This window comes from Nipponia nippon, unplaced genomic scaffold, assembly GCF_047370975.1.
Source record: "Nipponia nippon isolate SJK-2023a ecotype South Korea unplaced genomic scaffold, ASM4737097v1 scaffold_5, whole genome shotgun sequence".
Classification (NCBI taxonomy): Eukaryota; Metazoa; Chordata; class Aves; order Pelecaniformes; family Threskiornithidae; genus Nipponia; species Nipponia nippon.
In genome coordinates, this window is record NW_028262369.1 from 96794185 (window position 1) to 96866273 (window position 72089).

At 40.3% G+C, this 72089-nt stretch overlaps 1 long non-coding RNA gene across 1 annotated transcript; it reads left to right on the forward strand.

Moving 5' to 3' along the window:
- Positions 1-39630: 39630 nt before the first annotated feature.
- LOC148052397 (uncharacterized) lies at positions 39631-60133 on the forward strand. The gene is made up of 5 exons (XR_015699206.1): positions 39631-39740; positions 43694-43838; positions 56053-56174; positions 56497-56556; positions 60005-60133. It is a non-coding gene; the product is annotated as an uncharacterized LOC148052397 (long non-coding RNA).
- Positions 60134-72089: the final 11956 nt, after the last annotated feature.

Here is a 72089-nt window from a genome sequence, read left to right on the forward strand (position 1 = left end):
GTTACATGAGACCTTGCTTGATTACCATGTGGATATATAATAATGTCTTTTCTTCCCTTAACCTCTTAGAATAGCAGCAATCAGAGCCAACCCCTTTATTCTTGCAGGGAAAAAATCCTCTATAAAGTGCCTACAGATTTTTCAAGAGAGCCTGGGGACCAAATAAGAAATAAGTTGTAGGAAAAGTTTTCCTATTTTCTACCTGTGAAACCCAGCATCCCTACCTCTTCACCACTGCTTGTGGCATTGTTAAAGCAATTGGTAGAAAATGAATCTGGAAAATTTCCCAGCGTGTACAGCTGCCCTTTTAACTTACACCTCACCAACCCACCCTAAGTCAAGTAACCGACATGTGGTGTGCTTTCCTCTGGGAGCTGCAGAAGCACAAATACAGCTGTGCATATCTGGCACACTGGGTTTTTGATTTCATATTTGCTTGCTGGCCCGATAGCAGCTAGGTTTCAGGGAAGAATCACCCATTACTGTCTTAAAGAAAAAGAATGAGAGAGAGAGAAAAAAATATTCAATGTTTTATCACACTAGCCTCCTTGCCATTATCCAAACCTTCCAATAGGAATATGCTACAAGTTGCTTGTGTTTTACTGAGCTGTGTACAGAGGGCCCTTTTGGAGGTTCATTATTATTGCTGGACTTTATAGAATTTTATAAAAATAGCTGGTAGTTCGGGGTGTATTGAAAAACTTTCATCTTTTGGTTTGACAGATAGGTTGCCTATCCATAGAATTACCAAGATTTCTCAATTTAAGGAGTTCCAGGGGAACCCTGATGTATGTTTTCTTTCTTTCTTTCTTTCTGAGTGGCTGCTATATTTTAATAACATTGAGGTGTGGCCATTCTGGTTCAGAGCATCAGTCTGGAGCTATACACATCTCTTGCTATATCAGCACAAAAACTCCTGATTGATGTAAACCAGAATTAGATATTTATAAATGACTGCATCTTCAATTTCATTGTGAAAAATACCAAAGTCAAAGAGACTTTATTAAAAAACTTTTAGCAGCAAATTTTCTCACTTTCTCAGTGATATCAGCAGATGCTCTGCTTTAGAAAATGCATACAGCAATTTTCAGAGTTATCTCTGTATTGCTCATTGGCACTGATGCTTTTGGCAGAGATTACTTGCAAGAGAGAGTCTGCTAGATCCTATAGGTCCTACCAATAAGAGTGCTTTGAAAACAGGCAATCACAGGTACTGAAAAGATACATCATCTTCGTTTTACTCTGGCAGTTAGCAGGCAGACTGATCACTAAACTGGTATAATTCAGCTCTTCTCAGTCACTAGCAGAGATGAGAAAGTTGTTGGAGAGATATCACTGGAGGCTCTGGGATTTTCTTCTGAAGTCATTCTGAATTAGCTGCTAATGGGGAGCTTTCTTTGATAGCTCTTTTATAATTAAATGCAGCTGGATGGAAACCAACCACAAAGGGAACTCAAGTTTGTTTATCATTACTTCTGACTTTGTTAGCAGATGTTTTCTGAGTACCATGGTAGCTTGTTTAATTTGTCTCCATGTAATGTGAAGCAGGTAAACTTTGATTAATAAACTGACAAGTACATTCTTTAATTTATTTTAGAAGTTTCCATCTATGTCTGTTATAGCACATGTGCCAAATCCCAAAAGAAAGAAAATAACTGTTTGTGTTTGATTTTTACTGTTATTTTTAAGTCTAAGGCCAGATGAAAACGTGCTTGTTGGTAACATAGCCTTCACCTCGTAATGGACACAACCACTGGCAAACTTTTGCCATGTGTGAAAACTGCACAGGTTGCATTCCCACCAGGCTTTTCTTTGTTAATTTATGAACAAGTAACGACCTTAGTTTACAGGTTATTTGTTTTTATATTAATTACATTGGAAATAGCCTTTATTTTGTGGCCTAGTATGTGCTTATCCTTGCTAACTGTGGTGGATGACTGTATGTCCACAGCAATGCCTGTGTAGCCGGGATGGAATTTTATATTTGATATTGCCAGTAAACAGTTATCTTAGAAGAATGAGCAAGGAGGCAAATATAAATGATTGAACTTGAATGTGTAGATGCCCTTTTTCCTAAGTGAGACATCTACATCTACCTGTGAAAATCCTGGCCGTAGCTCTTAGGCTGTGCCGATTGAGTGTCCAGTGCGTTAGCTGAATTATCTGAAAATCCTGTAGTGTTCCAAACAACATTTTAAATTAAATAGATGGTCCACTTCCTGCAAAGTGTTTCAGATTAACAACTGGGGGATAGTTACTAAAATTACATAGGAAATACATACGCAGCAGTTGGTTCCCATACATAAGATGAACAGCTTCTTTCTTATCTTCCTTTCTGTATTGCATGTTTTCCTTCCTTCTCTTTCTCCCTTATTTATCTGCTTCTAATCTGTGAGAAAATTATTTCTGCCTCTGTCTAGTCTGATCGCCAATATTGCAGAGCTGACCCTACCTCAATTTGTAGCATTTATTCACTGCTTTTTTATCGACCTTTTCTAACAGCCAGGAGTTGGACATCTGCTGCACATCATGATGTAAAGTGTGGAGCATCAGGCATTTGTAGCTGTCCCACCATTAAGTAAAGGCTGTCCTCCTCACCCTGCCCATGTCAAGGCCACCACCCTGGGCTCTGCACACCTGACTTGGGCACTAGCCATTGCTGGCTGGGTTTATGGAAATGAAGGGTTTAGAAATGCATGATTAAGGGGAAAAAAACAGCTTTGGCTTCATAGATACAGGGATGCCATGGTGTCAGGCAGAGCTGGGACCACCTCGTGTTCAGGTGAGATAAAATCGCAGTACCTCAGCCTGACTATCAGTTTGCACTGTCATCCCTGCTGGATATTTCTAGCCTTCAGAGGAGAACAGCATCTTTTCTGTGTACTTGGTGTCTCTCTCATTCTTGGTACTTGAACTACAGGTTCACAGTTCTTGATATATGTTATAAACAGCCTATTTGTTGTTCCTTATTCTGTAGCTTATGAAGTTGCTTTTTAATAATTACTTGGTACATTTTTTTTTAAATGGACTTAATGAGTCAGAAATAGAGTTGACAACGAGTCTTGCCTTTTAGTGCAAACATATTGAAATGAACCTTTCACAACTGAAAATCCCTGTTACCTCACCTGCTAACAAAAATACATTTTCTTATAAGATTCTTTGTGCTTCTGAAGACTATTGAGGTTCTTTGATAACAAAGTGAAATACAAGGTTGCAGCAAATTAACAACCTCTTTGAAAGCAAAATCAAATCTAATTCAGTGGACCTTGGCCAGCTTGGTGGTTGTTTGGTGCAGTCAGCTGTGAACCAGCACTAGCCACAAACCTCTTGCCAATCGTGAGCGCCTGAAAGTCAGCAACTAATTGCAGTGTGACTCCAGTTTCAGTGACTTGGATACCTGAGAGCATGGCTCTGGGAGGTGAGGGAAACCTGATCACTGGGACGTTGACACGTGCTGCTGTCTTACTGCAGTAATGGGATCTATGGGGCTGAGGTAATATTTTCACTACAGGGAAGTGTAGGATATAGTGGAAGATGATATGAGGAAAAAATAAAAACACTCCTGAGTCATCCTTTTTCAGAGTAGAATGAGGCACAAGATGGTAAATACTAGATTTTTTTTATTCTGCCTTTACATTTCTGTGACGGGGTGGCATTGTGAGCGCTCATTGCAAAACCCAGAGTTAAGGGATTATCAGAACCATAAGGTTTTCTGTATGTTCACGATACAAGAGGCAGATTAAAAAAGGATATACTATTTGACCAACAGCTTCCTGCATATGGAAATCCTAGGTCACCTTGCTGTTCCTTGATGTCTAAAGCCTGCTATTCGGTTTCTGCAAGGAAAACATGTGTTTTGCTACAGTTTTAAGGACAAAGATGGTGGAAGTGAACAGTGTGGTGATATGCCAAGAAGTCGAGCGCCGAGCCCACGCAGGTCACCAGGATGGGTCACCACGAGCCGGTCAGGTGGTGACTGCTGAGACGGTTTTGTTTGCAGCGTTTTCACACATATTTATTTAATAAGGCTTTTGTTTTACTGAAACTGAGAACCACTATACAGCGTTATCCTGATTTTGAAGTGACAGTGCCAAGGGGACTTCAGTAAAGGATTTGAAGGCAATTGAATCTGAAAAGTAAAGCTTTGTGATTGCTTGGTTATTTTTGAAGCAATGCTTACATTTAAGATTTATGTACAAAACCAGACTATATCAATAGTAGTGAAGTGGTTTCAGGCCAAGCCTTTTTCAAAGAAACTTATGAACAGAAGGTCATTTCTGAGTTCTTTCTTCTCTTGCAAAGAGACAAACACAAATCCCACCTCGCTGTATTTGTATAATATATAATACATTATTATGCTCTTGCATTTAGTAAGTGTTTGTACTTCCACAAAAATATCGAGAGCTTTATTCTTGATTATAGTGCACTGCCAACTGCAAGTAAAAGCAATGGTTATCCTTAGAGTTTCAGTGACCTATTAGGAAGATATAAATTGTGACAAGATTTTTTTTTTCTCTCTGTAAACTTCTGAAGCCTCATCTTACAGTCTCTAAACCCCATCTTAAAAATACATAATACAGAGACTTTGTTGAATCCTCTGATGATACTACAATATTGAATCATCTTTATATAATTATGCTGGTGAATATAAAGTATCATTGTTTTCAGTATCTTTCATGAAAGCTGTTTTGACCTTCAGATTAAAGGATCCATATGGATTTCCAAATGAAAAAGTTAGAGCTCCTGTTTGAAACTAGAGCTCTAGTTCGGCATGCAGACATCAGATGCGCTTCCACTTGAAAAAATGCAATTGTACCAGCGTATATCCCGTCTGAATTTTTCTCCTGGGTAAACTCTTATAAATGTGTGCATCGTGCATAATGAGGATTGGAGGTTAGCTGCTTCCAGTGAATTCCTTTTCAAAGTGCAAGAAAGACGCAGAGCAGCAAGGAGGAGAAATCCATTGGTATTTGAGCTCTGTAGGATGAAGAGGTTTGCTGCTGGGGGAAGATCAAGAGGAGGCAGTAGGAATATTTTGGGCACTTCTGAAGGAGAGATGGAGACCATCTGGTAGAGAAGATGCTTAAAGGAAGAATGCCAGGACAGAGATAAAAGTAAAGGGAAAGGAAATAGTGACTGAGTAACATCAAAGAACGAGGCTGACTATAGAGCAGAAATGAAGAAGTAGCAGTGACCCAACATAGGCAAATCATAATACAAATGGTGGCACTGGGCGATGGATCCATATGACTCTGTGAAGGCTCAGGGGAAAAGCTCAGTATTTTAATTTCAGGAAAGTCTCCAGGAAAGTGGTGTTGACATCTTTGGAAGGCTTATAATTTAAAACTGATGCAGTAAGCAGGGTTCCTGCTGTTTCAGAAATACTGTCCTGGAGTCTAATCCAGATACTGTCACTATAGCAGAATTTAAAATGGAGAGATGCCAAGAAGAATGTTTCTTCCCTCATCAGCATCAGCATCTTTTCATATGAATGATTTTAAGGGTATTAGAAGTTTCCGTTGAATTGCCTCCTAAGGCTCATGTCCTGAAGCAATGATTGGTGTGTGGTCCTTCTCTGTGTTGAGCTGGAGCTGATCTCATGTGAAAAAGGGAGATGCTGGTTTTGCTTTGCTTCTGCTGAAGGAGAATAGCTATTGGCCAGTCCCCTTCTCCTGCCAAAGCCTGGAAAACATTTCTGTCACTGGAATTCCACCAAGAGTGAAACTGGCAATCCCCATGGTTTCTGTGGATAAAGCAACACAGGGTAAAAAAGTCTGATAATCCCTTGTGCCCTGGTTCTCCTTAGCATTGCTTCTCACCAGCCCTAAAGGCAGAGTTGGGGCAGGTGACAAGTGTAATTATAAAGAGTGGCTGTGCTCCTGAATCTCTCCACCTTCTTTCTTCCTATCTGCCTTTAGGAGGAGACTTTCTGCATCCTAGAGGAACTGTACTTTTGGGGGTAAATCCTTTGTGGATTCAAGATCAAGTCCCAAAATAATCTCTTGGGGTTTTTTCTTTTCTTTTTTTTTGACAAAACAGGTGTGTTGCTTTTTACTGAAGTCAGTCCGAGGAAAGAAAAAGAAGAAAGTACTTCCAGAGGGTGATTAATCCCATCTTAAAACAAGTGTGTAAGACAGGTAGGGTAAGTCTCTCTCTGAAAATGCCAATCTGTCACCACTATCTATAGAAGGAGCCTTCACGAGTAGCTTAGAGTAGGTGTTTGACTTTTACACAGTTAAATTTAGATGAGATGATTGCCACATTTTAAGTCAGTCAAAGTGTTTGTTTATCAATGATTAACCATAATAGATTGAAAAGTTGCGAGAGAGAACAAAAGTTAAAATATAATGCCATTGATAGAGATATCACATAATAAGAAATTGATAGAGATATCACATAATAAGAAATAGCAGTAATGACAATTGCAGATGGTTAACATTTACGTTCCCTATTGTTTTTATTTTACTGTTAAATCTTCCCAGATTTTAGGTCTCGTTTGATCTGAAGAAGGAAAAATTTGCCTCTGCTTTGGTGTAGGCAAAAACTGCTGAAATTTTTGTAGGATAAAGAACTGATTTGTCCTGGAAATGTCAATTCTTATATGTAGGGTCATTAATCCATAAAATGAATTTGCAAACATTTATAAGTTTCCTTTAGCGTTGTTGGTGTTTTACTTGATATGCTTCTGAGTGTTCTCTAAATGAAGATTGCACTCAGAAGATCCTGCAAGGCGTGCACTGGCAGTTTACAGGACTTGGTTTTGCATGCGTCTTGAACCAATGTATACAGTCAGATACAATGAAATAAACAGGCTTGTCATTTAAGAGAATTAATCATATTTCAGGCTGTTACTTAAGGGTTTCATTGTGTATGATGCTTTCACCAGTCATAACCATATTGCAAAAGTAAATAGATAAAATCACTTTTCCTATACAAAAATTAATTCTTGACTATAGCTTAGTTTGCAGAGTAGATAAAGCTTGCAGAATAACAGCAGATGCTCAGAAGTTTCAGAATATTGGGACACTAAGAATTTTAAACAAAGTTGGAAAAAGCATATGGCATATACGGACGGGAAATCCTGTGGTAGTTTTGATTTTACACAGGAAAAAAATAGTTGCTCGGGTTCATAAATCTGTTGTATGTGGTATTCAAATAGAGATTTCCATGATCTTAGCTTTCCTCTTTCTTTAAAACGTTGCTTTCAAGTACAGATGGGCCCATACCGCAAGTTTGGGATCCAGATTTGGATTTGGACCTGACATTCATCAGAGTGTAGGCATATTTGAACCTAGCATCGGAGGTCAGGCTCTGGCGGAATTAACAGTTTACTGCAAAGGTCTGGATTGAGTCAATCTCCCCCATATTTCAAGGCTTAGGTGTGGAAAATATAAGGATTTCATTTGACCTGGTCTCTAACTTTAAGGTATTTAAATTTTAAAATGAAAGACTTCTAATGAAGTGGGAGGCTATGATTATTGTTGTGCCTGAAGGATGAAATTGCGTATGGGGATCCAATGCCTTAAGTGCTGTTGGAGATTATAACAAGAGGCAGAAACTGTCTAAAATAGTTTCCAACCTAAATACTTGTCCAAGGTCAATAAGCGTACCTATGACAAAGTACTTGGATCCCTGATTTATAATCCAGTACTTTTACTACAATATAGTTGTCTAAGTACAAGTCTTGACCTGTTCCTAGAATAGGATATAATACATTAATAAAACTGTACACCTAGATGCAGAAAGAGACTTAGACTGCAAATGCTCCGAGTTCCTCTTTAGGCTGCGAATCCCTCATATTTCCGAGATTAATGGCTTCTAATCCGTTTTTAAATGTTCCATGTGGATAGTGAAGGCGTAACTATCAAAACACTGTAAAATCATAATGTCTGTGTAGCTATAAATTACTGTTTTCAAAATGAGCTGGAGGTCTCCAACTTATTCCTAAGTGCAAAATCTTAGACAACATAAAACTGCCCAAAAATGACTAGAAGCAAGTTTTCTGGCTTTTGCCAAATGGAAGACAATTGTGGGCCTGCCCACTAACTCCATAGCAGTGTCCGTATTGGTGACACTGAAACTAGTCCTAAACAGTATGGATTGAATAGATTGAAAGCGTTTCAGATTGCAGATCAATTGAAAGAACTGAGGCTTTTTGCATATTTCTCTGGTATGTCTTTCTTATTTTTCATTTGTCAAATTCTGAACTACTTTGTATGAGAGAAACATTGACAGTGAATTCAACTGATGGTAAAGTACTGGTTCCATGACAGACGGTTTAAGAAAACGTTGAAGAAGGTATTGGCTTAGAGTATTTTCTTAGGTCAAATATGTACCAAGCATGTCAGAAAGCAGGTAGAAGAGAACTTCTGGCTCACTAATATTTGAGTTAAATACAAACATAGCAATTATTTTTAAGGAAGAAAAAGATGCATGATTTAAAAGATCATTAGGATAGTCTTTGGCGGGGCACAGAAAAAACCTTTACAGATGTTATTGGCTCTTTGGGGTTATATTAAAATAAAAATTTGGAGAAGTGCCTCATTTGAATTTATACTCCCTTTGTGGTCCATCAAAAAGGATTAATCTCCTATTCAAATGACTAGTCAATATGTTAGTCAGATCAAATACCACTAATAAGATGCTAAAAATGCTTCTGAGGAACTGGGGGATTTCTTTAACAAGCCATAAAGTGCTTTTTAATCCATTTCTGACTTGTTAAGTTCTTTGTGATTCTCACAACTGCTCCATCATGACGCAGTTTCAATCCTTTCTGCAGAAGGAAAAAATCAAGGTGTAAATCAAGGGCAGAGCATAGATATTGCCTTTCCTCTCCAACTGTTCCCAAAGCCACTGTGGTCCTCTTTGTACTTTCCTATCTCACATCTATTTAAGACACTGGTGCTGGTGGGTGTTTTGGCTTGATAAAGCTATATTTAATGAGATTGTAAAACCATAGCGCCTAAGTTTTGTTAAGGATTCAAAAAAACATAAAAGAATGAAACCTTGTTGCCCCACTACAACAGAAGTAGAAGACTTTGAAGAGAAGAGGTGCTCCTGGTAGCCCGAGACAAGGAAAACCTGGCTTCTCAGCTGCTTTGCAAACAGTGCTCTCTCCTTTGCTTTAAAGAGCTATCTGCTGAGTTATCTGTCTGAGAAAAGTGGCCTAATATTGCACTTTTGCTGCAGACACAGCCTCAGCTGCATGGGGCCCAGGGATGTAGGAGTTCTCCTGATATATCTTTCTAACAGTGGAAAGAAATGCTGAATAGATGAAGATATTATGAAGAGGCTGATGAGAGGGTGCTTTTTTGCATATCTTCCTGGTCACATCAGCAGAGCAAAATTCTTCTGAAGTTTAGTTCTGATCCTTAACATCTGCCTGATACCCGGGATGCATTTCCCATCCTGGTGATGTCAGTGGCAAAACCCCTCAGCCCGTTTTGCTTCAATTGAAGTTTCAAACCCCTCACTTTAATTTTCTTTTTTTTTTCCTTGGTTGTTTTTTTTTTTTTTTTGAAACGAAACATATCTAAGTTTTGGGATTTGAGCTACAATTAGAAACTAAATGCCTACTTAAGAAAAAAAAAAAGAAAAAGGCAAAGTGTTTCTGATTGGGATTGTTTTCCTTCCTGACTTTGCTCACCTCTGAAGAGATCAGAATAAGTCAAACTTCATAATCCACTATGAAGTCTTTGGAGATCACCCTGAAAATGGCGTATGAAATTCCCCTTACGACTTCTTTTATTTGCTGAAAGCACAGTGCATCTGACCATCCCTATAATTTCTGATTGATTGAATTTGTAGCTGATCTTGTAGTGTATTGCATACAAGTTTATCTCTAAATTTTGTGTGGAATATGGGGCACCATCCTATAACATACTTTATTCAATAAAAGTAAATGAGTTCGTTCATGAAAATAAGTTTTGCAGGATTAGGCCCGTGAATACCAACCATTTGGGACTGAGAAAATAAATAGTAACATTTAATAAATATACAGTGCACAGAGACTATATTTATTAGTCTTTTGACATTTTTATCTGGCTCCTATAAAGAAGTCTTTGGAGCTGGGACAACAACTGGTGCAGGTAAATTTCCTACATTGTGAAGGGATCTGGTATTTAGTTTATGGGAAGCAGGCCTGAGCAGATGTGAAAAGTTCAAATAAAGGAAGGCCAGATTAAACGCACTTTTGTGGCTGGAAAATCAAAACAGATGTTATTATTCAACCACAAAAAAATCTATGTGCACTTAAGTAGCATTAGGTGTCTGATCAGTTACGTTTTTTTTAGTGGAAATAACAAAATGATTATAAAATTATATAAGCTGATAAAATGCTTTAAAATGTTACCAATGGACTGAATAGTTTGATCTTCTATTTAATGGGAAGGGGTAGAACCAAAGCAGATCTTACAAGACCAATAGAAATATGAGTAAACCTATTTTTGAAGGGAGAATCAAGAAAGGAAGATAGAGATACTGGAGGAGGGACGAAAGTGAATGGACCCTCCTCTCTGAACCCTGGATGCATATCAGAGAAGTAATGATTTAAGATGCTTGCATTTTACAACTGTCCATGATCTTTTCTGGAGACCTGCCCATATGAAAAGTTTGATCTTGGCAGAGGATGACAGGTGCTGGAGGTCCACAGGAGCTCTTGACAACAAGCAAATGTTTGCAGGGTGTGAATGCTGGCAAAGTAGTTTTACAAATTATTTCTAATTAAAAGAAAATGCAGTCTGAGCTCAGAAATGTGTGTATTAAAGAAAACACCTAAAATAAATGGAATAGCACAGGAGGACTGAAGTGGGTATCTTTGTAAAAGCCAGCTCGTGTAGGTAATGGAAAGAATGTTTTTCTGGAAAAAGATGACATGGTTTGCAGGGGCTTGTTTGTTGGCCTGGCATGTTTTTGCTCTTGATACAGAGCTTTTCTGCCCTTGCTTGCTGGAAGTCAGAGGTAAATGAAGAGCAGTTCATGATGACTTGGTGGGGTTGGCAGGCCTTCTTAAATATGTCAGATAAAATGAGGGGCTGCTGGCCATTGCTTCTCTGTTCAGGGGGAAACGGAGTCTAAGACATTAATATTTCAAGAATGGCAAAAGAGAGGACAAAGCTGCAGTCCTTTTTTGTTGCAATTGTTTGAGTCGCTGCACGACTACCCAGGGTTTGCATGTTTGGGAGGATGTTGTGTAACAACAGAAATTTCTCCTGTCCACACTGTCATTCAGTAATTGATCATTGCTTGCCTGCTTCCTTGTCTTCAGCATCACCAGATCTGATCTCTGTTGACCCCCAAACTTAACTCTAGGCTACCCTTTCAAATCTGCTACTTTTCCAAAGATTAAATTGCCCTGCATTGCTGAAGTGTCTGCACCCCTAGGTATGGGCAGTACATGGGAGATGGAGCATTGCGATGTTTGGGAGACATGAGGTTTCTACCCAGCCCTTCTGCTTTCCTGCAGCATTTCTGGGGAAGTCACATAAATTTGCTCTGAAGAACTGGACTCATCTGCAATGCAGAAATAAGAGTGGTATAGCCAAAGGACGGCTATCCTACCACGTAATTAGGACTAGCAGCTTTGCTCGGTGAACCTATAGCTCATTCATTTATTCTGTGTGCACATCCCTGGGACTCATTTTTGCTGTGCAATGTTCTCTCTCACATATTAAGATTACAGGGCCTTACCTCTTAGTTTAATCTAAAGATTGTTGCAGCTAGTTTGGGCTCTGCTCTGGTCCTAAAGCTCCGTGATTAGTAGCATTTAATGATAACTGCTCTCAGTTTCTAGGTCATTTTAGAAAAAAAGAGTTGTAGCTCCTCAGTCACAAAAGTCTTCTCTACTTTTCCCTTACTTATTTAAAAATGCAGTGATGCCAGAGGCCACACCTTTTGGAAAGGTAGCTACTTAGCCATGATTCATACATTTGTTAACCAGTTGTTCTTGGGAAGAGTGCAAAACCGAAAAAACCCACTGAAAACATGATTAAATGTTAACTCTAGAGGTGAAGTCCTGGTTGGTTTTCAGGCAATGTCAGGCTCCTGAAAGCCAAACCCAAAAGGTTTTTAAAGGTCTGAAATTCCTATTAAAGTCTGTGTTTTAATGACCTAAATCCATTTGAAATACAGTGTAATTAAGACTTTCAAGACACTTGGGGTTTATTTCTAAGAATTGGTTAGATGACCTGTAGGCAACTTTCAGTGTTTTCAAGGGACCATGTAATTTTAAAACTATGGATGCTGGCCATTTCTATCAGGGACCTTAGCAAGCCTCTGTAAAAATATATATTCCTTAAGAAAAAAAAATATCTTTCGTGGCTTCAAGACACAGGTAATATTATTGCCTCTTCTCACTTGAAAAGGTCCTTCCCATTCTCAAGGAGACTATTTGGATATTGCTGTGAAGGTGGGAAAAACACGACGCAGGAAAAGGAGAAGGGACCTTTTGTCTTTGCTTTCTTTCCTAATGTGGATGCTAAGTATCTTACTGATGCAAAAGGTTTGGAGAGAGCAAAATGTGTAAATAATTTAATAGGGAAAAGAATTGTAAGATAGCAATTCACCAGAGTAAGGACAATAGAGTACAAAATGCCATAAAAGATAATAGGCTTATATGAATTGGCATGTGTTAGTGATTATGCAATCATTCATTTCCCACAGATTTCTTTTTATAGGAAACTTCGGAAAATCCCTAAAGAACTGACCGAGTCATTTAACCACAACAGGTTTCTTTTCAACATGGCTAGGAGTGGGCGATAAATATTTTTGCATATTTATGCACTGATGGTTTGTTTTCATCTGCTGGAAGCGGTGGCGCAGAAGAAGGCAGAGAACGGTGGCTCAGCCCCACGCCGAGTGGGTCCTCCTTCTGCCACCCGCCGTGTGGGACCAAGCAGTAGAGATCCAGATGGGAACGGACTCGTGTGATAGGGAGCTTTGAGGTTTGGTCGATGCCTGATGCGACAGGAGCTGGGGAGGCTGAGGAGAGGGATTTCTGCTCCAGAGAGTGTTTCCAGCTCTGAGCTGGATGCAAATCCCTCTGGCTTGCAGCAAGCAGCTGAGCTCTCCTTGGTCACTGGCAAAAGTAGTTATTTGCTTCCTTGCTGTCATAGACTGTTTAAATACTTGTGTTTCTGACAACAGTTTTCCTTCACCACTGGGCTAAGGAAAATAAGACCTTGATCCACACTTCTGAGTCTCTTAAAGACTTTTTTTTTTCTTTTTAAACAGGTTATTTTCTTTGCAGTCTTCAGAGCAGTTGCTTTCAGCCTCAAAATGTCCCTGCTGCTTCAATATGTGCTGCCGGAGCATTCGCCCCTCACCAGGCTGCTTCACTCCAGGGAGGCCCTGACTGACCCCAGTATCCTCATGTGTGTATCATGTATCTCAGACTCTCCTTCTCCTAAAGCAGCTCTGACCTGAGTGGCTGTCAGGGAGGTGTGGAGGCTGCTCCCCACTTCCAGCTCTTTTCCCTGCTCCACTCCCCTTCCTGGGGCTGTTCTGCTGATGTTGGCTGTGCTTGCCCTGGGAACGGGGAATCTGCTCATTGCACTTTCTCATTGCATATGCTCATCTACAGCTTCGCCTCGTGTCAGCATTGTCCAATTAATACTTTTAACAGGGTACATTGCACAAGAGCTGGCAGCATGCTTTGCTTTGCTCTGCTCAGCCCTGTGGAGCAAACATGCCCAAGTCGCGGTGGTGATTACTGCCATCCTGCAAGGAGACGATGGGCAGGTTTACGGTGTTTCTTGGAGCTTGGCACACCTGTGGCACAAAAATATGGCATCCTGGCTCAGAGTAGGTAAAATGGAATTAATCATACCTGTCTCATAAGAACCTTCAAATGTAAATTTGCTGGTATCATTAAAACGATCTTAGGTGCAAAGGGTTATTCTTGCTCCTACGTAACTAGCAGTATGACAGGAGAATGGGCAAAAGACTTTGAACTCCAAATCACTTTAAAAGACCAAAAAATAAAACTATTTGGAAGATCTGGATCTCCCTTGTGCTTTGGCTTTCAAATCCAGAATTCTGATGTCTGAGAGATGTCATGAATCAAAGCTATCCATCAGGTTACAGACATCTCTGAATATCAAATAGTTTATTATTAAAAAAAAAAAAGAACAAAAACCCCAAAAGAAATCTGCCCATTAAATCCTGCAAGTGGTTAAAAATGGTCATTAAGAGCATTTGCAAATGTTTATCTTAGCTTAAGTTAGATGGATGCAATTTTGATTAGGCCATGATTTTTTTTCTTTTAACTACATTACTAAGTCAGCTATGAATAGTAATGTTTTCATTTTTAAAATACGTTGACTCCCTTCTCAGTTTCAGCCCTCTCCTGTCATATTTTGAACTGCAGTGTACATATAAGGATAGAAAAAAACCAGAAGGGTGAAGGGATATAATACAAAGAGTCTGATCAGCCCTTTCTCAAAACAGCAATACTCTCACCAAATCCGTCCCTAACCCCAAAACAGCAGCAAACAGCAGCAAAACCAGCTCGCCACCCTCTGCAGCAGGGAGGACAGGCTCACCTGATGGCTTCTGGTCATCAGCAATCGTTTAGAGTCGGGAGCTTTGCATGAGTTTGCATCACCCTCAGTATCTGAGCCGATCGTGGTTGCATAAAGTATGTCTAGGAAAAGCAGTCAGCTCCAGTTGGCTCAGGGCAGAGCTTCTAAAAGGGGAAATTTCTTGATAGTCACATAATAAATTTTAAAAAGTTGTCATCAGTGAAAGTCATGCATGATGGTTCTCTCCTTTGATTAAAAACGGCTCATGATTTCAGGTTCTTTGGAACTGGTCACTGAGAAATGATGCTACCTTTTTCCCTATTTTATTTTTGCCGCTGACCCTTGCTTTCCCTTGCATCTTTCCATGTTATGTAGCTATGTTTCCAGTCTCCCACTGGGGGGGTATTGGCTCAGTAAGAGCCCCACTGCTCCGGGGTCTTCAGTAATCTTGCAGAGCCAAGCACTCTGACTGTAGTCCCCAGTTTTTACTCTCACTGTTTTCTACCTTCAACCTTTCATAACATGTCAATCAGTTTTACTTGGCACATGGCAACACATCTGAAAAATATAGTTCATTCTATCAGGAAGGCTGATATTGCAAACTCTTATTTTAAGGTTTAGGATGCCTTTGGCAGGTAGCATCAGTCAGCACAGGATACATATTTGTTAGACTGGAGGCAAATGCTAGGCAAAACTGGCCATTCAGCTGGATCCGGTGTCTTTGTTGCTGAGAGCATATTTAGGCCCAACCAAACTTAATGCGTGTTCAATACATCTGAATACAGCTGTCGCTTGTAGCTGTGCTGTGTCTGGTTATAGTAAGCTGCCCCATACGGGAGGAGATGCTTCTCAGTAATCAGCTGGTGGAAGTGCGGCTCTCCCTCCTCCCATACACCATTGCACAGCAATTTCTCTGCATGCCCTCACTTCCAGGATGCAAAGTTTTAAAGTCTTTTGCAAATAATTCTGAAATATTTTTGCAGTTAGAAAATATAAATACAAGGTAAACTCTGAGTTGCCCATCATATACTTTATTAAACAGGGCATGAACACCAGCCGGAGTTACTCTTCCAGCAGTGCACTGACTGAACCAATGAATGTCTGTGATTTTAAAGTAGTGTTAATCTAAGGCAATGAGTTCTGAATAATGTTTATTAACTATATTTTAATGACTTGTCAGTTGTCTAAAACACATGCTGAAGTATTTTAGAAATCACTTAGTGAATGCAGTTTTAATTCTTTTCCCATATTCATGGGCTGCTACTTACTTTAAAAAAAAAGAGATTAGAAGGTTCAGATTTAGAGCAGCAAATTGCTGTGCTAATCTGCAGGTATTTCTCTTCTTGATATGGCCACTAATGTCTAATCTTAGCGACGCAGGCCCAATAGTTGTGCTTTTTCATTAGAGCTGCAATGAACTGTGTGCCAGGGACTTGAACTCTGGTGAGCAAGCTGCTCTGAGCTTGCAAGCTTTCATATGAAAATGTACTGTGTCATTAAAGAATAAGACTAAAAAGAACACATTACGTTCATGCAAAAGCTGGAGAGTTCACAATATCAGCTCTGGTACGAACAGCGTGCCTTTGAACCTCTGGGCAGTGCTAGGCCTGGCCACAAACAAGAAATCTGTCATGAAAAATTTTCAAGCCTTTTAATTTTGTTTCCATTTCTCAGGAGAGAGAAAATAAAACCTTGGGAATTTTTTTTTTTGCCTACCAAATGTTATGGAGAGAGCTACGGAGAGCATCTTTCCTGCTGGATGTTGTCTTCAATGTGGGCAGTTCAGAGTTGGGATTTGAACCTGGACCTCCCTCCTGCCACCCGCAGGCGTGTGGCCATCAGGCTACGGGTGAGTCTGGATTGACGTCTTCTCTCTTCCCTCCTGCTATTCAAAAGCCTTATCCCAGACTTAAAAAAATAAATGCTGCCAACAATACTTTTGGAGAAACAGATACCTCTTTGTGAAAAATCCAATGCTATTATAATTATTTTGATAAATAGACTTTTGCTGAACTTTTTTTTTTTGCTGGGGGTTGTAGTGGTCATGACTGGTCTGAGACCTCAGTGTTATGATGTGCCTTTATGTGACTTACTGTCCCTCTTCTTGAAGCATGTAACTGAGCGGTTTTGGTAGAGAGCTCAGTAATGAGAGATGGTCATTGATGTTTCTCTCCTTACGAGATGGGGCGTTGCTCTTGAGCAAAAGAGCATTATTTGGAAATCCTCACCTAGAGGTGAGGAGTACCTTCAGGGAGCTATTCCCTCAGTGTTTCAAGGAACTCTTGATAACAGCTTTTGTTCAGGTTTTCTTGTTACTTAAGCTTTGTTTTCATATATTCCTGTATTGCTTCCAGTATTTCGGTGTTTCTGCAGCCAAGTGACCATGCAGTCTGCTCCCATCTTGCTGAGAGCTGATCTGTCTCCCCTTGGAACAACCTTCTCTACCTTTGTCTCTATAGTCTCCTAATTTTTTTGTACTCTTTCATCGTATTCATTTCAAGTATCTGCTAGTTTTGATCCTTACCGAGAAACTTATTTCTCAATTCTTGTGGTCCCCAGATAAGGGGATTGAACTTACACTTTGAAATCAGTGGTCATTTGACCATGGACTTTAGAGACAGTTAAGCTCATGAAGACTAAAACAGTGAATACAGAACAGAAGCAGCCTTGGTTTAATATTGTGAACTTAATAAACCTACTCCTTCGCTTTCTGTTTTTCTGCTTGGACCTCTGGCCCACTGTGTAAAGCATTGAGGGTGTGGGGAGCATTGAAAGAAATCACCATCACTTTTCCAAAGCAGACTTCAAAGGAAAGCTCACTTTTCCCGTTGCTTTTTATCTTCCTTCTATTCCTAGTACTTACTTTTTTTTTTTCCTTCCATGCTGCCGTTCCAATTTTTGCCCACTTTTAATTTCTCTATTAACTTTAATTAGGCTCATGAGCTTGATCACCAGGTGGGTTTTCCCCAAGCTTCCACAGCAATGCTTTCCATCAGCAGCAGACTTGCAAGGGAATTTTGTTAAGCTGCAGATAGGAGATAGGAGCCTAATGTTATCGGATACAGAATGCTTCATTGCTAAGTGTTTTTTATATCTGGTGAATTTTCCAGGAAGCATTATATATTTAATTATTTTTAAGCAGGCAGGCTCAAAAGTCCCTGATCGATGGGGTACCAGAGGACAAATGAGAGAAGAGGGACGTGGCATTAGCCAGGGGAATGATTCATACCTCTGAAGTGAACCAAATGCTTGTGTATCTCGGGGAAGTAGCTCTGCGTCTTCCAACTGCCTTTTCTGAGGAAAACGCAGTGTAAGAAAAAAAAAAACCTAAAAAAAAAATCCCTGGATTCACTTCTGGAGAATCTCAGCACATGAGAAGTTCACCACTAGGAAGGAAGATTGGCACACACCTTTTGGGCATTTTGTGCATGGTTTTCCTGGGCAGGTTCTCACAGTGCAAGCTTTTCCTATATCAAATGCGAAGTAGCATAAAATATGAGCTATTGGGGTGAATTACAATTTTTGTAGCCTTCGTTTTGTGATCATTTGCATATTCAGAATCTGCCTTGGCTTTTCTTGTTTTCATTCTTCTTCTTTTAAAACAACATTTACCTGAAGAAGTGCTTAGTTCTGAGTGCACAAAATAAGCATTTTCTCTGCAGCTGACTTTAATCCTACCAAAAGAATTAACACTTAGAGCAGAAAACCTTCTTTGGGTCCTACAGGGCATTAGAACATCTCAGGTACTGGCTGCTGGTTTAATAAAAGGATAGGATTTCCATTTACTTCAGGCAGGCTTAATGTATTGTTCTTGTAGTGAGACAGTCAGAATGAGTCAGGAGCCAAAGAATACACTTTATAGACACAAATAATCGTAAATTCAGAATGTCACCTTTAGGCAGAGGCATTTTTATTATTGTTAGTGGAGCTGCTGAGTAGGTTTGATGTTTTATTCTCTTGAGTACTAAATGTTCCAGAGTACCACAGGCCTATCTTTATCAGGCTCACAAGGAGGGAGCACAGCCAAACTTGCTTCCTATACTTCTCTATGATTGATAGCAGATGGCATGCTTTAAAATAAACCTATCCATTAGCAGTCCTCAGTGTTTTTACTCAAGGCATTTACAACTGTCTCAACCAGAAAACACATTCGCTCCACAAGCTAGTTTCAGTCTGCAACAGCTGTACAGGTGCAAATCTTTCATTAACTCTTAAACCGTGGTGAAATAAAGGCTGCGCTGTATTTTATTTTTAGTGGAGAGGTTGCTCTTCAGAGGAGGAGTGGTTCTATTCTCTCTTTGCATGTGGCAGCGGTTTGTGTTAATAAACTGATGTTAAAATAGGGGTTTGGGGGTGTGGGGGGGTTGTGTTCTTTTATTTTATTTTCTAGTCCCCTGTAAATTTTTAGGATGTTATATTGCTTTGAGATAAACGTGGCTGTTGGTAGGTGTATATTCTAAATGGTCAAATGGCAATAGTGGAGGAATTGTAACTCGGGGCTGGGATTCCTGGGGGATGGCAGCCACCTCCTGTCCCTGTTGCATCCCCCAGAGTGGCAGCACTCGCTGTAAGCCGATGGAGGAGAGGCTGCATGTGTCCCCCACCTCTGCCTCACACTGTGGCTATTTTTCTCTCTGGTTTATTGGAGAGATGCAGAGAGACTTACACTCACATGCCCACACACATATATATATTCAACCTGATTCTGAGCTCATTGATGGCAGGATATTCCATAAATAAATTGCTAAAATCTGTCCCTATATTCCATTTATCTTGCCTAGATTTCTATGCAATAGTCATAAAGGACGTTAAAATTTACTCGGCAGTCCTTCCGATACAATGAACTCCCAAGCACCTCCCCAAATATTAGTACACTAGCAGCTAGAGCTTAAAATATTAGTAGCAAATCTTTAATATTAGCATTTAGCATTAATATTAGACAAGATCTTAAAATATTAGAGCCAGATAAAACAGTATTAACAGGGGTATAGGAGTCATTAAGCAGAATAACCGTCACTGACTAAATGGATGCTGAAACTGTAACATGCAAACCAGTGTAGATGATAGGAACTTCACAGAGACAAGAGGATCCTTTCATTTAAAAGGAGGTTGGAGAGACGAAGGTTAGGGATTTGAAAGCTGGTAAATAAAACAACACAGTGGGAAAAGTTATACAGAATGTGCCATCTCGTTAGTGGCGATCATGTCCTATGTTATTTTTCTTAAGCTGAAAAGATAAAACAAGAAGACAGGCAATATTCTGTTGCAAATAAATGGAAATTGGGGCATTTTTTGTATAAATCCAAAGTAGCAGGAGAAAAACACAAATGCGCTCTCAGCACTGTAAGTCCATGTAGGGAAACGGAGGTGCTAAAATGATTTAACATGATGGACTGAAGCTCACGTGCCCTTTTTATGACACAACAAGCAAAGTTGAGGGAACTTGAGCTTGATACCATGGAGGTGGGCGTTACTGCCAACCTGGGGAGCAGTCCTGCAGAGGGGCAGCATCCGAGCACGACCTGGCTCTGCGGTGGCAGTGGGGATGAGCCCCCATTACGGCTCACGTCAGCTCCGCCCTGTAAGCACCTGGAGGATTTGGTGCTAAATGAAATGGGGGGAAAAAAAACAAGGCCAGCTGTAGACATAAGAAGTTTAAGAGCATCAGTACTTGCTTCTAGCTAATCTCTCTTGATGAATCCTGTAAGCAGGCGAGGGTAGTCGTTCCTGTTAATTATTCAAAGCCCCGCACCAGTTTCATAGCTGAGTGGTGTAAGAGGATGTGCAGTGTCCCCATTTCTCAGCCTGCCTGCGGGAAAGGCAGGAGATGGGGTTTCCCCTGCCATCGCTGAGTGACACCCCGGTTTTCACGTGAGAAAGGTGAGCCTGGGAGAGGCTGCAGCCGACCCCAGTCCTGGGCCACCCTGGCACCGTGAAACCTCCCCTGTTTCTGAGGGGTCTGATGAGCTGAATGCAGGGAAGGCTTCAGTAGGGTCATATTGAACCTTAAAACAATGAGTGCGCTGGCTTGTTTTGGGGGGGCCAGGACCGCAAGACTGCATTCTTGTATGTAGATTAATCATCCAAAAGATATGGGGTTACATTCGTTAGTTCTTCATCACAGGAGGAAACTGAGGGAAAGGCACGCACCCCAAGATCCACATCGTGTCCACCATGTCCTCAAGCTGCCCAGACACTACAGTTTCAAGATTGTGTGTATTTTCCCTATTTAATGTTGACATTAAGGCACAGAGTGCAAAAGGGGTAGCAGTGGAGTCATGTGGGGTTTAAATACGTATTCTTTCTGTTGTTTGCTGTCTCAAAGAGGCTGCTAAAACATTTTAGTACATCACACAGCAGGCTGTAAATACAATCAGAAAAAAGTGTATTCCAATAGGCTCTCTAGATCTGTTATAAAAACAAACCTTGATACAGCACTGGTATTTGGAATAGGTGTCTATCTATGCCCAGACGAGGTATCTAATGTTATGTCATCTTTTAGTTTCTTTATAGCAAATAACATACATTTCATTAAGCTTTTGGAATTGCTGATGGATTTTTTTGTGAGATTGGCTTTTTTGTTTGGTGTCCAGGACTGCTCACACCCACGCAGGCAGGTCCTTTAGCTTGAAGGTGGGAATCTAAAACACTTGACATCTAAAAGATTGGCTACTCTTTCTGCTGCTTTTGGTCTGCTGGCATTATGGGGGAAGATGTACCTAGTTTATTCCTGACGTGATTAGCAGCTTTCTGAAGAAGAAAAATAACTTTGCATAAAACAACTGTGCATAAAATAACTTCTACAGTATGCAGAATCTGATGTGTTTCATTGCCACTGACCTCACTGGTTATTTCCAGGAGTCAAGGTGCACAGGTGTCTAAATATCCATGGACATTGGCACATATGTTCCTCTCGAAAGGCAGGGAAACATTTTCTTATTTAAATGAGAGTCACATTCACTCTCAAAGTTAAGCATATTCTTAAGCACTACATGAGCTGGGGGCCAAAGAACACAGTTTATTGTGATACCACAGGTTACTGCAAATTATGTAGGGCCTTTATAGTAATACTTTAATTTAGTAGAGAAAAAAGAAAAAGCCTTTTATCGCCCCTCCAAACCCTTTATTTATTAATGACCTAGAAAGATGTGACGTTATTATTATGAAATGAACAAATTTTGCCTGGATACAATCCAGCACACTCGGAACTGGTGTTACTCCGTAATAGTCCCTTTTTCTGAACTATGTAATAAGTCCCAGTCCCATCCCTGAGCTGGTAAGTGTTGGAGGGTAGCCAAGAGGGATGGGGAAGGGGAGGGTGGAGAAGGGCTACATTTAATCCCCAGTAGATTTGGCCTTTCTGTGAATAAGATGGATTTCTGATACGGGTCTCCATGCCATTCATAGCAGTGTTGCCAGTAGTAAATTTGTGCTTGCACTGAAGAACCCCCCATGCCCCCTGCTTCCTTGCCAAAACTAAACTCAACTAAAATAAATCATATTTTAGGAAGCTAATTATACAGCCAAATAAAAGAAAGGTATTGAAAAACTGTTGTATGCCTAACATTAAATGAATTTACATTGGCAGTAAGGAACACATATACTAAAAATAAATATAGTAACATGGCAAAAAAGTAAGCAATGGAATTTAAACAAAAATGTAATGCCAAACATTAGGAATGGTATTCAGACTTATTACAGAATTAACACGCTGTGCTCCCATTGCACTCAAACTTTCATGGTTTAAATGTGTTCTGAATGAAATTTGCTGTTTTATTATCTTATTGTATTTCTTGGAAAACTAAAATGTCAAGATATATTCCCCCTCCCAATTGCATTACAAAAGGTGTATATAAGTCCCTTCACCGCTCCCCCTGCTTTAAGGGGAGAACAGCTCAAGGCTGGGGGTGGGGGTGGGGGGATGATGTCAGCTGAAAAAGCAGGTACAACCTAAACAGAAGCAATCCATTAAGAGAAGGGGAGGCGAGGAAAAAATCCCAACAACTTTTGGAGAAAATTTTAAAAGTTTCCTGATGGATCAGCATCCTTGAGAATAAACATTCCCATATGTAAGCTGACATTTTAAAATGTAAGTCTTATGAAAGATAAGAAGGAAATGGTGAGAAATGCAACCTTAAATATTTTGAAGCATGACTTCCTGTATTATGTGGCAGTTGGCAAAACTTTCAGGAGAAAGATGCACGCCTCAAAATCCATGCGGCGCGATGCACGCATTTGCCTAAAAGTTTCCTCCTGTTGCTTACTAGTTTCATGTTCGAAATCTTCCACACCTTTGGAGAAGAGTCACAGTATCCCTTCGACGTTACTTTTAATCTCACAGGCAGATGTTTTAGATCAATCACTCAAAACGGATCTGTTTAGCAGTCAGAAAACACTGTCAGAAAAGATTTGTTGTAAGGAAGACAAAACCGTGAAATAAAATTGAACTTTTATCCCCATTTGGATGGGAACTGCGCTTGGCTGGGAATCCCAAGGGGACGAACACAGTGGCCTATCATGTGTTGAAAAAACAAACAGATGACAGTACTCTGCAGTAATCAAGCAAACACTGCTTCCGAGAAGTAGTGTGATCACTATTGTTCAGTGCTGCAGGACGTAAAAAAAAAAAAAAAAAAAGATAATTATTGAAGAAAGGAAGGTGGCCTTGTGACTGGGGCAAGGGAAGATGGGACAAGCTGCTGCCAATGGCCCTGAGTCCATGCTGGCTCCAGAGAGCCCACGGTTTTCTTGTGGTAAAGGTGTGACACACGCAAGGCTTAGCAGAGCAGCTGGACTTTATTTTCCAATGTTGTTCAGAATCAGGAATGATTAACACGCAAGTGGTGGTGGGTGTCAGTATTTCCTGGCTGCAAGAGCTCTTCTCATGGTACATCTTCTTTTTATTTCTGAAAACCCAATGCAAATCAGGTGGTGTTGCTCATGGTAATAGTCATGGGCTCCAAGCATCCAGCTGGTAAAACAGAGGTGGCTCTTTAAGGTGCCCAGGGGAGACACCCCAAACCTTCTGGCCCATCTCAGTATCTTTCTGCCTCTCCCTAGATATTTTACAGCAGAAATATTGAAATGTACTTTTTTCCAGAAGGCTTTGTTTTGTTTTGTGTCCCATGGTGGCCTGTTCGTATGCTGAGCTGGAGCTCTGCTTGGCAGCCTCTTTTGGTCTAACCATATTGCAATGTGGTACCTGTTTTGAAACGGCAAATGTTCCTACCAAGGACCATGTCTCTGCGCCACTTCCACTCCTTTGTCCTGTTCTTCTGTGCTCAGGCACGCCGTGTGCTTTTTGCTTGCCTTGTACTTTGTTTTGGGAGGTTTTGCAGAGCGGTGCCTTTGCCTGCTCACCTCCCTCTGTATCCTCCGTGCTGGATGAGTTTGCATTGTGTGGTGTTTTCCTCTTCATTTATTGCAAACAAATCTGGTCTCTGCCATTTGTTTACTCTTATACTCAGTCTTTATGCCTTGGTATGCATTTTTAATTAGATGCGCTTCAGTTCTTTCACTGCTTGTTAACACTTTCGTATGGGAAGTACGGTCTCCACCAGCCCTGCGAGCATTCTCTGTGCTTAGGAAATTCAGATTTGTTTCTCCTACCCATGATTATCATTTGATACAGAGACTTGTTCCCTAGCTGGCCTGTCTGCTGGGTCCCTACCCTCTCATTGTGGACTTTGAAAGTTGTTCCCCTACACAGCCGGGATAATCCAAGTGCACTTATTCTGCTTGAGAATATTCTGCATACAGAGAAATAGTGTTTTAGCTATTTGTCTGGGCTGTTTCCGGACTTCAGTAGCTCCAGTTTGGATGCCTGACATCGAGAAGTCCTGGACAAAGCCCACAGTGTGTGCAGATCAACTGCCTGCATTGTGAAAAGTCCTTCTGCACACGCAGAGCGGGTCCCAGGGATCAGGAATGCGCCGGGTTAGCCGTGAATGCGTTGGCCATCAGTCCTGTGAATGGAGGATGGATGTGTCTGGAGGGGAATATTGGAGTCCTAAACACACGACAGCTTTCAAAAAAGGCATCTTTCCTGAGTGCCAGTATTGTTAAAGAATGAAATTACTTTTCTTTTTTTCTTTTTTTTTAAAGAGTGTGAGCCCATTTGCACTTCCACTGTTTTCTTCTGCCTCTACATTTGACTCATGCCACAGGGAAAGGACTTCACCCTTTCTAGCTCCCTTCTATACCATCAGCTTTCTGGAGATGATCTGGGAACTGGGATGGGAAAACTTGACCCCACTCCACCCTTTCCTTCCAGTTTGCCCACCCTGCTGCAGCACTTGCTCTCCTTTCTTGGCTCTCCTGTTTTGCCAGAACGTGTGTGTTCCCCAGGATTTCATACCCTGCGAGGGACTGCAAGGCTAAAAAGTGACTAAAATAGCTTTTTCCATCTCAGACAGTCTTCCCTGACCCTGCTTTCTGGCTGGGGGCGAGGTTGCCAAAGGTCACTATCCTCTTCAGCGTGCACAGAGATCGATATCTGCTGAAGCCAGTGCTTAGATTTGCTCCCTCTCCCTTGCCAGTGCTATGTTTTATGGTTAGGAGCCAAGAAACCTTTCTCTTCCCTTCCAAGAAGAAGGGGTAGGAAAGGAAAGAAAAAAAAAAAAAAAAAAAAAAAAAAGAGTCTTGTCTCCACACTTACTCCCACCAGGAGGGCATTGTGTTTGGCCTCTGCTATGCTTTTTGTTATAAATTTGCATGTTGTGATGTTTGCTTTGACCGGTGTGGCGGCAGGGCAGCAGCTGGCATGCTGGTACCATGGCCGGCTCCTTCACCGGAGGACGGGTTGGGGCAGGGTCCTCCTGGCACCCAGCAGCCTGTGGACCGGAGATGCTCAGTCCCTGGTCCCCGTGTGGCTTCAGGAGGTGAAGCGCTCTCCTCGAGGATTTGCAGTGTTGGGATGTTGAGGGCTGTGTTTTGCACTCAAATGGTGTGATTTTGGGGTGGGAGTGTGCTGGTGGCTGGAGCAGAACTCAGCGCTGAGCCTGCGAAAAACCATCCCTCCATGGAGCAACCTCACGTTGGCAGGGAGATGAAGTGTATGGACTAATAGGTCTTTTCCACTTTAATTTCTACTCTAAAATGACTCTTTGTTACTGTTCTCAGACTCGGCGCCAACCGTCACTTACGCCAGACACCAGATCTTTCTTTCTTTTCTGCCCTTAGCTTCGCGGAGAAGCCTTTAAAGCAAACAAACATAAAACTGTGAGAAACCGAGGGAAGATATGGACTGGCCCACTCGTTAGTGCTGGAATGTGGAAACTATGAAGACATCTTTTTTTATTACCAATGCTGGAAAGCACAGTCACTGAGTGGGCTGGAATACAATTTATACTACATGCAGTAGTTAAAAAAAACTGCAAAAATGGGTGTAACCCTGGGCTGTGGTACAACTTTCAGCCCCCACTTGAGATTCGTCCATCCCAGGGGGAAACTGTGGTTTGGAATAAGAGCGTGCATTTAATTTCACTCGGAGAACTTATTGGAGTTGGCACTTCAAGAAAGAATCCGAAGTATATTTTTTGTCATGATTAGTGGCCCCCTCACCACTACGTTTGATTATGTTGGAAGCGGAAAAGTTAAATTCTTATAAAATGATGATTTACAATCCGTGATTATCCAGGTAGGGTGCATGGATTGCTCCAGCTTGGTCATGGGACTCCAGTCTCATCCTAGTTCATTGCTGTGAGAAAATAAAACTAAAATGTAAAAAAGCTGAAAACACAACCTCTGATTGCTCAGGGAATTTTCTTAGTCATACGTTATCTTTCCTAGTAGTTTCAGTTATTTTGTCTCCACTAAAACCCAAAGTAAAACACTGCCCTGACACTTTCCCCTTGATTTTGGATCTGTAGCGGCCAAATTTATTTTTATCTCATGTCGTCTTTTCCCCTATGGTTATGCAAATCCTCGGAATAGGGGGCAAGGGGAAGAGCTAATTTTAAAGTAAGTAAATTCCAGTGGAAGGTTTCTTCAGTCACTCCGAGCAGGACTATCCTGGGTGCTGCTGTAGAGATGTGGCTACCTCCAAATAGCACAGGGGTAGGTGCCAAGTAGGGAGGTTGAATATTTTCCTTGTAGACACATAACTTTGCCCGCAGGATTGAAGCCTCTTGCCTTAACGCTCTGCTAAGCTTCTCTGGAAGTACAAAGCTGTGTCTTAGGAAACACACGTTAGGGAAATGTATCTCCATACAATCAGCTGCCGAATAAAACCTGTGTGTGGAAAGGGTTTGGTGGTGGGTGACGGGTGGGGCTCATGAGAAATGTCTTGGAGAAAATATGGGGCATCAGCACTTCATCGTTTCTCCCAGCAATCTTTTACTGGTTTGGTTACCACTTGCTATATTTTGATATACGTTTTTTCTTTCTCACTCTCTCTTTTTTCCTTGGCCAGGAAATTACCTTGAAACTGTAAATTCCATTTTCTTTCAAACTTGCGTAGTTTCTTTTCCCCCCTCCACCTCTTCCTTATTAGGTTCCTTAAAACTATGCTTAGCTCTAGTGTACAGTAGTAGATACTCAATGGATTCCTAGGCTAAAAATCCAGCAGGAATAACACTGGGATCTGCTTTGCGAGCAAACATGAATGTGCCGGTGCATGTTTATGGGTGTAAGACTCATAGCTACAGACTGCTTTCTATGTTTTACAAAAAACCATTGAAGATAAGCAGAGTATATGGCATGTGTAACAGCTTCACACTGGTGCTGTGCTTTTATTCAGTGTGCTGGTGCTGGCTTAGTCAATGCAATTTGTGGTCAATGTCTGGAATCACATTCAGCTCCTGTTTGCTCTTCCTCTGGGTGCCATTGCAATGCTCATTACTGCAACGAATTAACCGTAGTCAGTAATCTTCTGTGGGGCCTAAAGTTTCTGTATCCAACAAAACATATAAGCCTCTCCTAGTATGATGTGTCAAGGGGCTGTAAGTGCATCTTTAAATGCTGCTTAAACTAGGATGAGTTTAAATATCCATTTAGGCTTTTCTCTGTTTTGGGGATGGAGAGATGAGGACGTGAATATTTATGAAAACAAAGTCAAGGTCCCAAGTTTGGGGTCTTGGTCTCTAAATGTTGCAAGGTCCCAGGTTTGGAAAACTCAGCCCATAAAATACCTGCAGTAAGGGTGCTTGTGATTGTATAAGATAACACAATTCACAAGTCATTTGGATTAATCTCTCAAGTTACTACAGTATTGTCTTCACATTCATGTAGCCTGATTAAGTTGTGTATGAATTTATGTCCCAGTCTTGCAACCTAATAAACCTACACAGTTTAAAATGCCTGACAAGTGCTGTAGGGTTTGGAGCATAAATTCTGTCCCCTTCTTTCATGAAGCACCATACGTATGCCTGACCCTCCTTAGAAAGAGCCGAGCACGTCCCATGTCAGTCTGCGGATAAACTACACATCTTAATGCCAAAATAAGTAGAATAAATTATTTGCTTCAAATATGTGTTCGAATGCTCTCTAACCTAGACACTCTCTTTCAAATGTTCAGTTCATTTGTAAATTCTCTGGAAGTAAAGTTTTTGTTCAAACTTTTGGACTCCTTGTGATCTGGCTAGAAATTAGAGCACATCAAGCCTCGTACGTAATCACAAAATGCCGTGTGAAAATGAGGACTGCTGGGAGCTGCATCTTTGTTAAATTCCAGCTAAACCAAACTCGTTCTTTGCTGCTCGAGCACTGAGCTCACTGGTCTCATGACTATGTGTGCAGTCTGAATTGATTTCTGAGCCCAGCTAAGGGAAAGAGTTAAGCCTGTTCTCCCCTTCTAGTTGGCAGAAAGTTTGCAGTTTAAAATTACATACTGACTCTGGTGTAGAGACACAAGAAATTATAGAGCAGACACTGTCCAGGACAACGTATAATTTAAAATGTACTAAAGAATGTATACCACATGGCAAAGTAAGTGAAGTGCTTCTTCAAATATAAGTGTTTTGCATAGAAAGGCTGTAATTATCCACTCCTAGGGAAATGTTTGCATTCATTCTAAATCAATATTTACTATTCATCTCTTGTGTTCAACAAAACAAGGATTTAACATTTTTTTGTTTTAATGAGGTACTAAGACTACAATAATACTACAATGTAATTGCCTTGATACAAAATATTGCTAAATTGTGTTGCTATTTTGGGAGCGAACAGTTTTTAAAAGGAGGGGTATCCCTATTTGTGAAATGTTACTGCAGTAACACACAATTCAAACTCAGCCAAGCAGGGAGACTCACCGGTTTCAAAGAGACGTTAAGCCGTCTCTCTGTTAAGGCCCTTAACTAGGATCATTCGGGTGAGTCCTCTGCCTCCCCCCTGAAAGTATCAACCTCTTTATAATGATTCCTTTTCAGCTGGTGTCTCAACAACAACAACAACGATGCAATTTCTTTTCCTGGTTTTAAGGTTGGTTTGTTGTTGTTTTTTTTTCTTTTGTTCCCCGGCATCTTTCAGCTAGGCAGCAGGAGCGGAGAGCGGGCGGCGGACAGTAATTGGGCTGCAACCGTCTCCATATGCTGGTTCAAACCTGTTGATGCAAATGGGTTGCCTGAACCTCGCCCTCCTGGGAAAATCGGTGGGGGGGGAGGTGGGGTGTTACAGAATGATACAAGAGCTCTGTCCTTTTTCTTTTTCAAGGAACGAATCTACCTTTAAAAAGTTTGATATGTTACTTGGGGAGGACATAAAGAAGGAAATGGTCCTAAAATTGCATAGGGAAGATCAGTCCCTCCTGCAGCAGGATCCTGGTGAGGTGAAATGAGAGCATCTGAGAAAGATCAGAGTCATTGGGAGGAACAGCATGTTTAATCACAGTCTGTGCCACTGCTACACTGTGGTTAGGAGGATGTCCTTGCACCAAGCATCCTTCTGTTTGAATTTACCTGGCATGTCTTAAGAGGTATTTCTTGAACTTCTTTAACTTCAAAAAAAACCCCAAGAAGCAAGCATTTTTGGCACTGATGTGGCTCCATGTGAATCAAATCAGATAACTGGAAACACTTTAGTTGGAAAATCCTTTAAAATCCTTTTTTTTAATCTCTATTTTTTATTCTTACACACTGCCCACCGCCTTCCAGGGTCTGGCCCACCCTTCCCAACACTAAATTCTTCCACTTCTCTAGCTAAAATTTGTGGTACATATGGAGGCTTTTGAGTGAATTTCAATCTCGTACTCAAGCAGATAGTCCTGTATTTTTTTCCTATGACTCTGAAGTCATTCTTGTTCTCTGAGAAAATCATGCACATAAATAGGGTGCATAGCCCAGAGAGAAGAGCAGTCTCTTTCTCTAGCAAATGTTATTGTAACTGGTGTTTTAATTCTCCAGATATCACTCTCAGTGTACTGGGTAACAAAAGGCTGTATAGTGCCTAATCATTCACCAGTGATCCAGGAAAAAAGCAGAAGGTTAAGAGCAAGTTCCTAAAGTCTGTAAAATCAATGGGACACTAGAAAGGGAACTGAAGTGTACCAGAAGGGACCTCTTGAGGGTCATTAAAAAAAGCAGAAACTGATTATGAACAGAGCTTTTACCCGAAGAACTGGAGGGGGCCAGCAAAACCATTCTGCTGCACTCCAGTTAAATGTCGAATAGTGGAGACATTTTCTACACAGCCCATAAAGGATAATAAGGACAGCTTTGATAGCTTTCAAGAAAGTTGTTCTTGTCAGTGTTCACAAAAACACGATCCAAGAGTGTGCTCTCAGAGCATACAGCCTATGGTGATTGTATGTAGACAGTGAAAGGGAAGATGGTAACCTAACACTGGGCATTTCACGCCTGTAATATGCTCTATCTCTTATGCATGAGAAAAATTGCGTCGCTCTAACAATACCATGCAAACAGTAGGGACAATGAAGGTTGGTGTTGTGTCTATCAGTTTGGTATCTCATCTGGCTGCAAAGTGGGATGTGCAGAGAGGTGGCAATGTTGGGTGATGTTACATATGTTAGACTAGATTCATGTATCTCTTGCTCCAGAATAAATGAGAAATAAGGTTTTGACCTAAAGCTTATTGAAATCTATCACCGTCATCAAAGTTTGGATTAGAACCTAATAGTTTTCTGCTCAGTTTCTGCATTGGGAAGCAACCCGCCGAAAGCCTGAAACATGGTAGTGGGAATTGGGATGTTTGTTCTCTTCCTATCTCTGACCCTGACCCTCTGTGCGATTTTGGGTGAGTCACAGCTTTGCTGTGATTCATTTCCCAAAGAGTAAAATTAGGACAATCAAACTTGCATATCTTACTGGAGTACTCTAAGAATGATTTGTAGAAAAAGTTTGAGAAGCCAGCGGGACAGTGTTTTTAGAAGTTCAGGGTGTTATTCGTCACATTAAAAAATAGGGAGCTGGTTCTGCTTTCTTTTGGACTGTAGAGCAGTTCTGTGGGAAAATATATCCAAAACGTTTCTAGTAAAAATTGAGTTCTTTGCACTTCAGAGGAAACAAACCTTTTCTCTAGAAACAGACCTTCACAAGGATGAACTGAATGTGAGTCAGTCTAACAGTGGTAAAGCCAAATTGTGAAACTTTTGTGTCATTACTCTGTGATTCCAGCTATCTTCAATTAATAGAAAAAAATGCAGGAAATTCAGGTGGAAGGAATGCATGGAAATTGAAGTCAAAGAAAAATATTCATTGTGGCCTTGGCAAAGTGAGTTTTCTAAGCTGAAGTAGCTTTTAAGCAATTAGCATCTGCTGTGTGCAATTACTGAGTGACACGCAGCCCCAGATGGAGGGCTCCAACAGCCAGTAGCCATCTGGATTTTGGTCTTTATCAAGGGTACGCTCTGTTCTGGGTTTCACCTGGCCTGTGAGACAGCCCTCCCTCTGCCCCACGTTGCACAGTCAACCTTGAGTCATTGGTGGGGAAAACAGTGAGACAATTCCTCTGAGTCTGTCAGGTCCAAAGCTTTCAGGAGTTATCGGAAAGATTATTACTGAAGATGTTGACCTCTGAATTGATGCAATGGCCCTAGTTTTCCAAAATGAGGTAAGTTACTCAGATAAAATCCACTTTTGAGCCATAAGTGGCTTGATATACACCAGTCTCTGTTGGGAAATATGGCTGGGGAGCCTTAGCATCTGAAATTACACTTAGAAAATCAGTTCTTAAAGGGACAATTTTGTCAACAGGCTTTTGTATTTTTAAAAAAAATGCAATTAAGTTTTCATTAGAAGTGACAAGAAGTATCAGACCCAACCACAGGGACTGATTCTCTGAATTAATCTAGTTTTTAAAGAGAAACTATAGTTTAGTTTGTGAAATTCAAAGAATAAAAATCAAAACCAACTGACAAACAGTTTCTGACTACTTTGTATCTAAAAATGGGCCAACCTCATTTAGTCTATTTAAAAATTTTGTATCCATACCGCTTGTATGCCAAGTTCAGCATGATGGAAATGAAAATGGTTGAGGTATAAACCCTTGGAAAACAGGGTTTATAATGGAAACAGTAATTGACTCTTAACTACCGCATCAAAAATACAATACTATAATACAAAGCCTAGCTCTTGGGATCCCAGCTCTGCTTCTAACCTCAGGCTGGCAGACAAACACCTCACCACAAAGCTAACTAATGTTTATAGGTTTGGTTTTTTTGTTGTAGGTTTCTTTTTCTTGCAAAAGGAACATGTCAAGTGAAGAAAATTTATAGGAGCAAAGCAAAGTTGGCCAACAGTTCAAAAGTTTTCTCTTGTAGGTTTTTGATATTTTTCCCAATCACTGATTCTCTCTCAACTCATAAGACTAAGAGGAGATGCCATACTTCTCCTCTGGATGAACACTCTGTTTTGGCTAATAATTTTATTCATGAAGCTTGAATCATAACCAAGCCTTCATCTTAGCTTTACGAATAGTTTGACTGTTCCTCCAAAGGTCAGAAATTTGGTTATCCTGAATGAAGAGGACAAAAAAGACCGATGTCTTTACAGCTGTTGACTTTCTCTGCATGACTGTAATAGAGAGGAAAAGCAAAGTGGTTCTGGGAATGGAATAAAGGAAATCTTCCACTGATCTCATTAAAGATGCTTACCGAAGTCTGAGCTGGGGTGCTACTTCTGCTGCCAATTATGGTTGTCATGGCATCTTGCCATTTTGGGTTATACTGAAAGTATCAGTCCTATTTCAAATTCTTGTTAGGGGTTGTGAAATGGGGTAGATCAGAAAGTTCATCGGGGGAGAGCTACTACTCAGCTGTGGTCAATAGACCCACGCATGGACATGTGAAATAAAACTGAATATTATGAAATCTGCATGCATTTAAAAAAAAATAAAAAAAGAGAAATTCTACTGAGGTGATTGGGTTTGTGGTACTTTAAAAATTCTTGTTTCTCTGTGTATCAGTGGTTTATCAAGTTCCTATTTTCGTAGGTAATGAAGAAAAGCAGAGGACGCAGCAGGAGCATTTTCTGTCCATAAATGGTTTTAGTTCAGCTACAGATTAAAAAAAAGAATTGTAATTGCTTTGCTTTTCTTTAGGTATTGAAGATGATATATAGTCATAAGCTTAGATCTCAGTGAAACTGCATCTTCACATCTGCCGGCATCGCTTGCTGCACTCAGCCTGGGCAAAGGGGCTGCAGAGAGATTCTGTTGGAAGGAAAGGCTGTGCCCAGAGACCCTCATCCCTGCACCGGGTTGCCTGAGGGGTCTGCCAGGTGGGGCAAATGGTGCTTTGAGACTTGTAGGTTAAGATCAGTGTCCACTATAGGCCTTCAGCTCTGCCATCAAAGCCACTGAGGCAAGGGTTGGGTACTGGATATTAGTATTTGTGAGCTGTTCAAATCCAGACTCTTCCAGATATAACTCCTGCCACCATCTGTATCCTTATGAAAGGAAGGGATATGTCAAAGCAATAAAAAGACATTGTAATTTTTTATTCTTTTTTCCTGTAGCTTCTGAGCATGTGGAAAACTCTTACAAGAGATGACACGGTGGGGCAATAGCTGTAACGGTGGTTGCAACCGTACCAAGTGGGTGCACAGGCTCAACAACTCAAAGCTCTGTTGATGATCGCTATTAGCGCATATATGCTTACTCAAAACCAAGAAAATAGGCCATGTATATTGCAACAGTATAATTTACCTATTCTTAGGCAAGTTTCCCAGTAGTGGTCCCATGGGCACTTTTTCACTTTTTTTTTTTTCTTACCTTTAACCATCGAACACCCTTCATTGCAAATTATCCTGCTGATGTTAGTGTAAAGAGGATCTGGGACCTAACACAGAACATTATTGTTAAAGCTCTTTTTCCTGGAATGGAGAAAATTTACCTTTACTGGCATCCATGCCTTTACTCAAATACAACTCTATTTGAAAATGATTGGGAAATTGCTGGTGTAAATACCAAATAAAGACTCCAAGAATTGGCCCTTTATGATGAGTGATTCATGATTTATGCTTTAAACTATATAAACTATGTATTTCTATTTGGATTTTGAAAAACAAGCCAGGAAAAAGCAACAATAGCTTAGTAAAAAATGTATACAGTCGTGGAATGCTAGTACAGTCTTTGGCAAAGGATCAAGTAATGATAAGGCTCAACTCTATAGGGATATTAACATTTTTAAAGCAATCAATGTGAAATAAATCTGAGAATGTATGTTTAAATTATGAAAAAATACAGCATGAATATGCATTTTGTAGCTAACTGCTCCCTGTTGTTTTGGGCACTTGTCCTGCTTTAGCACGATTTTTCAGGAAAAACCTGACTGGAGCACAAGCTACATTTCAAGTCCTATTTTAGGTGGTTTGCAGTCATGGATTTCCCTATTTTTCTTATCATTTTTCTTTGATTTGCATTTTTAAGGGTATTATCCAACTCAGCTTGGCACAGTTCAAGTGCACAACTGCAACCTTTTCCATGACCCAAAAGTCAGTGCCACTCTGGGGGTTGGCAGTTTGCAAATAAAACATATCCTTAATGAAGTGTGGAAGCTCCTGTTCTTTTCCTCCCTCAGGAGACGTGCCTTAATCTCTGGCTCAGAGCCTTGTCAAATGCTGCAGTAAAGAACTGGCAAGCTCAATGCTGCTAATGGATTGAAATCTCCACCAGGTTGTTCATTTCTTGAGTTTTTTTTTTTTTCTTCTGCCTTTTTTTTCCTAAATACTGCGGCAACTAAAGCATTGCTCCAGTCCTTGGTCTCCTATAATGATTGGTTAGGGACTTCAGTGACAACTCTACACTACACGTAAGAGAAATATAAATTACTCCACTAAAATGTACCAAGGATTTGGTTGCTTATGAAGGTCAATTATTAAGGAAAAAAAAAAAAAAAAGATTAAAACCAGGGGCTGTTTTGCGTATTTGAAGTTATTCCTGAAGATAAAAAATCGTGGTATTTATGCTTATAACTTGTGACAGGTTCACTAAGTCATAGGCATTTTGTCTCTTCTGTAGTAGAAGTTGAAAATGTTCAGCTTTTTTTTTTCTTTTTTTCTTTTTTTTTTTTTTTTTTTTTTTTGCCAGAAGGTAACCATAAGCTATGGAATCACATTTGAATTGCTCAAAAATACTAAAATGTAGTATTGGAAATTATGACAGTTTCTTGGTTTTTTTCAGGATATGTTTGACTAATATTGAGATAAGGGTAGTTCTCACTAGTTCTGGCATAAATGGAAAAAATTTTGCATTTTTTTCAAAATCTGCATTTTTTTTTTTCTTATTACAGAGATATACTCTGTAATCTCAGTTTCCCTTTTCTAACAGCACTGTTTTTTGTGTAGCTGAAGCAAATCACTTAGCAGACTTTGCCTCTCTGTAAAGTCATTTTGAGAGGGGTCCAGAGTGGCCTCAGTCAGGGTGCAAAAAGGTATGCACATCCGCAGCGTGGTTTGCAATAACCTGTATTGCAACCTGTTGCTGTCCAGAGCTTGCAAACTTTTACATCAAGACAAAAAAAAAAAAAAAAAAAAAAAAAAAAGGAAAAAAGAAGCAATTATTCAATCATTTGTGCTAGGGGCAGGAATTTGTAGTGTTCCTTTAGTCTCTGTTAACCTGGTTCTGTCAATGTCAATAACTCCGTGACATCCTGGGAAGAGGAAAAACCGTGGGCTGATGGGTAGAAAAAGCAGTTTGGTGCTAAAATGTTATCAAATAATGTATGTGAGTTAGCGCTGTGTATTCTGTCATTGTGCTGGAGAGCTGCTGGTCTGATTGCACTCATTTGAAACACAGGGACTCCTGGAGAGAAACTAGGTTACCCTCAGTTCTGCTGGTGGATGGAGGGGAATGAAAAGGGATGTTTTCATACTGCTGCCTTTTTAGATCCGTGCTCTAGCACATTACTGGAGGGAACTTGGTGTGGTTTATCTACCAAGCAGATGGAAAGTCAGGTTCTTCCATCAATGTTTTTGGCAGATCAAAATGACTGTACACTGCATCTATGCTGATGTTCTCCACAGAGTTCCTGTGCATCTGTGGGAACTACTGAAATACTGGAATAACTATTCTTCTTGAAATATTTCCATCAGCAAGGAATTGCTATGACCTGCGAAGACCTCATGTCTCATTATTTCTGCCCCTTAAAAGATTTCATTAAGGAAAGTGTGTGAACGGAGTCCATCCGTGCACCATTGCACATAGATGGTCTAGAACTTCTGCAGCATCTCAGCAGCTGCCTGTGCTGCAGGTTACTTAAAAATAGTTTTGAGCTGCCTGCTGAAAGAAGTGGTTGGCAATCTGTAAAGACAACAGTTAGATTTAGGGTGGGAAATAGGACGTAATATAGGAATTGACCAAGCTGTGAAGTTTATGGCTGTTATGCCAGTTCAGTGATTTTTCTGGAGAAAAAAAAAGTAGTGTTTGACTATCTTTTCTTAGAAGACTGAATTTTATATCAAACAATCGTGTTTCTGGAATGATTTGAAAGAAGAGTGAAAGGACACCAGTGTCCTAGGAGGAAAAGGAAATTTGTGAAGGAGCTCGGAAGCTACAGAGGAGCTGAAGCTCAGAGACAGGAATGGTGGGAGCTATCTGAACTGCAAAGGCATGGGAAAAGGCATGAGTGGAGAGATTAACACTTAATTTGTTCAAGTTTTTCAAGGATGGACTAAAGAAATTAAATCTAACACGAAGTGAGAGGAAAGGACTTATGGAGCTGCTAGGATTTGGCTGTATTGCTGCTGGATTTTGGATGAATGACTTTGGACTTCAAAGTGCAATCTGTGGACCACGTACCAGTGAAGGGTATCATCACGTAGTTTTTCTCCTCTGCCTGCACAGACCTTGATTAGTGGTAAAGGCCCAAAGTGACTAAGACACATATTAATGTAAGGCCTCCAGTTGTAAATCAATATTTGAAATAAATGGTTTTAACTGTTCATTATGGAAACTTCATTCTGAGAATAATTGTAAGTCTAAAAGTGAAAGTGAGATTTAAGTCCTGTGTTGATCTGCAGAGATTTGGCAAGCAGCATACATACTTAATCAGTCACACTGCAGCTTCCGTGCTTAAGACGGAACTTGCAGCTTGTTTGTTCTGAGAAATACAGTATATTCATTCATCATGTTTATTCAAATTAGGGTATCTGAGAAGCAATGACAACCTTACTCTGCAAAATTATCTGCAGCGGTTTAAAGAATGTACCTGCCAATATGAAAATCAGTAAATCTGTTGATGGCATGTTTATAAAGAGTTCAGCAGCCCAGTTTTATCCTATGTAAAACAACAGTTTGCAGCACACGCTCCTGTGACTACCTTGTCCACAGCAACCAGCATTTGTAACTTTGCATTTCTTCTTTATCCCGATAAACTACTGTTATGTTTATGTCGCTAAATGCGAACTTTCATTGACTACACTGGAAATCTGGGCTTTATCAGAGCTACACTAGGAAGCATTGTGCTAAATGCTGCTAAATTATTTTAGATGTTACTTTTTTTTCTTGAGGAAAAGCAAAGTTTTATTATTATCACTGCTTTTGCAGAGCAACACCTTTGCTTGATGACTTAGAGCTACATACATCTATCTTTCTTACCGAATTTCTTTACCTTTTGTAAAGGTACTTTATCTTTTATAAAGTATGGTTACGGACTGAGTAGCACATACACTGGCTGTAGGAATAGTTACTGTTTTTCTCTGTTCTTATATAGGTCCCATTACCAGTTTCTCCTGCACCTCCTCCTCCTCCCGAATTAAAAAAATAGAAATAACAATAACAATCTTGCTTTTTCTCTCCCTTCCAAGTAGGTAGGAGAAAATTGCTTCATTAGATTATAGGGTCTGTATATGTGTGTAAAGATTTTATTGTGGGAAATCTATATTAGAGCCAAAACGATTAATGGTAATTAATGTTCCCACGTTTAATAACAAAAGGATTAATAGTGAGCAGCCACTTACCATAAAGTGTTTCCTTGACATTTCTTACTAAAAATAAAAATTCTGAGCTGCCACATAGATTTTGGGAAAGAAGAAAAAGAAAGATTAGGTAAAGAAAATGTCTCACTGTAATTTAAACCGTTATTTTTCTGACATCTTCTTATCTCCTGTCTGGAAGAAATAAACATATTAAATTTTTTATTAAAATAGTTAGGCTTTGTGAGAGTATTTTTTTCCCAGTGCAATAATAAATATTTATTTCTGCCAGAAACAAAAAAGTTTGTCTATGAGGCTTTCACTGATGTTTAGCCAAAGGTATGAGTCTCTTAACCTAATAAATACAGCTCTTATGCACTTGCTTTCTCGTCTTCAGTACAAATTTTGATGTATAAGTAACATTCCTATAGAGACCAGGTCATCCACTAGTATTGATCACCTGCCTTCCTGTCCTCTGAGGCACCGGCACCTTTAATTATTGTTTATGAAGGATGAAGCGCACTATATCAATTAAAGAATAGCTTCGAAATACAGACTTAAACCACAGCCACAGTAAATTTCCAAATAAATAACAAAGGCTTACAGCAAGATCTTCAGACATACGGGCTGGACACTGGATGTGGCCAGAGAAGGAGTTTAACGTGACCTAGCGAGCTCTTGCAAAATCCTCCTTCTGTTGCTTCTGCTATGCCTATCCCCTGTTGTGTTGAATTGGCATTGCTTTAAATATCACCTCCTACCCGTCAGCGCAGCGGGGGCAGTGTGTCTGGATGAAATGGTAGGAGACTGGTGTTAGGCACTCAGATCAGAAAGGGGATTGCATCCATTTGGGAAAAAAGCTCTTGGCCAAAGTGTCCAGTACAGAGTGAAATTCCATCCTTTTGAAGAAAAAAAAAAAAGTGCATAAAAGAAAAATACTGTCAGATGTCCGTGTACTATTAACACAGAATAATTTATCTGTTTTGGTAGATCTGTATGTGCTCTGCCTATGATCTGGATGTGGCTAGGGTTTCTATGTCTGTGCTTCTGGCAAATGTGGTCAGTATTTAACCCAGACTGTATTTTTGTGCTTACCATCTGCTTAATTCTGAATGTCAGATCCACAACTGGCCCGCTAGTTATTTCTATTCAGCTATTTTGAACTCGGCTTGGTGCAGCAGATAGGAAAGGATGTACTGGTTATGCTGAAATGTCAGCTGAGCTGAATATCCTCCCAAAAGCTAAAACCAAATCTTTCTTTGTGAAAATAAGAAAAGGGGATGATTCTCCTACATTTTTATTGCATTGTCTTCTCCAACTTTGTGCTTTCTTGGCTTTATTGCAATTAGAAAAAAGTGGAAATATAATAATAAAGGCTGAACTTGTAAGAGTTTTCAATGTGGTTGGAATACCAAATCAATGGGCACACAACACTAAACCCTTACTAAGTAATTTTCAGTAATATTCTATGTTTTCAAGTGTGGAAAAACTTCAATATGTGACTTAGCCTGGAAATGCTAAAGTGGGCTATTAGATCTCAGTCCTGACCATGCCACCCTTCCAGCCTTTCTTATATGGCAAGGCTACTCAGATGCTTGTTTGAATAAGTCTGGAGTGTCTAATAAGAAAATAATTGGAAGTGTTTTTAATGACTCGCTGCAACTTAGAAATCTGAACATAACAAAGGAATACTGGGAAAATTGCTTACAGTTATTTCTTGTAAGAGAAATTACTTAACATTCATAGTTATTTGTATACTTCGCAGGTCTGATTCAGTCTTACCGTTTTGATGTCTCAAGCAAATGTCAGCACCTTTACCAACAAATGCACTGACAAGTGGATTAGACAAGCACGTGGGCTGGAGAAGGCATCTGCTTCCAGTCTTCTGATGTACCTTGAGGACCTACGTCTGGAGGTAGGACTGCTGCAGAATGGGAGGGGGATCTCAGAAAGGATATTTCTTTGGTGCCCACAACTTGGGTTGTATTGGAGGGCAAATGGGACAGTCAAGCCTTGAACTCACAGGGGTTTGCCCATCCCTTGGGGCAGCAGTTCTGCTGTCTTTGTAATACAGGTACAATCCAGTAGACACTGGAAATGTGTGGCTCCAGAATTTCCTCTGGATCAAAAAATGGCCATTTTATGTTAGGTTTGGGGGAAAGGTGTGGGAAGGAGGGTTTGCTTTATGTGATCTGCCTGTTAAGCCACAGTGCATTTGCAAAGTGTGGCCCCTGATGCAGGAGGCTGAGGTTGAGAAGTGCTGCAGTAGGATAAGAAAGAGTTTTTCATGAGTCTCGTTGGATCGCATGCCTGAGTGGCTCCTTTGAAAAGGGTGCTGCATGTGCTCCTTCTTGCTGAAAGGTAGCTCTGCCTGCCAGACTAGCGCTCTGAGAGCATAGGTGGAGATCTCTCCCTGCATTCAGCACATGGACACCATTTGGGGAGGTTTTTGCTTCCTCACCCTCCTGTAGTACTTCTGCTCAGAAATGGTCAAGTGAAATATGCAGTATAGGTGAATAAACCTGTATTACACAGAGTCTGCATGCTACCCAAAAGCAGTTATCCAAACCCTATCTGCCAGAGATTAAAATGTTAAGGTATGGATGATTGTAAACCATTTATTGTTTATGAATTCACAGTCCTCTCGGATGTCCCCAGGTGCCTGATTTTGCTTATGGATCTCTGAACTAGCTGAAGGAAATGTAGAATCAAATGTAGACAGACAGTTCCCTCTTGAATACATATCCATGGAGGCTCAGGAACACTTGTTATGCTAGCAAGGGTGTGGAATAAATTACGCTCAAGAAATTTGCTCTAGATCCACCTATTTTGGATGATAGGCTTTGTGTGCAACGTTAAAGCCCCTCCTCGGGGAGCTGCCATCACTGTGGTGCAGACAGGTGGATCTGGAGATGCATGGTCTTGCAGAGTGGCAGAGGACCAGCAGATCAATATTTAATGCGAAGGCTGCTGCAGCCCCTCACATGCATAATTTATTCCTGCTTTTGGGTACAGATGGACCTGAATCAAGCCGTGCAAACAGACTGCAGGGGTATTAGAAGCAGGTCCAAGCATTTCAGCTTGTCCTCACCTTCAAAATGGGGACAATTCAAAAGCCAATATTCAATCATTTCCCTCCTCCCTCCTTTGCACAACACAGAAAGAAACACTTTGGGGAGGTCTTTGAAATTTGTGTCAAATTACACTGACTTTCTCTCGTTGAGGGCACGTAACACTGTTTATATTTCAGAACAGAATTAGTGCCCTAGAAAGAATAAAGCACTTCTGAGTTTAATTAAGTGCACTAACAACATATGAGCAAAGTCAGTCTCATAAAAGAGAACTTTATTGTACAAATTGACACAAAATAAAAGCCCTTTGGGAATAAATAGAAAAAAATATCTGAAAAACACATTATGGTGAATAACCTAGCCACCCCGGGCTCATTTCAGTGAGTGAATATCTCTGCCTGAGAATTTTTTTTCCCTGACAAAAGATTAAATACCAGTGATATGATAGCATGCAATGCTAGCATAACAAGGTATGAGCAAGAGGGATTTGCTTTTGACTAGTTAAGAAATAAGCTTACTAATTCACAAATTTATTATAAGATTAGCCTTTAATACCTGATAATCACCTTCGTCAAGGAAAATTTCTTCTCTTCAAAGGGCAAATGAAATTTATAGATGGGTCTTGAGCCAGACTCGTGGGTGGTAGACAACGTTCATGAGAGGTCCAACCTTTCTCTTTGAGCAAAGGAAGAGATAGTTTTTTAACAGACTGGGTACAGCGTGCAGTACAGCATAACACAGTGGAACAGAAACAAGACAGGCATGGCAAAATCTCAGATGCCTTAAGATTATTAATCTCTTTGCAGAAAACAAGTTTGATCTCTGTCAGACTGTCCATTAATTTTGACGGAGATACCTCTAAGATCTTATGTTTGTATTTTAGTGGGGCTATTACAGCTAAATACACAAGTAAAAATGTATTCTTATAACATATCCAGGCAAGTATTCTCATTTCAAAGGTAGATGTTGTCATACAGATATAAGAACATCAGTATTTGCTAGAGTCTTGTTATTATCTACTTTGCAATAGGCCATCTGGACTTCAACTAAGAAGGGACTCCTCATGCAAACATCTGGTGAAAAAAAGGCCTTTCCACTCAAGGACTTTTAGCTCAAACTAATAAAAAAGGCAAAGTGTGGGAGAGGAAAAAAGAAGGACAGAGCGGGAAAAAAAAAGAAAACTTTCTACAGTCCAACAACCTTTTACTAACAGATGGAAGTCTGTCTCCTGACTCCCAGCCTAGTCCCATTGCCAACATAGGATATTGCGTAATTGTTGAGCACAAGTATATACCCAAGTCACTTATGCAACCTTAGTGTGAATAGGTATGAGAGTAGCATGAGCCCTGCTGTATGCCAGAAATTGCTGTAAAGACAAATACCAATATAAGCATTTGCTGCATTGCTGTTACTAGCTTTCAGGTTCAAAAGCTACAGGCAGATGACAAGATTTTATGCCTGGGTGTAGAATTTGGTACAAAATTCGCCTCTCTGAGTACCAGGCAGTCACGTCAGTTTGCTTGTTCTTATATTCCTCTGTAGAAATTGGGTGCAACAAGAATTTGAGAATGAACACTTGTAGAAATGAGGACAGCCATATAAACATTGTACCATGAGATGCAGAATTACTGAAGCTTCATTTCTTATGGATTTGGGTCTTTCTTTAGTTTACTCCCCCCTCCAGGTAGCAATGTCTTCACCTTCTTGCATTACCTCCAGTCACTCCCCATACAGCCTACAAGACCATGTCTCAGTTTCCTCTGAGCTGCTGCTTGCAAGAGAGACTGGGAGCTCTACAGATGCACACATGTGCCTCTTGGCCAAGGCCAAGCCAGAAGAAATGGTGTTGTAGAGCCTCATGTTGCATCTTTTCTTGCAGCAGAGGCACTCCTTTCAATTCCCTACCTGTCTCCAGCTGCCAATGTTTGCAGAACTTACAGGAATTTAATTATCTTCAGGGATTGTACCTCTCTATTGAATTGGATTGAAATAAGCCAATGAATTTGCAAATGGTTAAGGAAGAAAAGGTCTGGCAGGCAGGGCCAACATCTAAGCTTCGTTTCTTCAGGAGAGTTGTCCAAAAAATCAAACTCGGAAAAGTGTGGGATTTCGAAAAGTATAAAAGCATATGAACTGTAACAAAGATTGTCTGGTTATGGAGAGAAAGAGAATAAATAATGGGATTAAACAGAGAGGAAAGCAAAGGTCAGAGGTCAGTTCCCTCCTTGGATGACATGGAGAAAGAGATTAGAAGTTTCCATGATTGAGAATATAGCCTTCCCAAAATGAGACAGTAGTTTCAAAGTCCAAACATTAAACAAAAGCTTGTTTATTCGATTTATCAGAGATCTGAGGCTTAGGGTTCTCATTCATTCACTTCCTACGGGTTTTTACACACTGGAGCAGGATGCGCAAGCAGGAGAGCAAGTCTGCCCCAGGACCTTTGGGTCTGCAGCACCCAGTGCCTTTGTGGGGCTGGGACCAGGCTAGGTTCCTCCCGGAGAAGTCACAGGCAAACAGCTTTTGTAGAAATCCACACGTTTCATCACGCTGTAGAAGACGGAGAAGCAAATGGTTTCTCTTGTCTTTTAAGTGGTAATTTCAAGGCTAAATGTGAGTGTTCTTGCACAAAGATCCAGGCAAGAGGCCTTTGGAAATCATTCAGCAAAGTTATAGAGCTTCCTGAACTTGAGCCAGGCAAAAATACTAGGACCTGAACCAAAAGGAAATATTTTATAGCTTGGATGCCTTTTACCAATCAATTTTTCTCTTTGGAAATGTTTTTTTCCTCTTGTAGCTTAGATGAAAAGATTAAAGTATGATAACGACGTAGTGGAACAGTCATGTTTGGCCGGGTGATAACTAAGCATTTTGGATACCCTGGTATTGGCTTTCAAGCAAGCATGGGTTTGTACATGTGCGTTATACCCACAGTTATGCATGTAAGTACATCTTCTTTCTCTCTTTTTGTGCTATTTGTGTGTGTGTATGTGTGTGTGTATATATATATATATTTGTGATGGCAGTGATACGCCACATGAATTAGAAGCCCATTCTTCATAGGCACACAGAGAGTGCTGGATTCAAAGACTGACAGTCAAGGTGAAAGCTGGTTTCTCACCATACTCATTTTAAAACTTTTTAACAGATACTATTAGATTTGTCTCAGTTTAAATTTTTATTTTTTCCTTACTGGGTGCCTTCAGCCCTCCTCCATGCATGAGCAGGATTGATGGGGGGGCTGATGCCCATCACCTCCCACTCTCAGACGGAGAGCTACAGCTCCACAACAATTTTCTTCCAGCCCACGGGTTGTAACAAGTAGTCATTCACACCAGCCCTCTTTGTGGCTGTACCTGCATTATTTATTAGCCAACGGATGTAACTCTGTCCCTTTTTTCAACCCAGCTTTAGTGATTGTGTATTCAGGGTCAATTCACTCGCCTCTCTGCAAGTGGTGTAGGGTGAGGAGAGGCAGGGATTTTCCATGCCTGTTCACCGACTGGCTCTCAGCACACTTCCACTTCAGGATTTTAGGGACTTGTATGAACCTAGGTGATTCTTAGGCATTCGTGTGCAAAAATATGAGTATTCCTCGCAGAGAGGCAGGCACTTGTAGAGTGATGTGGTGCATCAAAGCAGATGGGCTGCATTGGGCAGAGGGATGTCGTCATGGAATCGGTAGTTCAAAATCAGTGCACGTCATATGACAGCATTAATAAGTAAAAGCAGCTAGATGAGGAATACAGCACATAAGACTGCAAGGCAAGCTGTTTGTAAGCCCCATCCTTACAAAACGGGCCATGTACTTTGGTGGTGGAGCTAATTTTCTTTTTGATAATTCTGATAGCAATTCCTAATAATTAGCTGATCTAATTTAGATTTTCACTTCTTCTTTTCAAGGTTATACTATTACAAATGGTTGAGGAACTTTGCCCTTAAAAAATGGTGATAATATCCTGGCGGCCTGGGACCGCTGTTGGGGAAAAGATTTTGCCTGAAAGGGTTTCAGGAAGTTACAAAACTCCTTTACATGGCCTGTTGGATCTGTGTATGATTTCCAACATTACACAAAATAAATACCAGGAGACTGGTGTGGTTTATACAAGAGTTTATAGAGAAAAAATCCACCCACCAGCTCCCTTGCTGAGGATTACAACCAGGTCTCTGCTGCCAAGTTCTCTGTTTAGGTAAAGCATGAGAAAATCTGCCATTTTTTGAGAGTCACAAAAGGGGTGCTACAGGGGGGGCAGTGAGAAGCTGACAGCTCTCGCTGCTTAAAAGGCAGCTGTTCCTTCTCAGGTACTATTATTAATAAACCCTAAGGTAATGTTTGCTCTGAAATATGTCTAATTGAAATAATTTACCCTAACCCTTAGAGAATTATGAAACTGTTTTCATCATGTTCACACACAGCAAAATAATTATGAGATGCCATATGGAAAAGACATCATGTGGTATATGTATTTCTGAATGTATACTTTTTGAAATGGTTCCCACAGATAAATCATATAGCTAATTTACAAAGAGGAGGTGGATAGTAGTTCTTAAGTATGCAGTTTAAGTTTAAAATGGTTTCAGGCTGGGTAAATTTACAGTGGTGATGACATGCAGTAATTGCACTGATCACAGGACGTATATCACAGAAGATGTCGATAACGCCATTAAGTTGCACTGCACAAAATGGAGAAGGGGAAATTCTGCTGGTGACTCTCTGCTATTGCAATGTGCCACCCCTCAAAGCCTCTGCAGGACCTGTGTGGTCCTGAGCTCATTTTGCAGCTGAAGTGTACCCGACTGAAGCACCGGAGATGCTCCCCCATCATCAGGGAGCCTCTGAGATGTTTCTGGTTTGCACCTGGAAAGCTCTGAGCTGACACCTAAGCAAAGGGAATACTCTCCCCCCACAAATTTATTTTGAGCACAGCCCACGAGAGAAAATTCCTTATATTGCTGTTCCCCACCGTCCATCTCTTGAAGGTTTTTCAAAAGGTTTTATTCCTAACGTCATCTGTAGTCACCAGCATTATCATGTATATGTATGATATATCTCTATATTTTTATGTATGCAGGTTTCATTGCATACGGTAGCAGGAGAATTCTGTAGGGCACTTCTTGGTCTTTTTCCAGGAATAACTGTGGTAGATGATGAGACATCTGAGGTTCTCTTCCTGATAGTTAAGAAGTTTTGAAGGTGCTTTTTGAATAAGGAACTCTTATTAACATTTCTAGAAATCTGGCTGGAGATCAGGCTTTCTTGTCAGACTTCTGGTAGTTCTTGTTTCCAGATGGATGGAAGAAAAATAAGAGAATAGCTTATTACATCCTTTCTGTTTCACGTCCGATTTGGAACCAGCAAGTGAAGAAGCCAGAAAGAAATCTCATTCTGTCCAGTCCGTTCCCTTTATTTCTAAGATGTCTTAAAAAAAACGTTACCTCTAATTTCAGCAGTTCAGGTTAGCCTGTATTTTGTCTGAATTAGCTCACCAGTCACTTCTGCAATTATTTGTGTGATGACTGGTGAAATATTTGAAAGGTCTGGGATACAAAAACTAATTCACCCCCAGCCCTCTATTTTGCAAGAACTATAGACATGCACTGCAGTTGCATTGTTTATCCCTCAGTAATGACATCATTACCCTGTATTACCACTCTAGGTAGTGTATTTGTCAACAGCCAGTAACTGATGAGTACAAGGAAAATATTTACCCAACTTCTGTGCTGTGGCATTATCCCAGTAATGCCATTTCAGGAAGATCAGACTGTATTTCTGAGATTCGTGCTACAGAAACCAAAAAAGCTTTGGCATTTCTGTGCATGTAACACCAGTCCTCAAATAACCACCTTTTAGAGACAGTAATTACAGTACTGTTTTTAAAGGAAAAATAAAAAAATATTTAAAAAGTAGGAAAAAAGTTATATTCCCCACAAATATCTAAAGGTGGGAGTTTTCTAGTACCCTCACCGGGTGCGGAGTGCTAGGGACATCCATATTTGATGACTCCCTAATCTTCCCAGGAGTAACCACATATGCTAATATTTACTCACTCTGTCTGTACAGATACAATATCTGAATGCTGCTGATGCATTAACGTGCAAGTATTTAAAGTGAGCTTTTCTGTGATGTATCATCCCTGGGAAGTGCCTGCACTGGAGAGGTAGCCTTGCATCTTCCTCCTCTCTGTCATTCCTGCTTTTGGATGAGAAATGTGATGATCTTTCTCCGTTTCTAATGTTGCACAGACGAAAAGGCATGTTCTCCTTTTAGCAACTTCCAGTCATTTGTTTTTATGCTCACTGAAGGTGTATTGCATTTTGTACTATTAAAGTGCCCTAAACCAAAAGTCACATTTTTTTCCCTGTGAGTTACAGTAGATTATTATATCACTACAGTATCCGAAAGCATGAAATAGAGATTTATGATACTCGTGTGTTTTCCACTTCAGTTCATGTAATGCAGGGAAGGTAAAGTGTCTCTGGCTGCACAGTATCCCTTTTTCTTTTTTCTCTTTAGAGCAGTATGTGCTGCGTGATTAGAGGATAGTGAGAAGGTCACTGACCAAACTTTATCTTCCACACAGTTTCCCACAGCATGTATTCCTCCTAGGGAACATTTTCTCAGCTCAGGTTATTTCCAGAAATGTTCTCAAACCATAAGAACAGTCCTCGCAGTAAAACATTTCATTCCCACTTTTTATCCTTTATCTAGCAGAGCAGTGTTGACAGCATTTATGTTTCTTCTATTGACTGGGCCAAGAACAACAGGATTAATGAGGTTGTCTCTTCATGAGTGCATTATATTTTTTCCTCTGACCTTTCAAACATGGGAATCTTCTGTTTGCAATATTTCTTAAGGAAGGAAAACCCCTTCTCGCCCAAGCTCGTTTTGATGGGGGCTGTCTAGGTGGGAGCCTGGGTTCCCGCGCACCTCTGGGCACCCTGTGCGAGGGAGTGCGGTGTGCGGGCGTCCTCCGGGCCTCTGGCCGATGTATGGGCTGAAAGGAAACTGCGAAAAAGCAAAGGAGGGAATATCTTTGTTTCCTTGTTTTTAAAGAATTGGCTGGGGGACATGGGATATTTTAAGGACTCTCTCAAGCTATGAAATTCTGATTATAAACCTTAGGCTGCTGCCTACAGACTATCGTACTGCAGGAACTGCCCAGGAGACGGATGGACACTGCTCTGCTTTTTTTTTTTTTCTTTTTTTTTTGCCAAAGGATTGCATATGTTTAGGCTGGACAAGTAGGGGAAGGAGGAGTTGCTGGAATTGCAGCCTTCCACAGAACACTCTTGCACATTATCTTTCCTATTCCTGATTATTTTTGACACGGGGTAACTGGAACACAATCAAGATAGGATCATTTCTAAGTGCAGCAGGACAGGGAACGTGAAGAATTTTCCCAAGGAAGGGAGCACAAATATCTTTAAACACAACAAATAACTGCACATGTGACATCTTTCAGCCAGCCTCCTCAAAATACATCAATTAGATAAGCTAAACATAATTACATTTTTGCATAAGATTGTTAAGGGTGACTTATTCCCGTTTTTCATCTGGGGAAACAAACGGAGGGACAGAGAGCTGGAAAAACTCCCACTAGCCCAAAAGCTATCTACATAGGCAGGTCTCTAAGCTATTAATTTCCCCTGTAAGTTATTTATTTCCCCTCTTGGTGGGGAAAGAAGCACCATGAATTTGTGCATTCATGTCTTGCATCTTACAGGGCAGTAAAGCCCTTCATGGAGGAAAAGTTACTTTAGCGTCAGTATTTTGACCTGCTCTTTCCAGCCATGGTAGATGATGGAGAAATCTGCCTGATATTTTGGGGGAGGGAGAAGTAGAAGAGAAGATATACATATGTACATAGAGGTATATAAATATATATAGCCCCAAATATAATTTTAAATAACTATAAAAAGAAGGGGAAACATGAAGGCTTGCAACACTTGCAGAATATGTTTTCCATAGGTGTGTAGTTCAGCTGCACATAAGAAATTCCTTTGCCATGTAGGAAAAACAGCTCTTACCTGCTGACTTGAGGGAAAATAGAGTGTCCAGGGGACTGTCTTGCTGAGCACTCCAGTGCTGGCTTTACTTCATGTCCACGGTGCAGAGGGCCAGGACGTTGGGCTGAGCTCCGGGCAGTGTTCCAGGAGGGCCAGAGCTCAAGCACTGGGCTTAGGCTTTAAGCAAGACTCAAAATCTCTGTGTGTGGATTCAAGTCATTCTGGGACTGTGAGAGTGAGCTGAACTAGACATGTGGACATAGCCAAATTCATCCATGTCAGCCCTAGGAAGAGAACAGAAACAAATATTCCTGGCTCCTTACTTTAACGATTTAAATAATCCCACGTATTTGCTCTGGAAAAAGGACAGGCTGCTTTTACAGTGCTTTAAGTTGAAAAAGTCATCAGAGAAGCTAAGAAATTTCTGAGCAGCTCTTCAGAGTATATATTTCATGAGATTTTGAAATATTTTATCCTGAAAAGAGTATTACTTATATAGTAAAGAAGGGAATTCAATTGTGTACTGTCCTCAGGCGCTGGCAATGGTCAGTACTTGCAAGTACCAGGAAACAGTTTCGAAGTTTTAAGCATGAGTGTATTACATGTCTTAAAATTGGGTTTCCTAGGTTTCAGAGTTTTGGACTTTGTTGCTTGAACTCTTATTTCTTCCTTTTAGGATTTCTGTTGTAGCTGAACTTAAATAACCAGAGAGAACACTTAATGAGTCTGTATCTGTATTTGTCAGCATTTAGGGCAGTTAAACATAACTATGATGGAGGAATTCTTGTATTCTACTGTTCTCTTATAATAATGTATGCAGAGGGCTAATTCTGCTGAGTTTCACTGTTGTTTAGCAAGACTAACTTGGGTAAAGCTAAAGAACCTGCAGTTTGCTTTCTGTTCCTTTAAGCAATTGAGCTCCCTGTCATACACTAGTAAGCTATTTTCATAAAGCCCCAAGTTAAAATAATTTTTGGGTTGTAACCCTCAAGACTTTAAGATTTCAAAATCCTGACACTTCAGGATTAAAAAAAAGCCCCACATATCTATCAGTGAACGATGAATACATGTTTGTGTAGTTTGCCTTATTTGCATTTGTTGGTAATTAATTAAAAAACATGAGTTTAATTAAACTTGGAGTTAGGGGATTCATTAAAATAAAAACAAAAAGCATTTCGGTTAAAAATGTAAAATAACGTGTTCCGTTGAGTTAGCTTGTGCAGCTTAAGGATTTGCAGAGAAATGCCGGCAGTAGTAAAACTTCAGGGACTATCACACTGCACACAGTTAGAGAAGAGTTACTGAACAAGGAAAGTGGATGTACGTCTTTGTCAGCACGTAAATTTTACTTTGTAGGTACTTGAATCGAAATAATGACATTTGGTCTCAGTTTCTTTCTGGTTTGAGTCTGTGGCTATGAAAAAATGACATCTATTCAAGTCCAAATGAAAGGATTACAGCATAACTAAAGGTGAGGTTTTTAAAGTAAGGGACAGAGAGGAAAAAAAAAATTAAAAAGCTTAAAGGGAGGAGATATCACTCATGTAAAACTCAAGACTAAATTATACTTACCTGTTTATACTATCATGAAAAGTTCTTTCTCTTTTACGTCTCTTTTAGTCACATTCACTGTCTTCAGCTTTTTTTTTTTCCTTTGAGAACAGTGGAAGGGGATTGCTTTTTAAGAAAAGACATGTTATCAGGATGTTGAAAGTAACAATAGAAAAAAAAATCTTAATTGATAATTAAGTCTGATGTTTAGTAAATATTTTTCCATAGCCTGCTCTCTTTGATCCTGCCCCTTTGGCAGGGCTGGGCTTGTCCCACCAACAGAAGAGAACCAACAGCGGAAATCTTGATGTGTTTCTAGTCTGTGTTATGAAAATTGTCACTGAGATATTTCTGTTTGTGCAGTGGAATAGAAGTGAAACCTTTCCACCTTCTCAAATTGAAGGGGTTTAGCGAAGATCTCCCAAGGCAGCACTCACTCCCATACGGGTCAGGCTCGTTGCCTACATGGACCTACATGCGCTGCTGTGCACCAGCTACAGCAGCTTGGGGAAGGCACAGGAGCTGACATCACTGCCACTTCTGTAAGGTGCTGTGCTCTTGGGGCTGGAGGGCTACTGAGAAATGACTGACTTTGATCAAACTGCCTCAAAATTAAGATTTTCTACTTTACTCTTCCCCCAAAGTATTTAATTTGGGGAGGAAACGATTATAATAATAGAATATAATACTCACTAAAAAATTCCTAGTTGTATTCATCAGACTCATTTTCTTATGAAATTAATATAAAACACCTCAGTACTGAATATTAAATGCATACAAGAAAGGCTACATTAATTTGCCTAGATGTGTGCTTTGAGGGTGGCTTGGCACCCGTGTGCAGGATGTTGGTGGATAACTTGGGTATGTGTAAAGGACCAGATTTAAAAATAAAAGAAAACAACAAAAAACCAACGAAAAACTATGTTGCATCTTTGAGATGAGAAACCATCTGTGGGTGCCCGTTTACTGCACCACTGGACAGGAGGTCCCCATGTTAGCAAAACACCTGCGCCAGCCACGGTGCCGGGGAAGGTGGTCCTTGCACAGGGAGCAGATGCTCCACAGCTGAAGCCTTTCAAAGAAGACACCTTTAGAGCCCCCAACCTTATGGGATAACTGAGTCGTACATAAATAGTCTTTAAAAGGGAGCATTGTCTGCTTTAAAAAAAAAAAGAAAGGAAAATGAAGTGGGTTTTGTGTGTGGGTAAAGTAAATACGGTTAGAAATACATGACTTGTTAAGAGCTTTTTGAGGACCCCACACTCAAAAAATCTTTTAGGTCATGTGTTTGCTTTCCGAAACATTTGGTAAGTAATAAGTGCCAAGGGACTATATGCACTCCATCTGGAATTAGCAGATTCCTCTTTGTTCAATTGTTCCTAAATTTGGAACCAGCCGACTTGCTTAAAAGTATTTTGATTTTCTTTTAAATAAATACGGGAAATAAATATAGCCCAGGACCTTCAGAGAGGTACGTTATTAGTCTTCTCCCTGGCTCCATGAGCCACACAAGCCTTAAAGGAGCACTTGCCAAATTTGATGTTTGCTATTGGTTTTTGGTAACAATTTGTTTGGAGTGGCCCATCATTTTTGTTTCCTTTTTATAAATAGTATCAAAGAAATCGGAGATGGAAAAAGAACTATTAGGTCATTGAATCCACTCCACTGCCAATGCAGTCTTGTTCCCTACAGTGTATTTTTTCCATTTCTTTGTCCAGGTTAAACTTGGAATTAAGTTTAAGAGCCTGTAGGTCTGATGAGAGGTACAAGAGCAAGTGGAGATTTTACTCTTTTCTTCTTTCCTTGCTAGACAAATATCTCATTTTCATCTCTACCTTCCCTGCATAAGGAAATGGCATGTCAAAAGATCAAGTAGGTGCTTTCTCTTTGCAGGTGTTGTAGATTACTACCTCATCCTTGTAAAAATTTAATTTTTGCTTGGGGAAAGCAAAAAAGGAAGAGAAAAGCAGCACTTCTTTTATCTTCCCTGATGTCCTATAACACCAAAGAGTAAGATCCTGAGACGCCACCTGTTTGTCCAGTAGGCTTATGAAAAGAGACTGTGCTTCCTTGAAGACCTTTAAAAACTTTTTTTAGAGAAAGCTTCTTTCAAAACAAAACCAAAACTTTACAAATAAATGTAAGAAAACACTTTAAAGAATTGAAAAAGCACTCTGAAATCACCCTAAATTGCACCAAATTTGTGATCTGGAATTCAGCTGGAGGACTATTTGACAATTAAAATGTTTTCAATGAAAAGCTTGCAAATCAAAGCTCAGAAAGGTTGTCCATTGTCATTACATTTGGCATATGAAGCATTATTAAGAGGTGCAGATCTGCAGATTTGGGATCCCAGCCTAAGATATTCAGCCTGTATGTGTTGGTCTGCTTCCACGGATTTGAATGGAACGATGCCCATTTACAATAGCTGGGGATGGATGATCCCTCTCTCCACCAACAGCAGAGAAAGCTTAGGGAGACTCGCTTTCCTAAGCCAGAGCTGGCCTTTGTGAACTGTGTCTTACGATGCATTACAGAGCAGGATCAAAGTCTTTATCTGATTCACGGTTGCTCAGAATTTTGTTTCATCCAACATTTGTTCAAAGTATAAGCAAACATTTTATTTCTGCTTCAAGCTTTCCTAAGAATGGAAGTAGTGCAGCACAAGCAGATACATACTGTCTGCATGGCTACAAGGTCTTTTTATTTGGTCTGGATACACATCTGTAACTATTTTACCAATTCATGTATTCATATATACTGTAAGTCAAAGGAGCTTAAATTTTCACTTCTTGCATTGAGTTGCAATCATTCTGTTTTGCAGGTTGCTTCCTATGCATCATGTTTCAGCAGCCTAAGGGCTTCTCTAAATCTTTATTCTGTTCTTTCCTAGCAAGAAGGAACCAAAACTATAGTCAAAGATTAGCATGGGCTAGGCAAAACCTAATCATAATCTCTTCTACCTCTTTTTCTATTCCATTCAATCCCTGTTGTGAGGATCAAACCTGTATTTCCTCTATGTACTTGAAGAAGGTATATTAGTGTGATTAAGTATCAGCATTACTCAGCTGGATCTGTTGAAGATACCAATGTTTGGGCTTAGCCCATGACAGTACTGATTCATTCTTTTTAAATCTAAGCCTGTGAGTATGAGTTCAGGAGGTGTATCAAAGCTTCATGGAGACTAAATTGTGTGCACACACCTTAGATTAGGACGCTTTAATTCTTAAAGCAAATGAGGTCTCAGATTTAAGGAATATAGTACCATGGACTACTGGCTGTAACTAATCTATGTAATTATACATATAATACATATGTATGTTTATGTTGGGAAATATTTAGTAGAATCTTGTGATTTGAAAAGATAGTAATTTGTTTTCTTCAGTACCTGCAACCTGAGTAAATATATCTGTTAAGAAAAGTGTTTGTTATTGTGGTAATTTTCTGAAAACTTCTCCCCTTCAAGGATTTTTTGATGGCAAGAAAAGAAGAAATATTCCCTCTTGTTCCCATAGAAATTAATTAAAACCTTGCCATTAACATCTATGGGAGGACAGAACCCCAAATTGCTATATAAATGAGAGAGCAGTGATTTCTGTTTTTTTTCTGGTTATTATTTACAAATTCTGAACAAGCAACTTTGTTATGAGACTAAACTTGTTATGTGCAACGTGTAAATCTTTTCGCAATGCATATGGTCATACTTTGCATTTTATAGTCTCCTTTTAGGAGACTACAGGAGTTTCTGTTATTTCATTTATAAAAATTACTGATAGGTGGGGAAAGTCTTAGTAAAAGATGATGAAACACAGAGCAAACAGAAATATTGGATGGTAGATGAAGCACATCTAAATTTTAAAGCAAAGGAAAAGGTTATCAAAGTTTCACTCTCACGAGCTGTGGTTTCTTTTAACGGGCTTGAAGGCAAGCCATTTTGGCAGGGCAGGTTATCGCATTGTGCTATAGTTAGAACTACTGACTGCTTCTGTGCTGTTGTTTGTTGAGATGACTAAGTTGTCATTTTTAATTAGCTTTATGCTCTTCTCAAAGGCTAATTACTTTACTTTTTATCAAGATTACTTGATTGGTAATGACAAGGGTGCCATGGTTACGTATTTTTAGAGAATTCCCCAACCTGCACAATTATATGATTTTTTGCTCCCTCTGGATTCTTTGTGCAGTAAAGCCTTCAGTAAAAATAATGGCTAAGAAAAATACATATTTACTATTGATATCAGCAGAAGAAAATATCTCTTGATTTTTTTTTTTTTTTTTTTTGGCAGGAAGGACATTTCTAATGTATTTAGTCAGCGTAAAAAAATATTACACTTAGTTTACCTCCCTGTCAGTGACAGTTACCTTGGCTGAAGTTACCTCACGCAAACTGAATTTGAGACCTTTCTTTTTTCCTCTCATTTGCCTATAGTTGTGCATCTTCCCTGGTCATCATGGAAATCTGGCCTGACTTAACTGCATACTTATTTCAAAGTGTAGAAATTACACAGACAATGACTTTCAGAGAGCATTTACCACCCTGTTTAAGAGGATTTGGTTGAAAAGCCCTTGAGATAAGTATGAGATGTGTGGTCACAGGTGAAATCTCTCTTTTCTTTAGCCACCTATAGATGACTATAATATAGCCTTGTTTGAAAGAGCAGCAGCCCAAAAGATGACGCTTCTGTGAAGGCTCCCTCGAGGGGCAAGGCAAAGGCAGGGGACATAAATACTCCTCTGACATTTTTTAGAAATACAGTTATACCCAGAGAATCGCTACTTTACTCCTGTTCTGCAACACATAAATACACGTCAGATGTGTGGTAAACCAAATTCTCGCAGGAGCTTGTCCTGAAAGAGGAAAAGACACAATGATTTAGAGTCTACATCTGCAGCTTTTGCAGCTGCTTTGGTCCCTGCTGCTGAAGGAGAATTCCCTGCATCAACAGCCTCTTGACACAGAGGCTTACAGCAGTTCCTGAAGCAAAAGCCCAAGGGAACCTAACGCTGTTGCTAATCCATTGGGAAGGCAGGAAGGCCACCATGCAGCTTGAAGGCAAGCAGTTGCTCCTGCCATCAAATGACCCATCTCGCATCACCTCTACTGCCACTTTGCAAGTGGAAGAAGACTCCCTGACGACTGCAACTCTTGTTGCATTCTCCAAAATCTACTGAGAGCAGGATTAGACTAGGTAGCTTTCTAAACCAAAGGGAAGGTCAGCATGGTAGGGCGCTGGCATAGCACACCTTTGTACTCAAGCTTGCAGGAGGAGATGGTTAAGGGTGTGCTTGACTGTGAAGGCCTGCTGGAATGTCTTCAGTTATAGGAAACAAGTGTAGGACATCTCTGTAACAAGGCAGCTGAAGATGTGAAGATGTTCTGGAGTGAAGGCTTGCACAGCCCCTGTGTTTTGATGTTATTCTTCTCGGCGATAGACGGGGAATATAGCAGCTCCAGCTACTGCAGCAGTGCAGTGTGATTCCTGGCCGTCTACGTGTAAAAAAACACCTTCTTAGTAAGCATCTTGTCTCCTTAATGAGCTAGTAACACATCTATGACTTCAGTAATTAAAGTAAGTTTTTATTGCTTTTTACTTATGTTAGCACTGAAGAACAAGAAGAGAGACAAGGAAGGGAGGCTGGCAACTACTGGGACTCTGGGAAACAGGCGTTCAGCTCCCTGCTTCCTCTGCTGCAAGGAAAATAGACAGGACTGGATCCTAAAGGTATTAAATGTCTAAATCTTATGGAATTCAGTGTAAATGGGTGGCTAAATACTGTGGGGCTCTGGGCTTAATCTCTCTATACCTTAGGTCTTCATCTGTCCTATAAGTATAATAATTCTTCCCTACTGACAATAAAGTATAATAATAAACATGTTAAGGAAAGAAAGGTGCTCAGCTACTGTTATCTCTCAATGTAAAAAAAACCACAAAGCAAAGACAGTATGGTTATTTCTTTTTTATGAGTCTTGATTACGTACTAGTTTTCAATTCTAGAGAGAAGCGTTTACCTGCTTGTTGATTAATTGATGGTTGTATTCCCCAGCTTTAATCAGCGCACAGTTTCCTCTCCAGAAGTTCACTAATAGCAAGGATCAATGAGAAGGTAAGGACGCGACTCAGCTTTTGGAAATCAAACTAAAAGTATTCTTTTCTCATTGCAAAACTGAGCCTTTTTCACTTTCAGGCTAACTTTCAGCATCTCAGCTTTCTGTGTGGAGCCTTGCTTCCAGTATAAATAAATGATCCCACATTCCGTCATGATAACATATGCTCATGCAGAGCTCAAAATTAGAAGGAATATGAAGTGTTCTATTAATTGCATGAATGTTGATTGTTAAAATCATGTGCTAATTGGTAATATCTGTGTGCAGTAGGTTCCCGCAATATGTGTTAGATTACATTAACTGTGCTTGTGACTCAGATATCAGGCATTATGTGTTTTATAGAAGGATTTTTTTAAAACTTTGTGTAATTAGGTTCTATAGATTATCAGTGTAGAAAAATTAGTAGAAGACTGTGTAAAGGGCATGTGAAGTTAGAGGCATGAGGAATACTGAACTCTAAAAATGCATCTGCTCCTCTCTCTTATGGTGTGCTTTCCCTCACATACCCCTCAAAGTAATTCTCACCATGTTTGTCTTGAGGTAATTCCCAGGGAATCAAGTAAGAGCTCTTTCTCACTGCCATGGTGATTAAAATATACATTTGAAAGTTACCAACTTTTTTGACTGGACTTGTTTCAGTCTTTTCCTTTGCAACACCAAGGCTTTGATCCAAGAAGCATTCAGGTACATTACAGATAAATTAGATTATTGCTGTACTCACCTATCAGTGGAGAAGTTGAGCATACTTAGCAACATGACTCTCCTGTACCAGATGTGCTTCCTCTCCGTTCCTAATCCCTGGGGAACATTTCATGTGGATCTGTTTTGTTCATTGGTGTTTTCATTTTATTGAGTGCCATGAGTATTTATTAAAATAGGCAAGGTAGAAGGAACTAAAGCTTGGAGCTAAATATGGTAAGTTATGAGCATTTTTAAGAAACGTAACGGTTATTTCCACTCTGGGTGTGGCTTAACATGGCTTCGCAGTGGTGAGGGAGCAGGAGATGAGCCTGACACGAAAGCATGAGGATGCAATCTGTTATACCTAATACATATCATATTCTGTGGTCATCCTCTTTACAGCAAAGACATTTATTCATGCATTCACATTTATGCACAAAGAACACACTGGCCTTTGTTTCAGCACCTACACTGAGAGCACCCAAGCTCGTCCTAGCACTGCAGCTGACTTCAGGGTGCATCCTCCTCCTCCTGAGCCATTGCAGCAAATGTACACAGCACTGGTGACTGCTGAAATAAGCTTTTCTCAGTCCTCCCTGGACCAAGCCCCAGTTTGAGCTCCTTTTTCATGTGTTACAGGGGTGGAATGTGTTTCTTGAGTTAGTCAAGAGGGCTGGGGCTCCTAACTCACCCAGATCTTCCTTAGCAAACTTCCACAGTGGTTTCTGCTGAAAATTACCTGGCAAACAAGCTGAGTTGGAGAGACTCTCAGAAATCAATGATAGCCGCTCCCCTAACAAACCATCTCCTATCTAAATTTATGGAAAAAAAAAAATCAGTGTAAATCCACTTGTATTTTGTGTGGGTTAGGCAGATTGGGTGGGTGAGGCCAGCTCTGTAACATGCACGGATATCGTGTGACTGCCCACTGCAAAGTAAATTGGTAGGAAAGGGTGAGAACAGACCGCCTGAGAGTCCTATGGTGCATGAGCCACAACCCAGCAGATGCTTTTTGGTGGATGCTGCCTTTAAATTGTATATAAATTCTTTGAACTAGCACTTTTCTTATAGCGATTATATTTTGAAGGACTAACATAATTGAAGAAGGGTCAAAACCACTGGTACTTGCCCCAGCAAAGGTGTCGCTAGAGCCCTTCCCTGTTTAATACCTACTATTACTTTGGGAGACACACTCTTAACTCATGCAAGTTTACGTATTCTCCCAGAGGAAGGCTGAAAATAGAAATGATTAAAAAAAATGATTCAGAGAAAGACCAGATTTTTGTGTTGTTAAAGAAAAAGGAAAAAGTTTAAACACTTTAAATGTTTCATGGTTTGCACTGAGAAAAAATACTTAGAATGAAACTTCTAACTAGCATAATTTTAATTCATTTTACAGTGGACCAACTTGGTAATGATGCAATGAATTAAAACAGGTTGTCTGAGAGGAAAAATGGATGCAGTTTTGGTAAAGAGAGCATTTACAGAAGTGTTAGAAGTCCTGAGTCTTACCAGGGCTATTACTCTAATATCTGTTGATTTACTGATCTTGAAACAAGCAAACCTCATGGGTTCAAGAGCTTAATGTTAAGGCACACTTCATCAGTTGTCCTGAGAAATGCAACAGATCTACAAGGAAATCAGTTTTAGCCCCTATCCAAAATGTTGACACTGAATCAAACAGAGCATGAACTATATTCACAGTTTTAATTAAAAGAAAAACTGACAAATTACTAACATTCTAGTGTTCAGAAGATGGTTATCTATTATAGAAATATTTTTTCTAATGTACATGCTCTCATACATGAAATAGTTTCTAGATTTATTTTATTGTAATTGTAAACTATGGCACAAATACTTAATCTTACCTACTTAAATAATGTTTTCTAATTTCTTAGCAACCCTTCCTCCTTCCCCTCTCCAAACTCTGACTCACAAAATGATGCATTAAAAAGGTTGAACAAATTTAGTGGATGAGGTGACCACTGGAAATACGTGGAAAAACTAAGAATTAAAAAAAATTAACCAGAAGGAAATTGCTTACTAATTTTTAAGATACAAAGGTTAATCTAAAATGACTACCAGCCTTCAAAAGGTTAACTGTCAAATTAAATAACAGGGACATACAGTGGTCACTGGCTACCTGGGGGAATAAGCTGTTAAATTACTTACTTCAATTCACATAATTTACAAAGAGATTAGCTCCTCGTGTCTCTGTGGAAACTTTGTGTATTCCAAGGAAGGTTTTGCTCCCCCTGTGCCCACGAGGGCCCAGCCACTGGTGGGAGCATCTAGGGTAAATGGTGTATGTTTCTGAGGAGGAAAAAGTAAATTGGGGAATTGGGCAAGTTGTTACACTATGGGGAATAATAAAAATCAGATTGCTCTAATTTTCTTGTCCTGTGAGTGGCAAGCTTGCAGGTGTGGGTCCCTGCTTTTGACCAAAGCCCCTGGGACAAAGGAAGTGGGAAGAGGGCAAGGGAAGGGGCAGCTGCAGTGGGGTTTCCTGATGCAGGGCTTGGGCTCGTGCCGGAGTCGCTGAGTTGATCGTGTCAGCGAGGGGCAGATGAGAAGTGCCAAGAGCTGTTTGCCGGGCAGGGTTCTGGGGTGCTGGGCTCTGCTTTGTGCAGAAGCAGGAGGGGTCTGGTGCACCCAGGACCAAAGGACGTCACTAATTTTACCGAAGCCAAAGGGAATCTAGGACAATGCTGGATGCATTATTGTGGACTGTTCTTTTCCCGTTATTCTTTGTTCCATTGTTTCAAGCTTGCAGGAGTTGGCAGCCTGGGAGGAGATGTCACCACATAACTTGCTGTCCTCGAGAGCCGCTCCGGAGGACGGCTGAGGTCCATGGAGAGGCTGCAGTGGCCCCTAACAGTCTGATGTCTGACCTAAAATCATGCAGTAACTTCGGTGAGGAAGGCAGACTTATACTGATAGCAAGTACGAGGGGCTGCTGCCAGTTGGCTCGTTGAGGCTTCAAGCGCGGCGGTGGTGGGAGAGGCGCAGATGTCTGACAGCAGAAACAACATCTTCCCAGTGCCGTCTGCACGAGGCATAGCTCTCGCCAGATCTCAGGGCTGTGTCTTCCATAGGTGTCCCAGCAAAAGTCTCAGAAAAACGTGCAGCTACACCAGTGCCCGCAGGGCCAGAACTGGTCCCAAGGGGCACTTCTTCCTTTTCCTTTTCATGGGCTGTGTATGCAGTTCACAACGTGAGCATCGGGGTAGACTGGAACCTGCTCGTGCCTGACTGTGCAATGTGTTTCTTAGGCCATTTAAAAATGATTTTTTGCTACCTATCAGGCCACTGGACTGGCAGAAATTATTTCTCCCCTTCCTTCAAGAGCAATGGTTTCCTGCTGTTAATCCAAACCATAATAAAACCTTAAATATATACTGTGAAAAATGTTATGCCTACTTAAGCAAGATAGTTGCCTGTGATAGTGTGTCATAAACCAATCTGAAATGTTTATTGTCTGTTCCCCAACTGCAGTTTTATTTCTTTTTAGCAGTTTTTGTGTCTACAGAATTTTCTTCACGTTGAAAGTTTCAAAAGAAGTTTTTCCCTTTCCCTGCATACACAGTAATTATTTGCACAGCAGCTCCTGCTGCCAGTGCAGATATGTACAAGCATTTTTTTCAAAACTTCCAGTTTCCTAAACTTTTTCTAGAAAAAAAAACATCGTTTAAATCAATAGCAAGCCTTGATATGATAGGCTTTAAAGGGCAGCCTGACTTCCAAAGGAGCAGATAATGTTAAACAAGATCTCTTTTGTAAAGGCTGAAATAGGAAATCAGGAAAAGAAAAGAGAAGAAAAAAAAGGAAAGAAAGGAAAGAAGGAAAAAAAAATACAGCCAAGGTTAGGGGGTGGTAAAGATGTTGCTGCTGGATCTAGCTCCAGAGACACAATGTGTATTTCATTGCCACGAATAAACTGTATCCAGGGAACAAGCAAATGAAAAAGTGAGGACAGGAGATATCTTATTTTTGTTGTTTGTTTCCAAAGAGTCCACCCCCACATAGGTCACTTGGAATTCATTTGTCTACATCCTGGACTGCACGTAGGGGAAAAAAAAAATGCCTGGGATCTGAGAAAGAGGAATGCGATAGGGCATGGGAATCACAGCGTCACGGTGGTCACCAGAGCATAGTTTGGCTCGTCTTAAAACAAGCAAGCACCGTTGGACCTCTGTAATACTAGCAAATCGGCCGTGCTATCAGGCTACCTATCAGAGGCTGAATGCTTGAGAAAAAGTGTGTGGGTTTTTAGATGGAGCCTGGGGCGTTGGAGGGCTCTCGGAGCTGCTGCTTTCCTCTTGACATCCAGTACTACTCGGTGACCTCGGCAACAATCCAGTGTACTGTTACAGTTCATTTCAATAATTAAACAGTTCAGGGATGGCAGAGCTTTCTTGTTGTCAATAGAAAATCAGGGCTGCAGTTTACTTTTTTTTTTTTCCCTTTCCCTCCGCTGAAATCAGAAATGTTTGTTTTTAATTATATTAGCTAGAGACAATTAATTTCACAATCCGAACAAAAAAAAAATGTTTTGCGAGAAGGACTGGCAACTGGTAAATGCAATTATTATTGTAGCACATTTTCAAAGGAAGAAATCCTAGCTCCAACAAAGTCATATGTATAAAATTTCAGTCATATAATATAGTCTCAAACAGCAGATTTACTCTGCAAAAGATGGGAACTGCTCTCCCATCTGGAGCTATGTTCTGTTCATGCCACGTGGACCCATTTGATACCCGCTCTGAAAAAACACCAGCCAGCAAAATAGACCGCTGCCCATCAGCTGCTCCAAATAATTCGTTGATATGCCACTTTAAACTTGCCTTACGTAGAGATGATTAATACCAGCCCCCTTTTAAGTGCAGCCTTGCAACAACAACTTAAAAAACCCCTCTCTGTGCAAATGGCAGCATTTACATTTTTGCTGTTTTAGCAAAAATGAAAATAATTCAACTTTATGTCAGGGACATCTTGCAAAATTTCCTACAATTAAAAAACTATTTTTTGAGGAGCTCACTGTGCCCCTTTCATTGCCCATCTGGCTCCCTCCCAGCTGCTCCCTGGCTGACTCTGTGCTATTCTGCTACCAGCGTGGCAGGAGCTGCTGCTAACTGGTATCGCCGTCTCTTTTTCTCAGCCTTGGTCTGCAGGATTTCTAGGCGACAGTCTGGCCTCACTTACACTGATTTACTCTTATGGGGTTCAGTCAAAATGCTACTGATTTATACCGCTGAGGCAAAGAACAAAATTTAACTCTCTGTCTCAGGAGTGCTGGAAGCGCTTCAGGTCCGTAGGGAGCGTTTTCTGCTAGCCCCAGTGACAGCAGTGCCGGCCCCTGTGCTGATACACAGCCGGTTCCTACTGTCACTCTACTACTGCCTTGTCCACGCTCATTTTACATGCCTCACAGAGTTTTTACCTTTTTCTATTTCCTACCAGTGTCATTGACATAAGAATATTAAACCAAAATATACTGAGACATCACTTCTTTAGGACTGGTATCTGGCATCCTTATTCACGGCAAACAGTACTTCATTTCCCAAATAGCTTAATCCTTTCAGTGGGGTGTCTGCAGAGGGAAGACGATCCACAAAAGGGCTTTGACACAGCTACACTTAAATTGTAGGCCTGGTAGATTACTGTAGCTTGAGATAGGAGTTAGTGAGTCTTTGCAGGGTGTATGGAGAAAATTAGACATTGCAGAGGGGGAATGCATAGCTCCAGGAATCTAACCAGGAAAACACTTTTATTCAACAGCTAAAGCATCCCGATGGAGGAAGCATCCGCGCCTCGGCACCGCGGTGGGTATCCCTTTCCTCGCAGTTCACCCCCAGGCAGGTTGCTCAGGTGTCGTGCCTTATGGCAGGCAGGAGCTGCCCTGCTTCCGTGCAGCATCTTCACTGTGTAAGTACCATCCCAGTGAAAAACCTGGCTTCGATGTCGTGATTTTCTGGAGGGGACCAAACCCTACAGAGCCCTTGTTTTATCCCAGCGAAAGGGAAGTGTTTGCTTTATGTGGGTGTAGTCGAGTCCTTGTTGAAGCAGCCCCAGGCACAGAGCAAAAGCAGCTCTAAGAGAAGCGTGACTTGTCAAGGTATCAGTGGGGCAGCGTTTTGAGGCTGTTAAAATATTTTTATGTTAAAATAGTTGATGTATATATCTAACAAAATTCTGTTAGTTGGTGGCAAGCTTGCATGTCAACAGAAAGTCATCTATAAACTCCAGGCACCAAGCAACAGCTGTACGAGGATTGTTTTCTGTGTTAAAGGTCTAAAACAGGAGTTAAACACAGACCTTCATTAGATCTGGCTTTAAGGCACTAGGCTGCAGGTAAGGTTATCAGCTTAGCCCTTACCGTTCACACTTCCAAGTCCAAGCATGATGAACCTCTCACGTAGCAAACTGGCCTTTAGGTGGAAGAGCAGGGAAAAATATCCGCTGTACACCCAAATTCACAGAGAGCGGAGAGACGGCTACCCACAAAGATGCAGTCACTTGCGATGTGCTCTTGCTTTCAAGGAGAGCTCCCCAGAAGCCTGTTGAGCTCTGTTGATCTGCACCAACATCAGAGAGACCGGCTTTGCCCTTAACTATGTTTCTAATTCCTCTGCTTGCTCTTTTTTGGGGGGAGGTAGGAAGGAGGAAACCTTGCAAAGCTGAAATGAAATATTAAGTCTCTCATTCTTTCCAGGTAAACGCATGCCAAATCTCACAACGATATTGGCAGGCTCCTAAAGTTGCAAAATAATGAAGAAAATGTTGAGTTTAGGACTCTCTGCCCATTTTAGCAACATTCCTTGTAAGTGCAATTAAAGCTGCCGCTGGTTTGACCTCAGGAAACACGACAAACATAGAGGTGCAATGGAGAGCTAAAAAATAACCTAGAAAGGGTTCTGAAGTATCATCTTATATCTGCAATCTTATTCCTAAAAAAAAAAAAATAAATAAAATAATTATAATTTAGGGGCCATGGGAGTTCTGGTCTGCTCATCCACGGTATGTCAAGGCTGGCCAGCCCAGCGAGAAACATGGTGCCCATGTTGAAAAGTAGCTTTGAGCATCTTTTAGGGCTCTGTTACACTTATTTTGTCTGTGGACAAGTTACTTACCAGTTGTCGACGTGGCTTTTGTACACGTCTGGACTGCCTGGGAGGTTTCCTTCCTAGTGCTTGCACATAGTTGGCCCAGAGGTGCCTTACCACAAGGGAGATCCTAACCTTGTCTGCAGGATGGGGCAATATAACTGTGTAGAGAGGCATAAAGGTAGATTAAGGACACTTAAGTCTTGCTGCCACTTGCTATTACCATTATTGATGAATGCTGTTATTATAGGGAGAGGCCTCTCAGTGCGAAAGCATTTTTGTTATTCTTTGGTCTCCACTATCATATTTTTTGCAAAAGTTACTCATGACAGATGCAACTTTCCTGGCTCCAGAGGTAGTGAAAATAAAACATAATGTATTGCAACAAGTTATGAAAACAAAACAACTGGAATTCCTATACTGTAACCCTGTTCTAGCTATAATAGGCTGAAACCAAAATTTTTGAGCTCTTATCCTCAAGGATATTGGACAGTAAGGTACAAAATCTTAGAGTAAAAGCTAAGAAGCAGTCTGATCCTGGGAGTCACTGTGGTGGCCTTATGAAGACCTGTAGAAGAATGATTTCAGTGATTTATTATTCAAATTCCTTTCCACCTATAGGCCAAAGGAAGAAAATTCCCCTGTCGCGTCGTCCCCCTCCCAATGTTTTTTAGGATACAAAAGAAAATACCAGAAACACAGAAGCCCCTGGTGGTACAAGCTGAAATGCTGCTGGTACATCAGTGGGTAACACAGACTGTCCACACTTTTTTCCCGACACAGCTGTCCAATTCAGTTCATAAGAAAGATCTGAGCTGCCTGAATATCTGTTAGAAACTGCAGTGCTGAGAAGAAAATTAGTCTCCTTTGGACACACCATGGACGAGGAGACTTAAGCCTACTGCCATCGGTTTCAGTGGTAGGCACTGAACTCTGGTTGTCCCCTTCAAAGTAACACAGACTAAATAGACTGGGAAACCAGAAGTTTATAGTTAGATTGTTGCTTCTTTTGGAGCCAGGAGTTGCAATCCTAATGACATGATTACAGCTGAAAAGTGATCTAAAGTAATAAAACAGAGGATATTTACCTTGAGAACAGTTGTGTTTTGTTGTATATTTAAGAGAAATAACATGTTTGGCTAAGATACTTTTAACACATGGCTTTTTTTTGTTTTGTTTTGGTTGTTTTTTTTTTTAAATACGTAAAGGTTTCCAAATAGAGTGACTCATAAGAGCAACGCTCCAATTCCTGTTTCATTAACTGCCTCTGTAGATGTGCACCGAGCTGCTGGGAAGATAGGAGCTGCTGCAAACATCGTACTACTTATTAACCAGCGGATTTAACTTTTTGGTGCTTCCATTTATTGACGTTTTCGTTTTTTTTCTTTTTCTTTGAAAACTTAGCTAGTTACATCTTGACATAAGTTAGGTTTCTTGATTCTCTCATTCCTGCAGTGAGGACGCACCACGGCCTCAGTTCTCTGTTGTTTGAAGACCTTCTCCTACTTCGCATTGTAAATATATGTATGACTAATTTATACCCACTAGGTTTTTCTTTTTCCTACTCTTTCCTCTCCAGATTGTTCTTTAGCTGGAATAATGTTTTCTTCTCCCTGGTGTTTACAGACCAACAGGTTCACTAACAGCTATAAATACATAAATACATTTTATATATATATATATATATATATATATATATATATATATATATAAACCAGCTATACTTCAACTAAACTTCACCATACACTGTATTTCAGAGCAAACTCTACCAGCCCTCTCTACCATGACATTTCCACTTCATTCTGGAAATAATTCACCTGATGCACCCTGAGATCACGCTGCCTTTTTTACAAGGTTACATTAATGGCTAAAAATTATCAGCTAATAAACTCAGATGTATGTTCTCCTCGTTGCCTCCTGCTTGTGTTGGGTATAATGAAATTTAACAAGTTTATGATAGATCACAGTTCATAAAAGTTTTCCTGATTTTTCATGTATCTCTGTTTTTTCTACTTCTGGCTGGAACTAGGGGCAAGAAATTCTTTCCCCTGAGTCTGATCTTGGAGTCCCTTGTTAAGATCAAATGTTCGCTCAGGTTAAAGAGGCTTTAGCTTGAAATGGAGACGGTCAGCAGAGATCTCTGCTAGCCTTTCTTTTACGATATTGTCTGGAATCTGTGTCCATGTGGCAGTGGAAGCAGCTTCACCCACCTCATCCCAAGAGCCAGGATAAAGCAGTAGTTTCAACCTTATTGATTTACATGCATATATGTTATTATGATGAAAATGTGATAAAGAGTTGTAAAATAATGCATAGGATGAAGAACTGTTTTCTTCTTTTCTGTGAGTGTCTTCCACCAGGGGCTGGGAAATACATAAAGCTCTTTCCCATAGATAGCGGCATTTCTCCTGCTTCTGCAGGTGTGGCTCTTCTCCTATTCCCTTCACCTAAGCTGAGGTTAATGCACTATTGTGCTTTCTTGGTGTGGTGGCATCTCCCATGTGTATCTCTGGAAATGGAGGCCAAGGAAAATGTCACAGGCAAGAGCAAAGTTGAGACTTGGGCTTCTCTGTTTGAGATGCCAAAACCTCAGTCAGCTGTAGAGGGACTGCAAATTCACTTTTCATCCCCCACCAGTAAAAACATAAGAGAGAACTTATGCATTTTTTGTTCTTTAGATGGAAGTCACAGAAGAGGATAACAGGACCTTGAGGAGAGACTGCAGAATTTGGTTTAGGATAAGTCCAGTAAACCCAAAACAGGAAATGGAATTTAATAAGGGAGTTTTCCCTTTTTATTATGCTTCCCAGATTCTAGAGCTTCAGATAAAAATCTGTTTTACTATTATTTGTTTTAGCCAAAATCAGAAAACTTCTTCTAAACCATAGACATGACAGTAGAGTCCTGCATAAATTCCTCTTGTGCTAACTTCAAACTGTGTTAGCACACGTATGGCATAAACATCCTTCATCTCAGTAGTTGATTCTGATACATTTGACTGTTGACTTCGTAAGAGTTAGGACCGTTAACTCTGAAAATTAATTGAGAATAAGTATATATCTTTGAATGAAAAAAAAACATCAGTAAAACAAAAATTTGAAATTATGGTGAAACAAAAAAGACATTAAAGTTGCAGTGAGTATCCGAGGCAGAAAAAAAAGAGTCTAGGTCCAATTGTTAGTTGATATAATTCAGTGGAAGAATGCCAGACCGTGGCTAGCCTTTTCATAGCTGTACTAAAGTCTTTCCAAGCAAGCCGTGTCTCTGGTGCTATATTGGTAACTCTTTCCTGGCACAGTGGTTTTCCAAAACTATGGTACTAATACCAGCTAAGGATGTCCTAGTAGGGCTCTGTCACTGGTCGCTATGAGTCTGAGCTCTCTTTGTCCTAGGGAAAAAGGCTCAAATTTGTTCCGAAAATAAATTAAAAAGCCTCTATGATCACCTTCAGATCAGGTAAACTGGAGAGGGCTTGGCTGCTCATTGGTTGTGTGTGAGGACTCAGCCTCTGTTAACATCTTGTCAAGTATTACTTTCACTTTGCAGAGTGAACATGACTACATGGGAAGAAGAAGAGGCAAGATTTGTACCCAAAAAACTTTGTTCTTAACTCACACTGGTTTTACTTCGTGTTACTTCATTGAGCATGCTAGGATTGAGACCGGCTAGCTGTACGGTGAGATGAGCATCCTTTCCCTAACGTTCAGCACACTCAAAAATGGCAGTAATAGGATCAGCTGATACGCTCCTTGCAACGCTGAAAAAAAATTAATGATGCAGGACCAGTATTCCCTTGCTATCACTTAGGTCCTTTTTAATTGATATTTGAGATGAACAATGTTATTCAGCACTGAATAAATGGACTCATGTATTACCACTGTCAAGTATTTACTCTCAGCTCACCTTCAATCTCTTACTGTCTAATGGAAACACAAAATATCACCTCACCGTGCTCTTGTTTTACCTTGTTAGTTAATATTCATTTGCTGCATGGACAACGGTTAACTGTAAAGAATTTTAATACTTTTGGTTGTCAGCGTGGATTTCTAGCAGGACATATCATTGATTTTACTTGTGGATGTTATGGCAGTCAGGATATTTACAGTGGGATGTGACCTTCAGCTGCCCTGGTAAGTCACCTCTAGCACACTCAGATGTCAACAGTTTAATACCGAGTGGGTTAAATCTGACTTTCAGGCCTCATCATTTGCTATTTACTGTTTTGACTTTCATTTCTAATTACCTACTAAAAAGATCTACAGGAAAGTAGTCAGTGCCTTTTGAGTTACTTTAAATACCCTTGGAAAAAGTTGGGTGCTCACCACCGGCCTAATAAATAATTCCAGGAGAAGGGCAGATCTCCTGCCATCACCCAGAGTCCTACCTCCCATGGGGGTGGACTTTCCCCATACAGAGCAGGATGCAAGTCCACCCTCTAGAAAGGAGGCACGTAGAGTGACGAAAGATGTATTATTTAATATTAATTAATTTTGGGGATAGCGGTATCTCCTATTCCCCCCAAAGGAGGATCCAGCTCTGTATTGCAACACATCAGCAGACTGCTGAAGCCAGATCACCCTCACTTAAACCTTAACAAGATCTTGCAACAACCCTTGCAACCTTTGCCACCTTACATTTCTGTGGCTCCCATGCCCCTGTGACCGTCACCAGCCCTGCAAGACCATGCAGTCAATATGGGGGGCCACAGCTCATCTCTTTTCTGCAGGGAAAGGTCCTCTCTGTGTTTTGGGGAGTAGCTAATTGGACTGCACAATTGATTCACTTCTCTGTTTTTGGAAGTTAATTTTTCAGTTTTAAATTTGCTATCTGATAAGGCTGGTTGTAGTTCTGAAAATTAATTTGGACAGTAACTAATATCTGGTTCGTATCCTTGAGGATTAATATAGATTGAGTTACTTACAAATAGGTATTCCCTACCGTTATATAGCAATTGTTTAAAATATTTGAAACCACAGACTTAATAGATGTATTTGAATTCTAGCACCTGGCTAATTCCTACTAAGCTTCAGAAAGTTTTATCCCAATTAATTTAACAACAACAAAAAAAAACAACCCCCAAAACACAACATCAACAATAAACCACCGGCAAAACATAAAAATGTCTGACTTGTACTGGATATCAGAGAAAATCATCTTATCCCCTCTGATATGCAGTCTATGAATCTAGAAATTTTTGGCTGACTCTGCAGAGTCCCTGAATGACACTGGATGTGGACAAATATATTAAGAAGAGCTAAGCAATTTTTTATATCAACACAGGCAGGGGAGTTGTGTGCATTAGTTGTTGGTAAACTTACTGAAAGGGTTTCAATAAAGTTTAGTAAACTTTTTACCTTCCATAATCATGGGCTTACCTGGGTCAAAAGCATTAGTCATGGATATTCATTACAAACTGCAAGCTCATAAAAGACGGCATATGGCAGTACTGAATTTCTTGCTATATAAAGTTAAATTCATAGTAATAACATCTGTGCAGAATTTAGAGTCCCAACAATTAGAGTGAGGTCAATGTACTGAGGCAAAGATTGATGGCATTCTGCAAATCTTAAACAACAAGTTAAATAGGTATAAAATAAACAAACAACTTTATTTCTTATTAAAGACCAGACAACTGGGGTGTGAATGCTAAGGGCTCAGTAATGAGGGCCAAGAGGAGTAATATAATGCTGTGGGTTGTGTTACTGGGTTGTAATTCAGGAGCAAGGGGTGCTATAAGGAGCAGGTTCTCGCCTGCCTTTTGTTGATGATATAATACAAGTAACAACTAATAACCAATGGGTATGGACCCTGAAACACCAACTAATGAAATTATTCTCTGCTCGGACTGACTGCTTAAAGTTTGTAAGCGAGAAGAGGAATCAGGCAATGTTTCTAGAGATATCTGTGGCTTTGCTTCAGCACCTGAATCTTGTGTTCATATTTATGCTCTTTCTTCATTTTTCAACAATTTTTTAAATGAACAATGGGCAATGTATCACTGCCAGAGACACAGCACAATTCTGAATATAGGCAAGGAATGCTTCCTTGTACCTTAGGTTCCAGGTTTGTTTGTTTGTTTTTTTCTAATGTGTGATGTAATTTTTCTAAAGCCATGTGTGATCGTTGACTTGGTGAAGTTTTCAGTGTGTGTTGTAGCATTTGCAGGGAGGGAGAGGGTGAAATTGCAAGTGGTGAGTAAACCCAACGTAACTGGGGGTGACCCCACCACCGAGCTCATCCTTTGACTCAGTTTGTCTGTGTGTCTGTACTTGAAATTTAAGAAGTCCTTGACTTGCGAATGCAGGAAAAAGTAGCGGTGAAAACTATCTGTCTTAAAAGGTGGAATTTAGTAGGTACTTACCCAAATCTACAAGTAAAGCTTAAAGGTTTTAAACTAACATGAATTGAAAAAGATGAAATTATGCCTTTATCTGAAGCCTGTGTGGCTTGTGTCCTTCTAGTAGTATGTGGCCCTCAGGTCATCATCTATGGTGATTCAACTGCTATGTCTTCTCTTACCTCTGTGGCATGTGCTACTCTCAAAGAAAAAAAGGACCAACAACACTCCCAGAACAGGGATATCACAGAAATAACACCTGTTGCTCTTCTACCTGCTCATACTTTCCCACTTCATAGCCGGGGTTTCTGCTCATGGTTTTTCACAAGGCTGCACATGAATGTCTGTAGCAAAGTTTCCAACTCTGCAGCAGGGTAGGGGCAATGGGAAGAAAGGGGAAAATATTTTTTGCTCGGTTGTGAAGTTGGAGACAAGGAAACTTGTGCTTGTTTTTTTCCCATGCAGTGAGGAAAACATGAAAATGAAGTGTAAAAGGGAAATTATTCTGAAAACAGACAGGAACAGCATCATTGAAAGAGCAGGACCATCAAGGGAAATCCAAATCCAGGGCACGACTGAAAGAAATCACAGAAAGCTGGGACTAACACCACCACATTAATGGGAAACGGTGATATTTCAAAGGGAATAATCAATGAGAAATGGACCTACAATTTTTTTGTTGTTGTTCTATAGAGATTACTTGGAATAGGAGGGATGAAGAAAGCTATTATATAATTTGCAAAACATGCTACATTGCCATTTCTCAACAGCCAAATCCTGCCCTCAAGTGTGTCCGATGCATCATGCCGACCAACAGCATTACATGTGTACTCATAGTTTAGTCATACAGTATTCTGTTTCCAAAGCAGGAAAAAGACTGGAGGACCTCATTGGAAGGAGAGGTTGGGCAAGGAAAATATATTCTGCTGACCAAAAAATAAAACCATATGTGAACAATGGAAGTGCTGTATTGATTATCTTTAAACCGATGTACTTATCAGCGTCATTTTTTACTGAGGTTATCCTGGCAAGCTCTTTATTACCATAAAGGAAACTCTCGGTTGGCAGCTCTGTGCAGTGGTCATTCACTTAAAAATGAGAATTTAGTATCTTCTGGCATTGTATCAATCTCCAATAAAACTCCAGAAGAACCCTATACATAACCTAACTCTGAAGATTGCCTCAAAATTTGGAACAATAAGTACATTTCTTAGTTTCGGAGATGAGCCTGATTTTTTTTTTTTCTTCTTTTGTAAAGAATAATAATGTCTTACTTAGAAGAACCTGTAACGTTTCTGGCCTGCACTCATGGTATCTTGTACAGCTTAGACACTGGATATTACTAAGCAAGGAGAGAAACTTTAGTTAGCTTGGGAGACATCCAGGGAAAAATAGGTATGCTATGGAAGTA